The sequence below is a fragment of the Eubalaena glacialis genome, chromosome 1, assembly GCF_028564815.1.
Source record: "Eubalaena glacialis isolate mEubGla1 chromosome 1, mEubGla1.1.hap2.+ XY, whole genome shotgun sequence".
In the NCBI taxonomy this organism is placed as follows: Eukaryota; Metazoa; Chordata; class Mammalia; order Artiodactyla; family Balaenidae; genus Eubalaena; species Eubalaena glacialis.
The window spans coordinates 115,602,290-115,674,378 of NC_083716.1; positions in this window are offsets into that span (position 1 = coordinate 115,602,290).

Here is a 72,089-nt window from a genome sequence, read left to right on the forward strand (position 1 = left end):
AAGACTAGGTCCCAAATGAACAATGTTACATCTGTCTCAAAAGTTTCAGTGTCTTTATACTGTTGTGGTATATTATGATCTCTTTACTCTGTGATGAGAACTTTCTCCAACTTGTTCTTGAAGACTTAGATTGCACCTACAAAATTATTGAGAATTATAATTATGGGGTCTGAACAATTGCTTTGATTCACTCTATCTAACAATTTCTTTATACTTTTAAAAGTCAAAGAAAAAATAAGTTCTTAATAAGCAATCATAATGATTATGCATGAAATAACTGGAAGGGAAAATTTTAACCTACTACTTTCTCTATCTTCACCATGTATTTTTTAAATTAATTTTTGTTGGAAAATAGCTGCTTTAAAATGTTGTGTTAGTTTCTGCTGTATAGCAAATTGAATCAGCTATACATATACATATATCCCCTCTTTGTTTGATTTCCTTCCGATTTAGGTCACCAAGAGCCCTGAGTAGAGTTGCCTGTGCTATACACTATGTTCTCATTAGTTATCTATTTTATATGTGGTATCAGTAGTGTATATATGTCAATCTCAATCTCCCAATTCACCCCACCCCCCCTTTCCCCCTTGGTATCAATACATTTGTTTTCTATGTCTTTGTTACTATTTCTGCTTTGCAAATAAGATCATCTATACCATTTTCCTAGATTCCACATATATGTATTAATATATGATATTTGTTTGTCTCTTTCTGACCTACTTCACTCTGTATGACAGTCTCTACGTCAATCCATGTCTCTGCAAATGACCCAATTTCATTCCTTTTTATGGCTGAGTAATATTCCATTGTACATATGTACCACACCTTTTTTTTTTATGTTTAGTAATACAAATAAATTTATTTACGAAAAAAATAGTTCACAGACATAGAAAATAAACTTATGGTTACCAAAGGGGAAAGGGTGGGGTAGGGGGAGAGGGATAAATTAGGAGTTTGGGATTAACAGATACACCTACTATATATAGACAGATAAACAACAAGGATTTACTCTATAGCACAGGGAACTACATTCAATATCTTATAATACCTATAATGGAAAAGAATCTGCAAAAGAATATATATATATACACACACATAAATATATATGTATGTATATGTATAACTGAATCACTTTGCTGTACACCTGAAACTAACACAATATTGTAAATCAACTGTAGTTTAATTTTTTAAAAAGTAAATTAATAAATAAAATGGCATGGCATCCCGTTCCTCACATGCCCATGGAATCAGCTCTCTTGTCCTCTTGCTGGTTTTCCCATTGATTCCATGAAGAAGACACAGAGCTGTGTCTGAGAATCGTGCCGTGATGGCTACAGAGTTGTAATAGGTTTGCAGTGAGCAGCTGTAGAGGGAGGGGAAGCAGGCTGGTCCAGGACCCTGGGGCTGAGGATCAGGATTCAGTGTACCACACTTTCTTTATCCATTCCTCTGTTGATGGACTTTTAGCTTGTTTCCATGTCCTGTCTATTGTAAGTAGTGTTACAATAAACATTGGAGTACATGTGTCTTTTTGAATTATGGCATTCTCTGGGTATATGCCCAGGAGTGGGATTGCTGGGTCATATGGTAGTTCTATTTTTAGTTTTTTTAAGGAACCTCCATACTGTTCTCCATAGAGTCTGTATCAATTTACATTCCCACCATCAGCATTTAAGAGGGTTCCCTTTTCTCCACACCCTCTCCAGCATTTATTGCTTGTAGATTTTTTGATGATGGTCATTCTGACTGGTGTGACATGATACCTCATTGTAGTTTTGATTTGCATTTCTCTAATAATTAGTGATGTTGAGCAGCTTTTCATGTGTTTGTTGGCCATCTGTATGCCTTCTTTGGAGAAATGCCTATTTAGATCTTCTGCCCATTTTTTGATTGGGTTGTTTGATTTTTTGGTACTGAGCTTCATGAGCTGTTTGTATATTTTGAAGATTAATCCTTTGTCAGTTGTTTCATTTGCAAATATTTTCACCCATTCTGAGGGTTGTCTTTTCATCTTGTTTATGGTTTCATTTGCTGTGCAAAAGCTTTTAAGTTTAGTTAAGTCCCACTTGTTAACTTTTGTTTTTATTTTCATTACTCTAGGAGGTGGGTCAAGAAGATCTTGCTGCGATTTATGTCAAAGAGTGTTCTGCCTATGTTTTCCTCTAAGAGTTTTATAGTGTCTGGCTTTATATTTAGGTCTTTAATCCATTTTAAGATTATTTTTGTGTCTGGTGTTAAGAAGCATTCTAATTTCATTCTTTTACACATAGCAGTCCAGTTTTCCCAGCACCACTTACTGAAGAGACTGTCTTTTCTCCATTATATATTCTTGCCTCCTTTGTCATAGATGAGGTGACCATAGGTGCATGGGTTTATCTCTGGGCTTTTTATCCTGTTCCATTGATCTATATTTCTGTCTTTGTGCCAGTACCATACTGTCTTGATGACTGTAGCTTTGTAGTGTAGTCTGAAGTCAGGGAGACTGATTCCTCCAGCTCCATTTTATTCCCTCAAAATTGCTTTGGCGATTTGGGGTCTTTTGTGTCTCCAAACAAATCTTAAGATTTTTGTTCTAGTTCTGTGAAAAATGCCATCAGTAATTTGATAGGGATTGCATTGAATCTGTAGATTGCTTTGGGTAGTAGAGTCATATTCACAATGTTGATTCTTCCAATCCAACAACATGGTATATGTCTCCATCTGTTTGTGTCATCTTTGATTTCTTTCTTCAGTGTCTTGTGGTTTTCTGAGCACAGGTGTTTTACCTCCTTAGGTAGGTTCATTCCTAGGTATTTTATTCTTTTTGTTGCAATGGAGAATGGGATCGTTTCCTTCATTTCTCTTTCTGGTCTTCCATTGTTAGTGTACAGGAATGCAAGAGCTCTCTGTGCGTTAATTTTGTATCCTGCAACTTTACCAAATTCATTGTTTAGCTCTAGTAGTTCTCTGGTGGCATCTTTAGAATCCTCTATGTATCGTATCATGTCATCTGCAGAGAGTGACAGTTTTACTTCTTTTCCAATTTGTATTCTTTTTATTTCTTTTTATTCTCTGATTGCTGTGTCTAGGACTTCCAAAACTATGTTGAATAAGAGTGGTGAGAGTAGACATCCTTGTCTTGTTCCTGATCTTAGAGGAAATGGTTTCAGTTTTTCACCATCACGAATGATGTTTGCTGTGGGTTTGTCATATATGGACTTTATTATGTTGAGGTAGGTTCCCCCTATGCCCACTTTCTGGAGAGTTTTTACCATAAATGGGTGTTGAATTTTGTCAAAAGCTTTTTCTGCATCTATTGAGATGATCATGTGGTTTTTATTCTTCAGTTTGTTAATATGGTGTATCACATTGATTGATTTCCATATATTGAAGAATCCTTGCATTTCTGGGATAAATCCCATTGATTATGGTGTATGATCCTTTTAATGTGTTGTTGGATTCAGTCTGCTAGGATTTTGTTGAGGATTTTTGCGTTTATGTTCATCAGTGATATCGGCCTTTAATTTTCTTTTTATATGATAACTTTGTCTGGGTTTGGTATCAGGGTGATGGTGGCCTCGTAGAATGAGTTTGGGAGTGTTCTTCCCTCTCCAGATTTTTGGAAGAGTTTGAGAAGGATAGATGTTAGCTCTTCTCTAAATGTTTGATAGAGTTTGCCTGTGAAGCCTCGGTTCCTGGACTTTTGTTTGTTGGAAGATTTTGAATCACAGTTTCAATTTCATTACTTGTGATTGGTCTGTTCATATTTTCTATTTCTTTCTGGTTCAGTCTTGAAAGGTTGTACCTTTCTAAGAATTTGTCCATTTCTTCCAAGCTGTTCATTTTATTGGCATATAGTTGCTTGTAGTAGTCTCTTATGACCCTTTGTACTTCTGCATTTACCCATGTGTTTTTAACATTTCATATAAAACAGAACCTCAAGTATTTAACCAGTATTAGTTGTATAAGCTCAATATATTGGAAGACTTTGATTAACATATAGAAGCATATTTTTGGGAAAAGCAGTTCTAGGTTTATTGACTGTAGCTAGTTTTCCAAATGTTCTGCTGTGAAAGAGCCAATTCCTGTTTAAATGGAGACTTATTTTCTTCCATATAGCAGTAGAATTCTTTTGACCACAACAGAGGCAATATGAATAAAGATGTGTTGGCTTTAAACGCTTCAGGACACTAGCAATGGGAGTCCCAAAAAGAAATAATAGGCAGTGTTCTTTTGGTTTTGCTCCATGGCCTATAATCAATATTCTTGCCAAGCAATAGGGCTCATATCTAAATGGACCAGTCTTCTTTGATTAATCTGTGAACTAAGCCCCCAGGACAGCCTCGGCTCTTCATATTCGGATATGGAATCACATGGCTGACATTTGGAGTTTTCATCAACCATTTTTGTGTTAAACATGAAAAATAGACCTTTTCTAGGTATTGTTAATGCTCTCTGACAGCATCTTATCACAGGCCAGTGTTGGAGATTTTGAGGGGTTTTCCCCTTAAAATCTTAATTGTCACTATTGTTATAATGTCTGATTCTGCTTCTTGACTTCTCCTTTATTAAGTTCATGTTGGGTCTGATGGCAAGTAGAATTTTCATTGTTTCTGTAAATGTCTTTCTTACAGTTTAAATTAATTTCATCCCTAAACCCAGGAAGAAGAAATATCTCATTCTTTTTAGGATCTAGCAATATTTCAAGGTGAGCAACATCCTTAAATGCTTCCAAATATTTAAGGACATGCAATTTCACTTTTACTAACCTAACAAAAAAGGGGCATTAGAATAGAAATAAAACAATATATACCCTATCAGCTATTTAAGTCCCTTCAATTGCAAACCACAATGATTAAAAATATAATAAAAATATTAAGGTGCCACCACCCTGGCACAGATTTTTAAGCCACATAGTTCTAGGTATGTATCCTGGATCTGCCTTTTACAAGCTGTGTAATTCGGAGCTAGCTACATTAAATCTCATTTAATTTAGTTTTAAAATCCACATTTTTACATGTACTCAAAACTCAGGCATCATTTTCCCCAAGAAGTCTTTCCAATCCCTTGCCAGCCTAGGTCTGGTGATTTTTGTAAATATACTCCCTTGTGGCAACCTGTCATATTGTGTTGCAATTTGTTGTTTGCCTATGAGCTTACCCAACTAGATCAACAGCTACTTGGCCTAGAGGCTGAGACTATTCTCTCTTTATCTCAGTTTCTAACACCTTGTTCAAATTATAAAAAGGGCTTCATGTATAACCACAATCCTTTCTTTCCTTATATTATCCAATAAGGTTAAAAGGATTATCCATATTTAACTAATCAACGAAGGGCATACGTATTCAATGGGCTAAGACAAAATAATCCATTACTGCCCACACATCAGGATCCTTTGAATATGCTACTATTTTAATTTGAAGACACGTTGAAGTTGAATGAAAAGTCTAAGAGAAAATCTTAATATAGAAATATAGCATATTCCTGGATGAGAAGACTCAATAATACAACACTGACAATTGTCTCCAAATTATCGTGAGCCTAATCAAAACTGTATGGTATTAGAGGAGTTTTCTTGGAAAAGGAAAATGGACAACAAAATGTACAAGAAAGGAAAATAATATTTGGAAAAGAAGCAAATGAAGCCAAGAGCACTAGTTTGCAAAAGCATATGACAAAGCCATAGTAATTAAGTAAGAGTGGGATTTATGCAAAAATAAACACAAAGATTTAAAAATAGAATCCAGAAAGAAGTCTGCACATATAATGACAATTTAGTTTGCATTAAGTGTGACATTTCAAATCAGTGGGGAAAAGATGAGCTATTCAATTAAAAAAATTGAACAACTGGTTATTTGGGCAAGAAAGTCAGGAGTTAGGTACTTATTTTATACATTCTCCTCTCTGTCTCTCTCTCTCTTATACATGCACACACACATATTTAATCAAGGTATATTAAATGCATTTTAAAAAACCTTAAAATATTTAAGGAAGATATAGGGTAATATGCTTTAAACATTGGGATAAAGAAGTCTTCTAAAATAAAACAGAAGATATTAAAGAAAAATACATAGATTTACCAAGGTTAAAATGTATCTTATGGATAACAAAAAAGAAAACGTCATAACAGTTTTAAAAAAAGGTAAAAGAAAAGAATGATAAAATAATTGCAACTTATTCTCTAGATAAAACTTTAATATCTGGAGTACATAAAAATACCTTAAAAAGTATAAGAAAAGAGTAAACAAAAACAGCCACTGGGGCTTCCCTGGTGGCACAGTGGTTGAGAATCTGCCTGCCAATGCAGGGGACACGGGTTTGAGCCCTGGTCTGGGAAGATCCCACATGCCGCGGAGCAACTGGGCCCGTGAGCCACAACTACTGAGCCTGCGCGTCTGGAGCCCGTGCTCCGCAACAAGAGAGGCCACGACAGTGAGAGGCCCGCACACCGCAATGAAGAGTGGCCCCTGCTTGCCGCAACTAGAGAAAGCCCTCGCACAGAAACGAAGACCCAACACAGCCAAAAGTAAATAAATTTTAAAAAATTTAAAACAACAACAACAAAAAAACCATAGCCACTGTATAAACAGGTAATTTACAAAAGAAATTCAGATAGTCAATAACTCTTGAAAAGATACTAAGTCTCAGTAGTGACCCCCAAAATGCATTTTAAAACACAGTATTATGTTTTTACTCATAGGACTGAGAATTATTTCAAAATAGGATCAAATATTGGGGTAGGTGTAGGGAACACACTGGCGACAGGAGTTTAAATCCATACAGCAATTTTGTAGGGCAATTTGACACAATAAGCTAGCATTTAAAATGTACATGCTACAGTGTATACAGAAGTTGAAGTATAATATGGTGTGCATGAAACATATAATTTATAAGTCAATGTAACCTCAATAAATTTTAAAAAATTAAATAAAAAATAAAATGTGCATACTATATGGCTCAGCAATTCTAGTCATTTATATACCTAAAAGAACTCTCCCATGTTAATACAAGAAGGCAACTAAAAAGATATATACTGAAGCATTGTTTATAATAGTACAATAATGGGAAGCAATCTAAGTGTTCATCGATAAGAGAACAGTAAAATAAACCATCATAATTCCAAGTGGTGGAATACTATCCAACAGTTAAAAGGAATAAAAATTACATTTTTCTTAACCCACAGGTATCTAGGGCTTATATGTTATAGCAGCTAGCATTATCATAACCAATATGTAATTGGCAACTTAAGTGGGCTTCTTCTATTTAAAAAGCCTCATCTATGTAATTCAATGCTGGAGTGGCAAGAAAATCAGTTTCAGAGTCTGGAAAGAGGGAGTCTCATGTTATGGAGTTCCAGAAAGCTTAGCTAATGTCAGCAAGCCTGAGAAAGCAAGCACATGCTTACTGAATCTATGGCTCTAGCAGAAGAGTTTGGAAAACAGACTTTTAGTCGGATATTTGGTATGAACTGGCTGCATTTAGTAAGATACTAGAAATAAGAGATGAACTTTTAAAAAGTGCCTATTTCAAGAGTAGAGGTGAAACAAAATAGAGAAGGTCTATAAATGTGGGGTCACAACTGGTTGGAAAAGTCAACTGTTTCTAGATATAAAATAGAAAAAAAAAAAAGATTTTAAAAAGTCTTTGAGCAACAAAGTCCCTCTGAAAGACTATCCATGCGGCAAAGTATAACGTTATGATAATATCACCCAAGCCAGATGGGCTCCAGACAGACTTTGCTATATTAAGATACAGATGCCAGAAAATGGGAAAGAGTTCATACACATAAAGATAAGCTAGACAAGTAGATATCTCTATATCAATCTACCCAGAAAAAGACAGAGATAAAGAGAGAGGAAGCAGGGAGGGAGGGAGGGAAGGAAGGAAGGGAGGAAGGAAGGAAGGAAGGAAGGAAGGAAGGAAGGAAGGAAGGAAGGAAGGAAGGAAGGAAGGAAGGAAGGAAGAAATAAGTCTGAGAAATAATTTGGATATGACTAATGGCACATGGTCTGACTGAGGAAGTAAGTTAGCTCATTATTAAGTTGAAAAAATTGCATTCCCAGTCAAGCCATGAGCTGGGGACTAATATAATAATAATAATAATAACAAGAAATCTTTACACAGAAATGAAGGAGGCAGCAAAAGCTATATACCCACAGTGAAGACACACTCCTCAACATCCACTTCAGCAGTGGCCATGTGTGTAAACAGATAAGGAAAACTCTCAGAACATAGGGCCATGGAAAGTAATGCACGGAACACAGATATCCCAGAAAACATAACTGAGGTCTAAGCAAAGTTTAGACAACTGTCAGGTCAGAGAACTCCACTGTGAGGTCAGAGAACTCTCCAACTGTGAGGTCAGAGAACTCTCCCAATAGTTGCCTGGAGGATTTCATTATTTTCATGGATCAATAACAGCTATAAGCCTTCTGTTTCTCTGTTTTAAATGTGGGTTGGTATTGTGGATACCCAGGTCCAGCTTCACTATTGTATATAGGGTTTTTCTATGAAGGAGGGAATAAATTGTCTTTTGTTTCTTGGTTACCAGACCATAAAAAAATAGTTTAGTGTTGCTTGTTTTCACACTTCACTTTTAAAAGGGAATTGTATTGCAGATAATCTTCTGGTATTTACATTTTTCACGCAAAATGATTTTATGGCTCGTCTATATTCTTGCATGCCATTATCTTTTAAATTAAATTAACTGTATTTCAATTAAATTAACTGTATTTCAGTTTAATTGCTGTAATATAACCTATTCTGTGAATATACCACAAAAGTTTACCTGTTCAACATCACTTATATGTAGAATCTAAAAAAATGGTACAAATGAAATTATTTACAAAACAGAAATAGAGTCACAGATGTAGAAAAAAAACCTATGATTACCAAGGGGGAAAGGAGGGAGGGAGGAATAAACTGGGAGATTGGGATTGACATATACACACTACTGTATATAAAATAGATAACTAATAAGGACCTACTATATAGCACAGGGAACTCTACTCAATACCCTGTAATGACCTATATAGGAAAAGAATCTAAAAAAGAGTGGATGTATACATATGTATAACTGATTCACTTTGCTGTACACTGGAAACTAACACAACATTGTAAATCAACTATACTCCAGTAAAAAATTTTGAAAACTAAAAAAAAATTTAGAAGTTTATCCATTTACCTTATCATGGATATTTGGATCATGCCCACTTTTGCTATTACAAGCATTCTTGCATATACTTCCTGGTAAAGATTGGTGAGTCTTGGGTATATGATTAAGAATGGTACTGCCAGATCTAAGGGTGTGTAGATATTCAACTTCATAAAATAATGTCAAATTCCCCAAATGAGAATACTCCTAATAGCAATCATTAATGGGTCTAATATGATTCACATTCTTTCCAACATTTCAGATACTAAGACTGCTTAATTTTTGCCAGTTGTATGGTTAGAAAAATAATAGATTATCATGGTCTTAATTTTTTGCCCCAAATTACTAGTGAGGTTGAATATCTTGTCATATATTTACTAAATAATTGTATTTTCTCTTCTGTACAATGTTCATGTTGTTTTGGGTTTTTTTCTTTCATATTATTGATTTTGTAGTTTCTTATATAGTCATAATGTTATTTATTGGTTATCTGGATTATAAATTTATTCTGGAGATTTGTAGCTTATCTTTTCACTTTGTGATTGGCAAATATGTTTTTGGAATATTCAAATTTATGAATATTTTTTGATGGCTAGCAATTTTTATATTTTACTTAGGAAACTGTTCTCTAGCCAGAAGTTAGAAAGACATTCACCTAGATTTTTGCTATGAAATTTACTTTCTTAAACCATTAGGGGTTGATGCTTGTGTACCATGTGTCTATTATTATTATTTTTGTACCTAATGTTACATTTATTGAAAGCTGTCTCAGACCATTTGTTGGATATGTTCTGTGAATTTACAAACAAGTATACACAGAAACTAGCCACATTATGGATGGTGGTAGAGTGTACAGAGTAAAAGAGTAGACAATGTAGGAAATAAAACAGATCATTTTGCCAGTGACCGTCCACAGACAACAATAAAAAGACTGTGGAACAAGTGTAAAGGAACAGCTCTGAGATATGGAATGAGGTCCTGGCAGCTTATCTTGCTTGGCATAATGCTAAAGAGCTCAATTAACCTAACTTTATGATTGCTTCCTTTATGATGATAGTTTTCCATTGAGCTGAGATGGTCTTCAAGTTTGGATTTTCTTCTCTTTTCTTTCTTTCTTTTTTTTCCCCCTTCATTGAAACTTAATCTCCAATACAAGCCCCCCTCCCCCACCTCAGAGATGGGTGAGCAATAAATGTATCATAAAATCATTTAATTACAGAACCAGAGAGATCTTCAATTCTCAATTATATAAATATGGGTGATTGTAAGAAACACACAGAGGAAAATTTTCAAGTATATAAATCAAGACCATTAAACAGGTTTTGTTTTTGTTTGGGGGCCAAGATGTCATTCTAAATTATTGCACAGGGAATTTAACAATTAACTAACCTTGGAAGGTGTCAACCAATTGACACTTTTCAGTTTTCAAGCAAGAATGTTTTGGACAAGATTGCACCACTTTTAGCAATGAAACATATAGAAGGTTCAAGACCCTGGGCTGGGTAATATAATAGAAGTGAGATTTCATATCTAACTACAGGTCATATAAACATAAATATACATACGTATTTATAGGGAGAACCTGCATATGTTAAACATACATGCACCCTTATATCTTGATTTCTACTCCAGAGAAGGAAGCAGTAGAAAGAAAATTCACTTGAAAAACAAAGCTAAGGAGGACTTCCAGTTTCCAATTCTGCATGTAAGGAGCTTGGAAATTGCCAGTCCACCCTAACAAGGGAAAAGCTAAGCAGACTGAAAAATTAACAACTTTTTATGAGTCTATAAAAGAGGAGAGGACATAGAGCAAATCCTGCCTGCAAGGTGGAGAGACAGATAGGTACAGGGTGTCATGGCTTACCAGAGCATAGACTTACAAGCAGAAATCCACCTCAGAAACGAGTGCTGGGGTAGGAAAACCTGAACCATAATTATCAAATTGTTGGAAGCTCAGCGTGAACAGCATTAACAGTTAAAAATTTCAGTTGGGATGTGTGGGGGAGATAATTGTCAGATTTATCTCCAGGAGCTTGACCAGCTTCCTGCAACAAATATTAAAGCTACCAACTTTAGTCAGGTTAATATTTATGTAGGATGTTATATGTGAACCGCATGATAACCACAAAGCAAAAAACTATAATAAATACTCAAAAGATAATGAGGAAGGAATCTAAGCATAACACTATAGAAAGTCATCAAACCACAAGGAAAGAAAGCAAGATAATAAGAAAGGAACAGAGAGGAACAAAAAAATCCAGAAAACAATTAACAAAATGACAAAAAAAAAAAGTATATACTTACCAATAATCTCTTTAAATGTAAATGGACTAACTTATTCAATAAAAACATAGAATGGTTGAATAAATGATAATTTGAAAAATACCTTTCTATATACTGCCTACAAGAGACTCACCTCAGATGTAAGGACACACACAAACTGAAAATGAAGGAATGGAAAAAGATGTTTCATGCAAATGGAAACCAAGGTAAAGCTAGGGTAGCTCTTATATCAGACAAAATATATTTAAATAAACTATAATAGGGACTTCCCTCATGGTCCAGTGGCTAAGGCTTCACACTCCCAATGCAGGGGTCCTGGGTTTGATCCCTGGTCAGGGAACTAGATCCCACATGTCACAACTAAATGATCCCGCATGCCACAGCTAAAGATCCTGCATGTGGCAATGAAGATCCCATGTGCTGGCATAGTTAAATAAATAAATAAATAATTTTTTAAAATAAACTATAATAAAAGACAAAGATAGGTATTATATAATGATAAAGGGGTCAATTAAACTAGAAGATTTAACATTTGTAAATATTTATGTATCCAACATAGCACCAAGATGAATAAAGTAAATATTTACAGACCTAAAGGAAGAAATTAACAGCAGTACAATAGTGGTACAGGATTTTAATACCCCACTAACATCAATGGATACATCATTCCATTGGAAAATGAATAAGGACAGATCAGCCTTAAATGACACATGAGATCAGATGGCCTTATTATAGATAGATGATAGATAGGTAGATAGATAGATAGGTAGATAGATAGATAGATAGATAGACAGATAGACAGATAGATACAGAACATTCCACCCAAAAGCAGCAAAATACACATTCTTCTCAAGTACACATGAAACTATCCAGGACAGAGTACATGCTAGGATAAAAAACAAGTATCAACAAATTTAAGAAGATTTAAATCATATCAGACATCTTTTCTAACCACAATGGTAGGAAAAGAGAAATCAATTACAAGAAGAAAACTGGAAAGTCACAAATATGTGAAGATTAAACAACATGCTACTGAACAAGCAATGGGTCAATGAAGAAATCAAAGAAGAAATTAAAAACTAAAAATACAACAGTGCTATTATCAGAAAGTTTTACACCTCTTCTTAGAGCTCATCTCTTTCAGAGAATTGTCCAAAATCAGGTATGAAATGCATCATTTCAGATTGAAGAAAGAGAGCACTAAGGACTCCTCAGGTTGTGACTACTTAAGTTGTTTTTTTGGTTTTTTTTTTCTATATCTTAAGATCACTAATGAAAACTGGTCTAAAACCGATAATTGAGGTATCTTGTCATCATTCCAGATTTCTGCTTGGTCATCATGGTCATTATTAAATGAAAATTGACCATCATTGAAAGTTGTTTCCTACCCGTTGTCTCCCTGCTTGCACTGCTTAGTACTCATCCTTTTTAATCCCTCAGGGAACATTCGTAAATCCTATGTCAGAAATGAATTTGGAAACACATAAAAATGTGTAATCATGGTCTATTTCTCTCCTCTCACCTGAAGGTTGAAGCAGTTTTTCCTTCTTAACCCTGAAGTGCCAAGTATTTGATGAAATCTCCTCAGATATTAGTTAACTATTAATTCCATTTTTTAGGGATAACTATTCTCAGTGCCAGCATAAAGACTCTTCATCTGTGGAAGAGTAGAAAACCACCTGTCTTATCTCAAATGAGATATAACATTATTCCATGACCTCCTACTGGTACCATTTCCCTTCTACCTAAAGTGTTTCATTTAACTTTTCTTATAGTGGGGGTCTGCTGGTAATTAATTTTTAGCTTTGTATGTCTCAAGAAAAGTCTTTACTTCAACTTACTTTTTGAAACTATGTTCCCTAAACGTAGCATTCTAAATTTGCAGTTGTTTTGTTGCTGTTTTTAATTTCATTTCAGTTACTTAAAGAGCTAGTCCACTCCTCTCATTTGTCTTCTGCTTGAGCTTCATTGAGATTCTTAGATATGTGGCTTTATAGTTTTCATTGAGTTTGTACCTTTTTTCTTTCATTTTTTTTCAACTATTTTTTTCAGGTTGCCCCCACCAGTATTTCAGCTCCATCTCTTCTACTCAATAAGGTTTTCCTCTGTACTGACTGTGTAAAGCTCTGAGATTTTACACGTGCCACTTTACTGCTAGGACATTATTTCCATCAACCTGAAAATACTGAATTAGATGATATCTAAGGTCCATCTCAGATACAACAGCACATGTTTTTTCTCAAGACTATTTGCTTGTTACAGCACATAAACTGTTCCAAGCCACTCACAAAGTACAAAGAATGATATCTTTACCTGCTATGAGTACATGAAAAGTAAGCATATATGGGTGTTATTTATGTACAAAGGATATCAATTTGCAATGGTTTGCATCATGAATGAAGAGAAGACTAAACGGGGACATGCAAAAAGATTGCTGGGCAATGTTGTGTGACTACTTGTGTTGATCATGGGGTAGGACATATTTACGGGATTTTGTTCAAAAATTTTCAGTGATCCAAAATAGGACTAGACAAGTAAGATTTTAGGAGTGATTCAGTATTATATGTTTTAAGCCATATAACCACAAGGGTGTTAATTATTCTGCTAAGAGTTGGGTTAACCAGGAGATTGAGGCTGTTTAGCAAAGTAAATGAGTATGGAATGGTTATACAGATTGGACTATGATCAAAATTTCCAGATATCAATGTTTCTATGAGAAATGAGTTGGTCATGAAGACCTGAGAGAGATGAATTAGTGTTTAAAACTCCCAAGGTGCAACATTTTTTGAAGGTGGCTAGATCCACAGTATGGTCTACCAGTGAGTGGATAAAATGGTATAGAGAGGAAAGTTAGGACTACATTGTGCTAGAATGGGTTGACCACAAGATATGGGCATTTACAATGACACGTATTTCAATGGAAAACAAAACCATGGTCCCCTACAGCTCTTATTAATGAAAGTGTAATAGTTAGCGAAAAGTCAATAGATGGCAAGAGAGGATGGGAGAGTGGTAAATTCTCATAGTTTACAATTTAAGAAGGGAGAGGCTTTGAAAGAAAAAACAAGAATTTTTAGTGTGAAATGGAGAGATTGTGGAGATAAGCTCCAGCTCCTAGCCTTGTAGCATATGAGTCTTAGGAAAATGCTTACCATTGGATTAGGCTGCAAATAAAGCAGGTCAGGAACAGTAAGAATGGTGAAAGAGTATCTGTGCAAAAATTTCAGAGGTAGGTATAAGTGTCCACAACAGGACTCACATTTCCCACATGAACCACTTCTCTTTGGTCTCAGTTTCCCCATTATTTTGATAAAGTGAGTAGTTTGGACTTGACAACTACCAGAGCTTTTTCTAGTTCTAAACTTTTCAATTTTTTGATTCTCAAGGATAGACTTTTTCCCCCCAAATTTCCTGGGGTGATATAAGGCACAGACTGTCAAAGTGACACATGAACTCTCATGAACCTCAAATGCCCTAGGTAGAAGTTTAGCAGGAGAAAAGACACAAATAATGTATTTATAAACATAAGAACAGAAAAATAATGTAATCTGTTTTGTCAATAATACACCAATAAAATCACACAATAGATTATGGAGGAGTAAGTAAGTTGTTGCGTTTAATTAAATGCAAAACTTCTATTCCCCCAAGAATACTTTGCTCACCTAATCGGATCATTTTTGATTTTCACTACTTGTGATCATATCACTCAATATATTTTCTTGTTGCAATGAATTCTTAGGAACAGGATCCCTCACTAAAGCCATGTTATATTAAATACTTGATGACAAAAAAAGGAGCTTTCAAAACTCTGTATGTGGGTTCAGATTTGGGGTACAAGGCAAAGAGTAGTTTGTGAGACTGAAGTACTACCAAACTGAAAGCTGGAAAATAATTTAATTTCAAAACTGTCCTTGGATCCACCAGACAGCAAAAGCAGAAGCAAGAAGAAATACAATGCTGCAGCCTGTGGAATGAAAACCATATTCACAGAAAGATAGGCAAAATGAAAAGCAGAGGACTATGTACCAGATGAAGGAACAAGATAAAACCCCAGAAAAACAACTAAATGAAGTGGAGATAAGCAACTTTCCAGAAAAAGAATTCAGAATAATGATAGTGAAGATGATCCAGGACCTCGGAAAAAGAATGGAGGTAAAGATCAAGAAGATGAAAGAAATGTTTAAAAGACCTAGAAGAAATAAAGAACAAACAAACAGAGATGAACAATACAATAACTTAAATGAAAAATACACTAGAAGGAATTAATAACACAATAACTGAGGCAGAAGAATGGATAAGTGATTTGGAAGACACAATGGTGGACCTGCTGCAGAACAGAATAAAGAAAAAAGAATGAAAAGAAATGAAGACAGCCTAAGAGACCCCTGGGACAACATTAACAAACACCAACATTTGCATTATAGGGCTCCCAGAAGGAGGAGAAAAGCCCTAAGAAAATATTTGAAGAGATTATAGTCGAAAACTTCCCTAACATGAGAAAGGGAATAGTCACCCAAATCCAGGAAGCCCAAAGAGTCCCAGGCAGGATAAACCCAAGGAGAGACATGCTGGTACACATAGTAATCACACTGACAAAAATTAAAGACAAAGAAATATTATTGAAAGCAGCAAGGGAAAAATGACAAATAATATAAAAGGGAACTCCCATAAGGTTAACAGCTGATTTCTCAGCAGAAACTCTACAAGTCAGAAGGGAGTGGCATGATATACTTAAAGTGATGAAAGGGAAGAACCTACAACCAAGATTACTCTACCTGGCAAGGATCTCATTCAGATTTGACAGAGAAATCAAATGCTTTACAGATAAGCAAAAGCTAAGGGAATTCAGCACCACCAAACCAGCTCTACAACAAATGCTGAAGAAACTTCTCTAAGTGGGAAACACAAGAGAAGAAAAGGACTTATAAAAACAAACCCAAAACAATTAAGAAAATGGTAATAGGAACATATATATCGATAATTACCTTAAATGTGAATGGATTAAATGCTCCAACCAAAAGGCACAGGCTTGCTGAATGCATACAAAAACAAGACCCATGTATATGCTGTTTACAAGAGACCCACTACACACCTAGGGATACATACAGACTTAAAATGAGGGGATGGAAAAAGATATTCCATGCAAATGGAAATCAAAAGAAAGCTGGAGTAGCAATACTCATATCAGATAAAATAGACTTTAAAATAAAGAATGTTACAAGAGACAAGGAAGGACACTATGTGATGATCAAGGGATCAATCCAAGAAGAAGATATAACAATTATAAATATATATGCACCCAACATAAGAGCACCTCAATACATAAGGCAAATGATAACAGCTATAAAAGAGGAAATCAATGGTAACAGAAAAATAGTGGGGGATTTTAACACCTAACTTACACCAGTAGACAGATCATTCAGAAAGAAATTAATAAGGAAACACAAGCTTTTAATGACATAATAGACCAGATAGATTTAAGTGATACTTATAGGACATTCCACCTGAAAACAGCAGATTACACTTTCTTCTCAAGTTCACGTGGAACATTCTCCAGGATAGATCACATCTTGGGTCACAAATCAAGCCTCAGTAAATTAAAGAAAATTGAAATCATATCAAGCATCTTTTCTGACCACAACACTATGACATTAGAAATCATTTACAGGGGAAAAAAATGCAAAAAGCACAAACACATGGAGGCTAAACAATACGTTACTAAATAATCAAGAGATCACTGAAGAAATCAAGGAGGAAATCAAAAAATATGAAGAGACAAATGACAACGAAAACACGATGATCCAAAACTTATGGGATGCAGCAAAAGCAGTTCTAAGAGGGACATTTATAGCAATACAATCCTACCTCAAGAAACAAGAAAAATCTCAAATAAACAATCTAACCTTACACCTAAAGGAGCTAGAGACAGAAGAACAAACAAAACCCAAAGTTAGTAGAAGGAAAGAAATCATAAAGATCAGAGCAGAAATAAATGAAACAGAAACAAAGAAAACAATAGCAAAGATCAATAAAACCAAAAGCTGGTTCTTTGAGGAGATAAACAAAATGATAAACCCTTAGCCAGACACATCAAAAAAAGCAGGGAGAGGACTCAAATCAATAAAAGTAGAAATGAAAAATGAGAAGTTACAATGGACACTGCAGACATACAAACCTTTCATGACTGAACCAGAAAGAAATAGAAAATATGAGCAGACCAATCACAAGTAATGAAATTGAGTCTGTGATTAAAAATCTTCCAATAAACAAAATCCAGGACCTGATAGCTTCACAGGTGAATTCTATCAAACATTTAGAGATGAGCTAACACCCATCTTTCTCAAACTCTTCCAAAAAATTGCAGAGGAAGGAACACTCCCAAACTCATTCTATGAGGCCACCATCACCCTGATACCAAAACCTGACAAAGATACTACAAAAAAAGAAAATTACAGACCAATATCACTCATGAATATAGATGCAAAACTCCTCAACAAAATACTAGCAAACAGAATCCAAGAACACATTAAAAGGATCACACACCATGATCAAGTGGGATTTGTTCCAGGGACGCAAGGATTCTTCAATATATGCAAATCAATCAATGTGATGCACCATATTAACAAATTGAAGAAAAAAAAAATATGATCATCTCAATAGATGCAGAAAAAGCTCTTGACAAAATTCAACACCTGTTTTGATAAAAACTCTCCAGAAGGTGGGCATAGAGGGAACCCACCTCAACATAATAAAGGCCATATATGACAAACCCACAGCAAACATCATTCTCAATGGTGAAAAACTGAAAACATTTCCTCTAAGATCAGGAATGAGACAAGGATGTCCACTGTCACCACTATTATTCAACATAGTTTTGGAAGTCCTAGCCACGGCAATCAGAGAAGAAAAAGAAATAAAAGGAATACAAATTGGAAAAGAAGAAGTAAAACTGTCACTGTTTGCAGATGACATGATACTATACATAGAGAATCCTAAAACTGCCACCAGAAAACTGCTAGAGCTAATTAATGAATATGGTAAAGTTGCAGGATACAAAATTAATGTACAGAAATCTCTTGCATTCCTATACACTAATGATGAAAAATCTGAAAGAGAAATTATGGAAACACTCCCATTTACCATTGAAACAAAAAGAATAAAATACCTAGGAATAAACCTACCTAGGGAGACAAAAGACCTGTATGCAGAAAACTATAAGACACTGATGAAAGAAATTAAAGATGATACCAACAGATGGAGAGATATACCATGTTCTTGGATTGGAAGAATCAACATTGTGAAAATGACTATACTACCCAAAGCAATCTACAGATTCAATGCAATCCCTATCAAATTACCAATGGCATTTTTTACGGAGCTAGAACAAATCATCTTAAAATTTGTATGGAGACACAAAAGACCCCGAAGAGCCAAAGCAATCTTGAGGGAAAAAAACGGAGCTGGAGGAATCAGACTCCGTGACTTCAGACTATACTACAAAGCTACAGTAATCAAGACAATATGGTACTGGCACAAAAACAGAAACATAGATCAATGGAACAAGATAGAAAGCCCAGAGATAAACCCACGCACGTATGGTCAACTAATCTATGACAAAGAAGGCAAGGATATACAATGGAGAAAAGACAGTCTCTATGATAAGTGGTGCTGGGAAAACTGGACAGCTACATGTAAAAGAATGAAATTAGAATACTCCCTAACACCATACACAAAAATAAACTCAAAATGGATTAGAGACCTAAATGTAAGACTGGACACTATAAAACTCTTAGAGGAAAACATAGGAAGAACACTCTTTGACATAAATCACAGCAAGATCTTTTTTGATCCACCTCCTAGAGTAATGGAAATAAAAACAAAAATAAACAAATGGGACCTAATGAAACTTCAAAGCTTTTGCACAGCAAAGGAAACCATAAACAAGACGAAAAGACAACCCTCAGAATGGGAGAAAATATTTGCAAACGAATCAACGGACAAAGGATTAATCTCCAAAATATATAAACAGCTCATTCAGCTCAATATTAAAGAAACAAACACCCCAATCCAAAAATGGGCAGAAGACCTAAATAGACATTTCTCCAAAGAAGACATACAGATGGCCACGAAGCACATGAAAAGATGCTCAACATCACTAATTATTAGAGAAATGCAAATCAAAACTACAATGAGGTATCACCTCACACCAGTTAGAATGGGCATCATCAGAAAATCTACAAACAACAAATGCTGGAGAGGGTGTGGAGAAAAGGGAACCCTCTTGCACTGTTGGTGGGAATGTAAATTGACACAGCCACTATGGAGAACAATATGGAGGTTCCTTAAAAAACTAAAAATAGAATTACCATATGATCCAGCAATCCCACTACTGGGCATATACCCAGAGAAAACCGTAATTCAAAAAGACACATGCACCCGAATGTTCATTGCAGCACTATTTACAATAGCCAGGTCATGGAAGCAACCTAAATGCCCATCAACAGACGAATGGATAAAGAAGGTGTGGTACATATATACAATGGAATATTACTCAGCCATAAAAAGGAACGAAATTGAGTCATTTGTTGAGACGTGGATGGATCTAGAGACTGTCATACAGAGTGAAGTAAGTCAGAAAGAGAAAAACAAATATCGTATATTAACGCATGTATGTGGAGCCTAGAAAAATGGTACAGATGAGCCGGTTTGCAGGGCAGAAGTTGAGACACAGATGTAGAGAACAGACATATGGACACCAAGGGGGGAAAACTGCGGTGGGGTGGGGATGGTGGTGTGCTGAATTGGGCGATTGGGATTGACATGTATACACTGATGTGTATAAAATTGATGACGAATAAGAACCTGCAGTATAAACAAACAAACAAAACAACTAATACTAAACTTTCATTGGGTTATTTGTATGGAAATATGTTAATATAAATGTTTCAGACATTAAAAAAAAAAAAAAAAAAAAGATGACACAAACAGATGGAGAGATATACCATGTTCTTCAACTGGAAGAATCAATATTGTGAAAGTGACTGTACTACACAAAGCAGTCTACAGATTCAATGCAATCCCTATCAAATTACCAATGGAATTTTTTCACAGAACTAGAACAAAAAATCTTAAAATTTGTATGGAGACACAAAAGACCCCGAATAGCTAAAGCAATATTGAGGGGAAAAAATGGACCTGGAGGAATCAGACACCCTAATTTCAGACTATACTACAAAGCTACAGTAATCAAGGCAATATGGTACTGGCACAAAAACAGAAATATAGATCAATGGAACAGGATAGAAAGCCCAGAGATAAACCCATGCACCTGTGGTCAACTAATCTATGACAAAGGAGGCAAGGATATACAATGGAGAAAAAACAGTCTCTTCAATAAATTGTGCTGGGATAACTAGACAGCTACATGTAAAAGAATGAAATTAGAACACTCCCTAACACCTTAAACAAAAGTAAACTCAAAATGGATTAAAGGCCTAAATGTAAGGCCAGACACTATAAAACTCTTAGAGGAAAACTTAGGAAGAACACTCTTTGACATAAATCACAGCAAGATCTTTTTTGACCCACCTCCTAGAATAATGGAAATAAAAACAAAAATAAACAAATGGGACCTAATGAAACTTACAAGCTTTTTCACAGCAAAGGAAAATACAAACAAAATGAAAAGACAACCCTTAGAGTGAGAGAAAATATTTGCAAACGAATCAACAGACAAAGGATTAATCTCCAAAATATATAAAAAGCTCATACAGCTCAATATTAAACAGAACAAACAACCCAATCCAAAAATGGGCAGAAGATCTAAATAGGCATTTCTCCAATGAAGACATACAGATGGCCAACAAACACATGAAAAGCTGCTCAATATCATTATTTATTAGAAAAATGCAAATCAAAACTACAATGAGGTATCACTTCACACCGGTAAGAATGGGCATCATCAGAAAATCTACAAACAACAAATGCTGGAGAGGGTGTGGAGAAAAGGGAACTGTCTTACGCTGATGGTGTGAATGTAAATTGATACAGACACTATGCAGAACAGTATGGAGGTTCCTTAAAAAACTAAAAATAGAATTACCATGTGACCCAGCAATCCCACTCCTGGGCATATACCCAGAGAAAACCATAATTCAAAAAGACACATGCACCCCAATGTTCACTGCAACACTACTTACAATGGCCAGGACATGGAAGCAACTTAAATGCCCATCACCAGAAGAAGGGCTAAAGAAGATGTGGTACATATACACAATGGATATTACTCAGCCATAAAAAGGAACGAAATTGGGTCATTTGTAGAGATGTGGATGGACCTAGAGACTGTCATACAGAGTGAAGTAAGTCAGAAAGAGAAAAACAAATATAGTTTATTAATGCATATATGTGGAATCTAGAGAAATGGTACAGATGAACTGGTTTACAAGGCAGAAATAGAGACACAGATGTAGAGAACAAACGTATGGACACCAAGGGCGGAAAGCGGGGGGGAGTGGTGGTGGGATGAATTGGGAGATTGGGATTGACCTATATACACTAATTTTTATAAAATAGATAATAAGTCCCCATTGTATAAAAAATAAAATAAAATAATGTACAATAAAGAAAAACTATCCTTGGCTGAAAGTGTCAATCAAATCAATAAATATTTTTGAACGTTGACCAGAGATCTGGTAGGTGTAAAGTTAGTTTAGAACTTCATTGTAAAATGGATTGTATAAATCAACCATGAGCCATTTATACTATGGAATAAAATATTATGGATTAAAACAATGAGTTAGGCCTATAACTATGTAATGACTAGCTTATAATGTTCTACCAGTCATATTTTTATGTAAAAATAATTAAAGTTGTTATTAATAAATAAAATATGATAACATTTTGGTAAAAGAAAAGAAGTGAAAGGTATATATATGCATATATATATATATATATATTTTTTTTTTTTTTTTTACTAAGATACACAACGAAACTAACACTGTTGCTCTAAGGATGGAAACAGAATTGTAGTTAGTCAAGGGTAGCTTTATTTTATTTTGTTTTTTATTTTTTTGGACCCACCACACAGCATGTGGGATCTTTGTTCCACAACCGGGGATCAAAACCCTACCCCCTGCAGTGCAAGTGTGGAGTCTTAACCACTGGACCACCAGGGAAGTCCCAAGCGTGGCTTTATTTTTAATCCATTCTGTTTGAAACAGTTTCTATAATGGTTGTGAAGTAATACATTTGTTATGTAATAATTATACAAAAATTTAGTGTGAGATAAATGTAAATGTGCTAATATTGGGAGAATTCTCTCTCTCTACATACATATATACATAAATACAAGTATATATATATATATATATATATATCTCGCACAGTGCATTCTCATTTTATATATATATACATATATGTATATACATATATATGCATATACATGTATGTGTACATATGTACAAACACACACATTGCACTATAAATGGTTTTAATTTTCCAGCTTTTCCTTTCACTATTTCCCTTGTGAGAATAATCTCTCACAATACCCTTAGGTAAAGTTCCCTCCGGCCTGTGACATTTCATTTTTCTCATTCTCAGGTAAATGTTCTCATTCTTATGTAAAAACAAAACTGAAGTGCAAATCAAGCCTCCTTGCAGAGTCTGGACTGTCTGGTATACAATTCTAAAAAGAACTTTGTCTTTGTAAATGTCAACAAAACCCAAGGACCATCACCACTACAATTTTAGCAGTTTTCTGGCCATTTTCTCCAGGTTGGCTGTGAGGATGGAAGACAAGTGAAGAAATGTGTCCTCTTTGGTACCATAGTAATCCAGGTCCACGCTCTTTAGATGTGAGAAAGCTTTAAAAAGGACTTTCCTGTAAGGGGTTGTTTTGAAAAAGTTCACAGCTGGGATCCTCTCCTCTGTGCTGGTGTATATATTTCTCTTTCAGGTGGTTGTATCTCTAGTTTCTTCCTTTGTTAATGATGCTTAACTTGGAGCTTTTCATTGTTGTCATTCTTCTACTTCTCTAGGAGCCACATTCGATAGGGCCTGTGAGGACTCCATGCAATTTGCTTGTACACTTTCTATGTCTCTGGATTTGATCTCTTTCTCATGGCACATCTCTGGTCCCCTGGGGAGACTCCTGCATCTTTAGTCCAACAGAAATCCTTGGAATACAACCAGATTTTAATTCTGGGATCTCTCCTGGCTCCATCACTAAAGCTGAGGGCACTCAGTGGGTCTCTCACTTTCTAGATTTCTCTGGGGAAGAGTCAGGTCCAGGCTGTGATGTCACAATACTGCAGAGAAACACATAACATATTCTCAGAGGGGTATATTTAAGTTTCAAGTCTCTAAGTCTAAGTTTAGAAGGGAGAATCACCTCCAAAACCTCTCCTCTTGAGAGAGCAAGATAGTAGCTCTCTCTAAAGAAATCTCTTCAAAAATCTTTTCCACACTCTGAGTATGTTTTATATCCCTGATCTAGTTTCTGGCACAAGAATTGAAGATCTGTTTCTAGGAGATATTTCCTCCTATAGAATCTGCATTGGCTATTTGGCTATGAAATTTCACATCTGTTTTATCTTATCATTTTTTTTATGTTAGCCTCAGTTTTCCAGAAAGAAGAGCATGAAACACAGGCTATGTGCAAGTATTGTATCGGTTGGTGTTCCAAGAAGCTGGATTTGGGAGACAGGAGGAGAAAAGGAAAAAGGAGGGGGGAATTAATACAAGGATTCATAACAGAGTTTGTCACCACTACATGCTACTAGTTGCTGTATCCCTTGGAAATAAATGATAAAAAAAAAAAAATATGATATTCTTTTCAGGACCTTCAGTGCCCAGTTGGTCACAACTTTCAATATGGGGCTTTAACTCAGGGGAAACAATTGGGTTTTCCAAGCAAAGACGTCCACAGAAAAGATACAGAGCAGGAAGCAAGAGGGTGCTATGATGGCCTAGAAAAGAAGCTAAAGGTTTTCCTCTATGTGAAGTTGGTTATGCCTACACTGAGCAGGTGGAAATGAGACAGATGAGGACAAGAGGAACTCAAGTAGAGTAGAGGAGGAGATGCCCCTCACTCGCTGGCTGGTGCACGCGGTGTGCAGAATCTTCTAGCCCATGAATTCACTGGCACCATTCTGGCTTCTGAGCAAGATCCCAGAGCAGTAGAGGATGGAGTGCATAGCCAAGCTTCCATGCAAAGTTCTATTACATATACGTACATATGCCTCACTTAGAAAGTATACACAAGGAATTATCAAGATGAAGGGATTGTACTCTGAGAGTGGGAGGTGGATTTACTTAAATATTTTTCCCTTTTAAAATTTGAATCTGGGGTTTAAAAAAGAAACAACTATATGACAGTTGACTGAAGCCTCTCATGTACACCTCCTGAAGCCCATTCACCTTCTGATTTCTTCAAAGTAGCCCATGTATCAAATTGGGTAATTATAATTCCTACACATCTAAATAAAGATTTGCTAAGTCTGTGTTTTCCAAGGAATATATTGTTTGGAGGGTTTTAAAGTGTTAAACAAATGGTACTATCTTCTGTCATCAATGAACTGCTTTCATTTTCTTAAAATTATATTTTCAAAGATTACCCATGTTGAGACCCAATTTTCTATTTCATTAGTGATGGTTTCCCTACGGTTTTCCACATTTGAAAACATATCATTCTGTATTTATTCAGTCTTTCCTGCATGAGCACTGAAGTTTTCTCAGCCTTTGTCTATGACACCCAAGTTGCTAGAAACATTCGTTATATATTTTCCTGGACATGTGAGCAAGAAAGTCTCTATGGTTTATAGAGAAAAAGAAGAAAAAGTTGTTGACTCAAAGGGAATGTATATTGAATTTTACTTTATATTGCCAAATTGCTCTACAAAGTGGTTGCATAAATTTATATTCCCACAACAGTGCCTACTGCACTACCTTCTCACTGGTGGTGTTGTCAACCTTCTTAAACCTTGCCAGTGTAATGGACATGGAATGGCATCTCATTATAGTTTTATTAGGTATTTATCTGATTACTGCTGAGGTTGAGCATCTTTTCAAATGCTTATTGACTATCTTGGTTTCCTCCTTTCCAAATTGCCTGTTTAAAGTCATTGCCAATTTTTCTATTAGATTGCTTGTCTTTCCCGATTTTTATGAGTTATTTATATTTTTCGATACTCAACCACTAAGAGAAATATACATTGCAAATATCATCTCTCAGGCTGTGGCTTGTCACTTAACTTTTTTTTCTCATAGTGACTTTTATTGGTCCAAAGTTTTAAATTTTAGTGTAGTCAAACTTATCAGGGTTTTTTTGTGTGCGTGCTTTTTAGAGAGATATTCCCTATACCATGTCATAAACATGTGATCCTTCATGTTATTTAACTATATGAAAGATTTGTTTTCCTCATTTATTGTTTTTATTCACTTGGAATTGGCATGTGTGTGTGTGTATGCGCAGGCTGGGCCACGGAGCAGAGGTAGGATAGGGACATTTGGGATTTAATTTCTTTTTCTTCTGTGTATATTAACTGTTCCTTCACCATAATTTACTGAATTATGTTTTCTCTAATTAATTTTGCCATTTCACTCATATATGAGGATTCCATTTAAGAACTCTTTTTCTAGTTTATTCTATTCTACTGGATTGTTAATCTATTCTAACTCTAATACCATGCTATTTTAATTAATAGAGCTTTATAATAAGTTGTGAAATCTGGTAGGGCAACTTTCAAATTATTTAAATGTATGTATTAATTTGGTTAGAATGGGTATTTTTATGCTATTGAGAAGAAGACACGTCATCGCATTTTTTAAATGGCCTAACATTATAGTTGTAGGTTATTCTCCCTATATGTTGCCATTTTAAGCTGGTATACGAGCCATATTTTGGGGAGAGGGAAGCATTGTTTTTTTGAGAATCCATAATATAAAGTGTCTCACTCCTTTTCAGGAAAACCTAAACAAGAAAGAATACCTGTTTTAGCTGAGAAACCGAGACACTTGTAGTTCTCGAAAGCTGTAAAGGCCCATACATAGGCCATGACAGGGACCTATGCAATTCTCAGCCTTTATATCCTTTCTTTCCAGTTATCAGTGTGCTTTACATGTTCTTGGATGATATCCATTTTACATACTAGTAAATGTTCATGGCATGTAGTATTGAGCAGCCTTGACTTCAGACTTTTGCTCTTTATGTGCTGTGTTTACCAAGAGTCAGTTTAGTTTGTTCTCAAAACCTATTTGTTCTAATTTTATGTGTTAATACAATAATATAATTTAATTATCAGGTAAACCAATTAACACAAGCCTGACAAATGGTATTTGTTCCATAAAATATAAGCAATATATTTTGGAAAGAATAAAGATGTATTTACATAAAAACATAAATCAATTAGGTGTGGATGAGATAAAAATAACAGGGGGAATTATTTTAAAATAAAAATTCTGGGGACTTCCCTGTGGCGCAGTGGTTAAGAATCATTCTGCCGATGCAGGGGACAGGGGTTCGATAGCGGAGCAACTAAGCCTGTGCCCCACAACTACTGAGCCTGTGTGCTGCAACTACTGAAGCCCGTGCACCTAGAGCCCATGCCCTGCAACAAGAGAAGCCACTGCAATGAGAAGCCCACACACCACAATGAAGAGTTGCCCCCGCTCCCCGCAACTAGAGAAAGCCCGCGTGCAGCAATGAAGACCCAACACAGCCAAAAAATAAAATAAAATAAAATAAAATAATAAAATAATAAAATAAAATAATAAAATAAAACAAAATAAAATAAAATAAAATAAAAATTCTGCATTCTTTGCCTCAAATGTATGCTCCTACTTATAATAAAACAAAACTGAAACTAGCAGAAGCTATTGTAGATTCACAAATTAAGCACAAAAGAAATTTGCAACCTAATCAAGCACTTATATTAAAGAAAAAGTCTTGGCCCTATGATCAAGATTGCATGTTTTGGTAAAATAATATTTTTGGTAATTGGTAAAAAATATTTAGGGCACAGATAGGTTCTATATACGTAATTTTAACCAGTGATCCCTCTTGTGTTCTATTATATTTGTTTGCTTACTCACTATACAACCTTGAAAACAAATCTCTTTAAATGATTTCTACAAAGCTTGGTTTCTCTTTGACGTGTTATCATTTGCTATCCGGGGCTCTAACCCTCCAACCCTCTCCCTTTCTAATGTTAATATACCTCTCTTCTTCACAAGTCAAAATTCTCTTCCCACTGTGGCAATTACTGGGATTTTTAAAGGAATGCTTTGAAATAAAAACTCTACCTTCTTGCAGGTTAAACTGAAAATGACTTCCCCATTGAGTAAAACCCAGATAACCTGATTTCTGAGAAACTCCATCAAACAGCCCTCCTCAAGCAATGCCTCTAGGCTGTACTGTTTTATTTCTGTCAATCCAACACGTGTGGGCTACAAAAAGATTTAGCATATGATTGGTCCATAGATATTTCCTAAATTTGGGAGAAGAATATATTTAGTGTCTTATTGTACAATTGTTTAACTCTGTTTTAATTTATACTTTATGTTATAAAACTGGTTGCCCTGAGGAGCTGGGTCTTTCTTTCTTTTCCTAAAAGGGGTATTAATAGTCTAAAAGCTGTCATTAGTTTTCTGGTTCTAGATGCAGAAATATGTTTTACTTTAGAATGCATTATTATTATTTTGTTTTGTATTTTTTCGCCTGTGGGGCTATCAGTAAAATGGATTTCAGCTTTACAAATATTGAGCTAGAAACTCCCACAAATGTCCTTACAGAAACATTTAGAGTCAGTCCAGATATTGTAGACCAAGGTACCATATTTACAGAATATGTATCTATCTATATCTATCATATATATATGTTTATATATTAATAATATCAAATTCTGGTCCATAACTTCACCTTTGGTGTAAAGAATTAAGTGAGCAAACACCCAGCTAACATCAAAAAATGTATTTCTTTATTTTGTAAAGCAACTTCCTAACTATTCCTAGGATATGTATTCATTTACTCATATTTTGTTTAATATCTCTGATACAGTACAATTACTATAGTTTATAATAAAAAATCAAGTAAAATTCACCTAACCTTTAAGTGAAAATTAAATAATATTCTTTAATATGGTTTATTATTTAGTATGTAATATTCTTTGTTAAGTATGGCTAGAAAAATCATAATATTTAAAGAAAGATCTGTATCAATTGTTAGGTCTAAGATGTTAGAAAAATGCACACTTTTTAAAAGAAAGTTTAAATCAGCTGTTTAAAGAATTAAACTCAGGGGGGAGGGATAAATTAGGAGGTTGGGATTAACACATACACACTACTATGTATAAAATAGTCAGCAAGGACCTGCCGTATAGCACAGGGAACTATACTCAATACTCTGTAATGACAGATATGGGAAAAGAATATGAAAAAGAATAGATATATGCATATGTATAACTAACTCACTTTGTTGTACACCTGAAACTAACACAACATTGTAAATCAACTATTCTCCACTATAAAATAAAAATTAAAATAAATAAATAAATATTTTTAAAAAGAATTAAATTTAAGCTCTCGAAATTTCACAAATCACATATAACAGAATTCAGTAAATAAGTATTTGATTAAACTATCCAATACTTCCAATTAAAATTTGACTATATCCAAGGTTGAAACTGAGAATTAATTTCACAAAATTAACTGAGTTATAAAAATAAATATAAATTTTAGACAGAAATTACGACTGCCATTTTGTTATTATAAAATTTGTAGTCACATTTCTAAAGTGTTAATCTGTGTCCAGAGACAACACTCTCTCAGCACCCTCCATAGCTAGATGGCTCCTGACATCATAAGTTTCAACTGAACTTCATGAAGACCTTTTGTGGAAAATAATTTATTCTCTAATATATTTTCATTTCTTTCCAATTTTTTATTTTATTAATTTAAGATATTTAATCATGGATATTGTTTGACCTAAATTTTTCATTCACATGAAATTTTAGGTGTCAAAGTTTACAGATGATTTTTTCTTATAATATGTAGATAGCCATATATCCTTGTAATATATGAATGTTTGTCAAATAGGAATATTTGCTTGAATGACTCATAGCCTGGGTGGAATTAAATAACTACCAATTGAACATATTTTTGACTTATTTTTTTTAATTCCATAAATGTTAGCTAATATACAGTTCAACTCTATAAGAAATATATGTATAAAATATCAATATTTACATGTTTCTGTCTTGGATTATTTACATTTTAATTTTTTTGCAAATATTATACAATGCTTATAGCAATGTGAATTAAATAATACACACTTCTGTGATATTTACATTAATTTTCAAAACCATTTTCCTTTTTTATAATATGTATTTGTTTCCTGGGACTGCCACAATAAATTATCACAAATGGCCAGAAGTTTGAAATCAAGCTATCAACAGGGTTGTTTCCTTCTAAAGACTCAGTGGGTGAAACTATCCCCTGCCTTTCTCCTAGTTTCTTGTGTTTGCCAACAATCCTTGTCATTCCTTGGCTTATAAAGGCATCACTCAAATTTTTGCCTCCATCTTTATTCTCTGTGTGTCCCCTTCTTTCACTTAGAAAGACATTCTCATTGGATTTAGGGCCTACCCCAATGTAGTATTATCTCATCTCCATTCTTACTTTAATTGCTTCTGCAAAAACCCAATTTTCAAATAAGCTTACATTCTGAGTTTCTGATATGAGTTCTGGGAGGACATTATTCAACCCACTACCATTGGTCCTGTGCCTCCCACCCCACTGTTCGTATGCAAAATGTACTCACCCCATCCCAATATTCCTAAAATACTAACTCATACTAGCACCAACTCTAAATCCAAAATTTTATCTAAGTATAACCAACTCAAAAAGTACCAACTCTCATTATCTAAATCATGTATGGGTGGAACTGTGAGGGTGGTGCATCTGGAGCAAAACCTCTCTTCACTTGTGGCCCTGTGAGACTAGAAAGCAAGTTCTTTGTTTCCAAAATACAGTGGTGGGGCAGGCATTGGTTAGACATCCCCATTTCCAAAGGTAGAAACTGGGAGATATAAAGGGGTCATCATTCTCAAGCAAGTTGGGAATCTAGCAGGGCAGATTCCATCAGGTGTCAAGGCCTGAGAATAAAAATCTGTGGCTTAATGTTCTGGCCTCTGGACCCATCCTGTCAGACCTACTCTTTCTGGCTTCTGCTTCTGCAACTGCAGCTCTGTTCTTGGCATCATTTTTTTTTTTTTTTTTTCTGGAAGGGTAGCACATACTGACAGCCGGGTAGGCTAGCAGTCCATTTCCTGCTTGCACATTTAGGAAATTTTCATTTTGTACAGTCACTTTCCCTTTCAGTCCAAGCTGGCAGTATAACATCCTTGGCAATCTTGTGGTCTCCCATATACACGTCAAACGTTCTACGCCATTCGACAAGAGGGTTCTCCACAGATCATTCCTAGATAACTCCATTTCTAATTCTGGCTTCTGCTGAGATGAATTCATTATCACATAACTCATTTCTGTAGCAAACTATTGTCCAGCCACATCCTTGGCCCTTTCTCCAGAGCACACTTTAGCATCTTAAGCAATTTGGATAGGCTGAGAATTTTCCAAATGACTGAGTTCTTGTTCCATTTTTGCTTAATAGCTTCTTCTTCAATTTTTTTTTTTAATCACATTTTACAATAAGCAACAGGGAGAAACCAGACTGTGCCTTCAACACTTTTCTGGGAAATGTCTTCAGCTAAATATCCAAGTTCATCACTGACCAGTTTTACTTTCCATCCAATAGTAGAAGAAAATTCTGCCACATTTTTTTTTTTTTTTGCCATTTTATAAAAAGGATCATTCATCTTCCAGTAACCATGTTCCTCATTTCCTTCTGAGACCACAATAGAAGCACTATCAATGTTCCTATTTTTACCAACATTCTGTTCAGGATACTATATGTATTCTCTACGATGATAGATGCATTCTTTACCATCCTCTCCACTACCTTCTGAGACTACTCCAGAATCACCTTTAACATTCATTTCTCTCCCAGCAGTCTTTTCAAGTCAAGCTTTTTCTATTATGCTTCTCAAAGTCCTTCCAGCCTTTTCCCATTACCCAATTCCAAAGCCATGCCCACATTTTCTTAGCTATTTATTACAGCAGCACCTACTTCCCAGTACCAAAATCTACATTAGTCAGGTTTCTCTAGAGAAGCAGAACCATCTATCTATCTATCTATCTGTCTATCTATCTATCTATCTATCATCTGTCTATCGTCTATCTATCTAGATATAGATATAGATACGTACACAATTCAGTACAATTCAATCTGAGTCTGAAAGCCTGAGAATTAGGGAGGGTTGGAAGTGATGCTATAAGTCCAGATCTGAGTTCAAACTTCTAAAAACTAGGAGCCCTAATGTTTAAGGGCAGCAGGAGATGGAAGTCTCAGCTGGAGCAGGAGAACGAATTAAGTCTTCTTCTGCTTTTTGTCCTTTTCAGGCCCTCAAAGGATTGGACGATACCCACCTGCCTTGGCAGGAGTGATCTTAGTCTATTCAAATGCTAATTTCTCTCACAGACACACCCAGGAATGATTTACCAGCTATCAAGCACTGCTTAGCCCAGTCAAGTTAACACATAAAACTAACCAAAACAGATGCCGTAACAAATTACCGCAAACTCAGTGGCTTAAAACAGCAGAAATATGTTTTCTCACAGTTCTGGCGACCAGACGTCCAAAATCAAGCAACAGCAAGCCGACTCCTTCTGGAGGTTCTAGAGGGGAAATCGTCCAGTGCCTCGCTCCTAGTTTCTGTTTGTTGCTGGCAATCCTTGGTGTTCCTTGGCTTCTAGACGAATCACTCACTCCAGTCTCAGCCTCCATGGTCACATCACTTTTTTCTCTGTATTACTCTTTGTCCTTTTCTGTTTCCTATAATAACACTTTCATTGAATTTAAGACTCACCCTAACATGCCATAATCTAATCTTGATCCTTAATTACATCTGCAAAGACCTAATTTCCACATAAAGTTACATTCTGAAGTTCCAGGTGGATGTTAATTACAGGAGGGAGGGGTCACTATTCAACCTACTACACTTATATGAAATCTGTTAATAACTTTCTGTGTGTGAAACTAGCGGCTTTAATAACAATACATTATTAAAGTGGATTTTACTCTTGAAATAGTAAATATGAGTGATACAATGTCAACAAATAAAAGAGAAATGGAAATTTTTATTTTGAGTTATACATTATTTAGAAGCTTACCTGTATTTGGAAGTGAATGTTTAGATATTAAAATGCATATAAATGACAGACCTTGAGGGTATTACTGATACTGTTAACACTGATTAAATATGTTTACAGCTTACATAATTGAAATGACATCACCAGTGAGAATTCGGCAATTTAGTGTTCCTTCCAAAGGTTTAAAGCCAAAGGAAAAACCAAGTAGTAAATATTAGCCAATAAAACCAGAGTGCTGATGCGGGTGTGTATTAGACATTGAAAATCCCAGACTTGTTACAGTTTCTGCATGTCGCTTAATGTGATGAAAATATGTCTCCTTTTGACAAAGTGAGAGAGTGGCATGGACATATATACACTACCAAATGTAAAATAGCTAGTGGGAAGCAGCCACATAGCACAGGGAGATCAGCTCGGTGCTTTGTGACCACCTGGAGGGGTGGGATAAGGAGGGTAGGAGGGAGGGAGACACAAGGGGAAAGAGATATGGGAATATGTGTATATGTATAGCTGATTCACTTTGTTGTAAAGCAGAAACTAACACACCATTGTAAAGCAATTATACTCCAATAAAGATGTTAAAAAAAAAAAAGAAAAAAAAAAAGAAAATATATCTCCTTTAAAAACTCACTATTCAGATTCTCATTTAAGAAGAAGTTAAATTTTCAAAAGTTTTATATGAGTTCTCCATAAGGAGTTAAATACTTCTAAAAAAATTTGACTATTTCTTTTTTGAAAAGTTATGGATCATCAATGAAGCAGAACAATAATTAACAATTTGATATGATCAAATATAACCCTCAATTTGGTATGATCCTTTCTACACATGAGTATATCCACTGGTAAATATGCAATGTATTTACTGACTTTTGCATTAAAAACTAAACATTAAGTATAAGAATATCAGAGGACATACACAACTCTATACAAAGAGGAAGTCTAATTTGAGGAATTAGTGATTTCGCTAGAAATGCACTGAGCAGTATGGTAGCCATTAGCCACAGGGCCTATTTAAACTTAAATTAGGTAAATTAGGTAAACTTAAAAATACAGTTCTGTAGTCATGCTAGCCTTGTATCAATGTTCTATAGCCACTTATGGCTACTATATTCAATAGTGCAGATACAAAACATTTCCATTGTATCAGGAAGTTTTATTGGATGACACTACCCTTTTCAAATAGTCAATGTTGGTCGAATATGCATAAGTATGTACATATGTGTGTATTCACATGTGTTTATGGATCAACATACTTTATATGCTAATAAATAGGTGCTAGATTCTAACAATGAAATGTTCAAATAGTCCACCGGGGTGCTTTGCCCAGTTACTTTTGGTTACAATAAAATTGCATTACTGAATTGGTAACCTTACCTTTTCTAGACTACATGAATAGCAATGTGGCTCCCTGAAACTTGATTACCAAAAACAAGAACTTTAGTTCAGTTGAAGCATTGGTTATAAGGCTGAGAAGAGAGAGAGACAGCCTACTTTATCACTGGAAATTTACACACAAAGTGAAACACCCATCAGAGTGATGAATGGGGTTTCTTGTTATCTTACTGTCTATATCATATTCCCAGCTCTGATTCCCCAACAATGCTAGGATTGCATGGGGAAAGCAAAAGGAGAATTGTCCTGCATATTTCATTTGTGCTCAAGGAATACAAGAAGATTTTCAGCTATATTTATAAATAGGATTGATCTCATTTTTACTTCATTAATCTTAGAATTTAGAGTAATTTTTGCCTCACATAATCCAAAGTCTATTTCTGTAAGTCAGGGCACGGCATTTTCTTCCCTGCACTCATGTTTGTGTTTTGTTTTTTAGATTCATGTGGTATTTTCTCTCTGTAAGATGAAGGAAAATTTATTATAGAATGCACATTTGTGTTTTAGAGTCAGGTGAAATGAAATAAGACACCCCAAGATGTTTTGACATAGCAAAATAAGAAATACTGACCAATTGGTTGGCATGTAGGAAGATAATCCTTGGCATTTTTCATGAAAATCCGCATGTTCCCTGTAGGAACACATACGCTATATTAAGGAGTCATTCTATTGGAAGCAGATGACCCCACCTCTTCAACGGCCTGGGTTTATCTAAGAGGGCAGTAGCAGCTTTGGATGTAGAATCAGAGCAGTGATTTTTCATCTGAGCTCATCTACGCAAGCTTGAATAAACTATTTGGTCATCCTGTGCTTCATTTCTCTCTTGATATTTCTCTTGCTATCCTCATTCCCTGCTTGATATTTGGCAATTAAATAACATGAAACTAATTATGATAATAATATCAACTATATTAATTGCTCACCCTGGGCCAAATTTATGCATGCGTTATCTCATTTAATCCTCCTAACTCTACAAGGAAAGAAGTTTCCTTATATTTATTTTGCAGGTGAGAAAACCAAAGTTTCCTTAGGCTTGGAAGAGTGATCAGATATACTCAGGATCACGCATATTTTTTTAGTGGTCTCTATAGTCTTGTCAGGACCCAGTGACAGTTGCCTAATTCCAGAATCTGGAGTGTCAATCAATCCATATGCATATGTATAGATGCGTGGAAATGATTTACCACATGCAGATCATTGCTACTTTAAGAAGATTAGAAATAATGTAATTGGGAATACCTTTGCCTTTTTTCCCCTCATTTTAGAAATACATCTTTTTTTTTAATATATCTTTATTGGAGTATAATTGCTTTACAATGTTGTGTTAGTTTCTGCTGTACAACAAAGTGAATCAGCTATACATATACATATGTCCCCATATCCCCTCCTTCTTGTGTCTCCCCCACCACCCTTCCTATCCCACCCCTCCATGTCATCACAAAACATCAAGATGATTTCCCTGTGCTATGCAACAGCTTCCCACTAGCCATGCATTTTATATTTGGCCATATATATATGTCAGTGCTACTCTCTCACTTCGTCCCAGCCTGCACTTCCTGCACTGTGACCTCAAGTCTGTTCTCTACATCTGCGCCTTTATTCTTGCCCTGCCACTATGTTCATCAGTACCGTTTTTTTTTTTTTTTTTTTTTTTGGATTCCATATATATGCGTTAGCATACAGTATTTGTTTTTCTCTTTCTAACTTACTTCACTCTGTATGACAGACTCTAGGTCCATCCACCTCATTACAAATAACTCAATTTTCTTCCTTTTATGGCTGAGTAATATTCCATTGTATATATATGCCACATCTTCTTTATCCATTCATCTTTCGATGGACATTTATGTTGCTTCCATGTCCTGGCTGTTGTAAATAGTGCTGCAGTGAACATTGTGGTACATTAGAAATACATCTATTTTTTTTTCCATAATGCCTAACTGGACTACCCTGGGGTTTTTATTTGTTTGATTGTTTGCGTGTATGTGTGTGTTTGCTTTGTTTTGTTTCAGTTTTCTTGATCATTATGTGTGGATATACCTCCAAGTACATTTAAACACATTGATGTTATGTTCCAAGAAGGTGAAACTTTTAGGTGATTCGTACATTTTTTGATGACAGTAATTACTCCTTGTATTTTTGCACTGCCATTTTAAATAGTAGAATTCCTGTCATTTCTTTTATCTCTTTTAGATGAGGATGGTGTGTGTTCTTTTGTTCAAGTAGGTGGGATATGATTATCATTCTTACTTGACAGCTATGGTGACATTCCCAAGGGTATTAGTCAGGATCTGAGGACTGAACCTCATATTTCCTAATTCTTATTTCCTGTTTCTTTCCATTAAACATAAACAGTATATTACAGCACTTATAGGAAGAAAAATGCCCCTATGGTCCCAATGAGAAGAACACTTCATAAAGTGACACACTGTGTGATTTTTTAGAACTTGCTCTGTTAGTGTGCTGGGTACATTATGGTCCCCAGATTCTACTCATCATTCCTCCTTTCCACATGTTCTCCCAGTCTTCAGTGTAACTCCTCTCTCTGATGTTTTCCCTCCAAAGCTAGGAGGGCCTTTTTTGGTTTTTTGTACACTGCTGCTTAATATCACCACATTGCTAATATTTTTCAGGTGCTCTTCTTTGTCTTTATTATAATTACAAAACTCCTTCATTTGGTATCAGAGGCTCTTCAGGACCTCACCACTTTACAATGCATCCCACCCAACAAACTGAGTGTCAGACATGAATCTACACAACAGGAGATTTCAGACCTCCTTGCCTTCTCATGTAATAATGTCTCCTAGTTTTTCCTTCCCTGGATATTCTTTTAGTTCATTTAAACTCATTGAATGGTACATTTGCATTACTTCCTCTCACAGGATTTTTCCAGTGTTCCTTTGGCAAAAAAAAAAAAATCCTGTCCTTGCTCTGGTTATTGCAATAGAACTGTGTATTATCATCATTTCTGATGAGAGTTCTGTATTCAAGGCAGAGGTGTTGTCTTGTTAACTTTTGTAGTCAGCAGGATGCTTGATGCTTAATGAATTGAACTGACTCACTTTACAGCTGCATACAAGATATGTATAAATTACAAAAACAAAAAAAGAAAAAAAAACTTCTGTATCCCAGAGCTAATTTGATAAGTTACAAGTCATTTTCAACTTCCAGAACTATGCGTCTATGAGTGCAAGCCCTTTAAAGAGAATTCTATGCCTTGTTCACTATGATGAGTTTGCCTTGTTCTTTCAGGTCATATGTTCTACTTTTAAGCATGTTTGCTACTGTTTTGGCTTCACAGACAACCATGCAGTCAGTCACCATATTGAGCCTTTACTATGTGCTAAACAAATGCTTAAAATTTAAAGAGCTGTGTACCATTGGAAACTGACAAGAAACTAGACTGAAGCTTTCCATTATTTCCCAGTTTATAAATGGGAAAACTGAAGCTCAGAGAGATTAAGAAACTTATCTAAAATCTTCCAGTTACCAAATTCTATATTCTAACAATTTAATGTCTGTCGGACATCAAAGCATATGTTTAACTACTATATGACTATGCTTTGCCATTAAGTTTTGTTTTTCCATGGGAACTTTTGTCCGCAATTTTCAAACAGACATCCACGAAGGCAGGCTTTCATATTGATTTGGCTCTTCCAAAATACTATTTATTTTTCTCCATCTTTGCATATTCTGACCATGTCTCTCTATCTTCCTGTCTCTGGATCTTTGCTCCTCCTCCACACTGCCACCAGGTTGCTCTGTCTAAAGTCTTGCTTGGATCACACTCCCTAATCAAAACTTCCCAATGGTTTCTATAACCATTACATAAATTGAAAACATTTTGGTCCAGAATTCAAAGGATTTTAGAGTCTTTTTATTACCTCTTCCTTGCTAGCTTCCAATACCCCTATTTCACTTCATTCAAATTGAGCTAGCTCTGTTCCCAGTCTGTGATTTATGTTTATATCTTAGATCATTCTTGATCCAGTAAGGAGAATGGCTTAAGTGGTAGCAGGGAAGGAGCAAGAAGATATATAAAATCTTCAAGTGAGTGACTCTAGAAGGAAAGATAATATAGATGCAAGAAAAAAAAGACAGATATGTAACAAAGATGTTTTCTTTAAATAAAGAAAAAATATACAGCAAGAAGTAGAATGAAAAGATTGGGTCCCAGAGAGAAAAATACTGAAGTTGAACAAACATTTAGATATATCATGGTGAAGTTGCCAGAACCACTGAAGAAAAAATAATGGGAAAATACATATTATAAAAATGCTAACAGGAAGAAAGGCAACAATAATATGCAACAAACCTGAATTTTTATGTTTAAAAGATTAAATGAAAGAAAAAAGATGATTATATTTTTAAAACTGATGATGATGATATAATGATATCCCAAGAAATTACAAATTTATCAGTTGAAAGTGTTGATTGGACAATGATGATCAAAGAAGTATATATTGTGTTGAAATCGTTGCTAGCAATTTAACTAAAATACATAAACTGAGAGATGTTAATAAATTAGGAAAGAGGGTATAGATTGAAAATACATGAAAACAGACAAAATAAGAAGAAGGAGCCATGGGAACTGTAGAATATTTACATTCTTTCAGCTTCAGGAGTGAGAAGATCCATCTTGAAAAAAATACATTTGAAATTTAAATGAAGGCTTAATTGGGCAGGTTTTCCTCCCCATCACAGTGGCAATAGGGCTCTCATCTTCTGATCATCATTTTTTCATAAGAAAATAATCTTGAAAATTTACTAGACAGTGATTGAAGCAGTATAAAATGTGATCCAGCTAATGCCTTACTGGAGGGAAATCCGGGGAGGGGTTTGAGATGGATTTGTGACACTTGCAAAGCATTAGACCATTAAGATAAGAAGTTGAATTATATAAAACAATTGAGTGGGTACTCAGTTCAATATGCACATGTTATTTGTCATGGGTTTAGCTGCAACAAATGCAAATACCTATGTTTTTGAAGATTCATGTCATCATACCTGTTCCACTAATTTGCATTGTTGCTTGAAGGACACTTGACTGAAAGCAGCGACGCTATCCCTTACATGTCTTATAATTTTAGCTATGATGTCAGCCTGCTGTTTAGATTTATTCCCTATACTTTATCGCAGGCTGTTAAAATTGAACTAAAAAAGAATTTGTAGTTTAACTAGATACAAAGTATATTATCTGATAACATCCTTATATGCAAAGAACAGCAACCTTAAGTTATAGTAAAAGATTCAATTTTCAAAAACCATATAATATGAAAACTATTGAGTTTAAATAAGTCTTGACTATGAAAATGATTATTTTATTGACTAGAGGCTCAAGCTCATGAAGATCAAAATTATTCCAAAATTATTGTGGGAATTCCATGGGTTTTGAATAAACATATTGACAAGATTCACAGGAAAAGAGGGAGTATGAACAAGCTTAATCAAAAGTCCATGTAAAAAATAAACATGCAACAATAACCTGTTTTGAAAAAGAAGAATAATTAGAGGAGAATTCAACCTACCAGATAATATTTTGAAAGAAAAACTGATTATATACTCTATTCTCACAACCAAATAAATTACAGATGGTTCAATGATTTAAATTTTGAAAGATTACTATAAAGAAACTAAAATTAAAAAAATAAATTTCATATTAATGTGCAAAATATGGAAGCCAAAAATATGTCTGCTGAAAAAAAAAGCACAGCGTGGGAATTGTGAGTTAAGTTTTATTTGGGGCAAAATGAGGACAATAGCCCAGGAGATAGCATCTCAGGTAGCTCTGAGAAACTACCTGAGATAGGTAGGGGGAAGAGGTAAGGGGAAGGTCAGTATTATATATGATTTTAGTGAAAGTGCCATCAAGCACACATTTTTTGCAGAAGGTTGCTGCTAGTCTCGTGAAGGTTACTACAAGTTACGAGGAGAAGACATCAGCATGAATGATTTTAGTGCTTTTCTAGATATGAGGAAATGCAATAATTGGGCTCATAAAGTCTTCTCCTGAAAATATCTATCTAAAGACCTGTTCTGTCAGTTTTTTTCCCAGAGCACAGAGTGTGTCATTCCTGATCTCCACCCTGAACTCCTTTCAGGGTGTGTTGAAGGTCAGTGGCTGCAACCACTTGTGATTTAATCCTTGTAGAGGCAAGATGGCAAGTGCCATTTTTTAGTTGGCAAAGGGGAAGGTAGATAAATTTGACAATTTAAAATTATGAAAGTTCCATGTGAAAAGTAATAGACAACTTATAAATTAGTGAAAAATTGAAGTACACATGACAAGAAAGTACAAATTTATTTAAGAAATAAAGAACATAATTATATTAACAAGAAGTCAATAACTCATTTAAAAACCATTAACCTAAGACTGGATGCACAAACATATGCATAATAGCAAAAATGCAAATTAATTTTAAAGGCAAAAAGATGTAATAATTTTTACCTACTTAATTGTGGAAAAATAAATATTTTTAAATACCAAATTTGGATGTTTTGGGAAAATAAGTACTTCATGAACTGGGACCATATAATTAGACAGTTTCACAATGTCAATCAAAATTTCAACTGTATATATCCTTTGATAATAAAGTTCTACTTCTAGAAAATTATAAGTATCCTTTCACCTGTGCATAAATATTTTATGAAAGAATATTCAATGAAGTATTTCCTTGTGAAAGCAAAGAATAAAACAATCTAATTGCCCAGAAGGAGGGGTGAGCTAAGGAAATGTGGGATTCAAATGCAAGGGAGTACTCCACAGGCAGACACAGAAAGGCTGGGGAGCTTGCATGTACTAAAAGGAAAAAAGTCAATATTTTGCGTGTAAAAAGAAATATGCTCTGCCTTGAATAAAAAATGAAAGGGATATTCATAGTCATTGTGTGCGTGTGTGTGTGTGTGTGTGTGACAACCTACAAAACAAAGAATGACAAACAATTGCCAAGTGTGACTCTGGAAAGTGGGACTGGAGATCTAGGGTGGGAGAAACACATTTTCTTACTTTTCTGTCTATCTTTGATTTTTTTTAACACATGTGTGCATTAAATTCTTGACTTAAAACAAGTGTTTAAGAAATACAACTGCTATGTGACCTAAGCTTAGATGTAGGAGTCATGATAGAGAAATAACAGCCTTGGAAATTAAACATAAAGATAGCTGTGTCAAAATCTGAGGTAAGAAGCATATGAGAAATAAGCATTTTGGGAAGGTGTAGAATTAGCTCAATTTTGGATATCATAATAAAAGCTAGAATGATTCACTCCTCGTAATGTGCTAGGCATAGTTCTAATTACCTCACATGTGTTAACTCTGTCTAATCCCTATAACAACCTAATAAAAAAGGTCTTAAGTTCACGATGCCTTTTCAAAATTCTTATCACAATTGTACATACAGTGCCTGTGTCATTCATCACAGCACATGCCCATCAGAGTCTGGGACAGCATCCCATTAATAAATATACTAACATTTTTGCAGAACATACATGCATATTTACACTGAGTGTGATAAAGAGACTCTTAGCCTCTAGGCTATCCTAACCTGAAAGGTTTGAGGTTCTTTTGGAACATCCAAGGAAAGGCACACAGGTATGAAATTCAGAAATGGATTTGGGTGTCACGACCAGAAAGATGGCTGTTGTAGGCACACGATGGATGAAATTATCCAAGGTCAGCGTACATGCTGAGAGAGGAAACTGACTTGTGATTTGAACCTGAAGTGTGTCAGCACTTAAGAGACCCAGTGAAAGACACGGGTCAGTAACAGTATGTATGAAGCATTCTCAGGAAACACACATGTATTGTTCTATTTCGTCTTTCCATTAATTCCATCAGATAGATGTTGTCATCTCCATTTGTTAAATTAAGAGGCAGACTCTATTAATTACATAACATAGTTAGGTCACAAGTTAGTGACTGTTAATGGCTCTGTGCTGCTCCAAAGACACTGTTTTTTTCTACCACATTGCACTACACAAAAGGGGGGAGACTTATGTGGACTAAGAATGCCACCCGTCATATCAGTAGACAAAGATGTTGCGGCCATCAAGTCATCAGCCATTACAGCCCCGCCCACAATGGTGATTGGGAACTCAGGATGGAAACAGGATGCCCACTGCCAAGCCTTCAGCCACTGCAGTCACCCCCAAGGGTGCACCCTGAGGAGATTCGGGAATGGAAAAAAACAGCTACTGGCCCTAGATAGCTGAGGTGCAGATAAAAGGAATGATTTCAATGAGCCCATACTTTTGCATCTTCCCTTACATAGAAAAGCGCTAAATTCATTAATTTAAGATGCCTAGTTTTCTTTAATTAACAGTAATCTTTTGATGTTCCCACTACCTGGCTTTTGTTACAGAACTCCTATGTATCCTGGCTCCCCGCTTACCTCTTTGGAGCTGTCCCTCAGATCTATCTGAGAGTCCTGTCTCCCTGAGAGTTATCTCAAAGTCCTCAGAAAATCCACCGAATAAAATATAACTCTCATCTTTTAGGTTGTACATTTTTTTCAGTCGACATTTAGAATCAAAATGTTTTTACTAGTTTTATTACCTCTATTATTAACTATATCTAACTTTTAATCAATTAATTTATTTAATTGATTAAATTATTAAGTTATTTAATTTAATGATTTATTCTTTATAAACTACTTCATTGTGTATGAATTTAACTTTTATTTATTCCAAAAATCTTGATTGCATACCCATAGGCACTGGAGAATCTACTAGATGCTTGGGATAAAATAATAAATAAAATTTCCATTTTCAAGTAGCTTATGGAACTAATAGATAGCTAGTTACAGAACAAGGTGGTAATAGCTCTCAGGAGGATCACAAAACACACTTGGGAGGTGTCAGAGGTTCTTTCTCCAAGGAGCCGAAATCTAAGCTGTGAACTATAAGTATGAATGGGAAAAAGAGGGCAAATTCTTCATGCAGAGTCATGAGAAGAAGTCTCCTGGTAGATAACACAGGATGAGCAAATTATACACATGACCAAATACATGACAGTGTAGACCAGAAAGAAGCTTGTTGTGGCTGCATGATTATGTAAAAAAGGAGATGTAGAGGAGAGGGCAGAGGAATAAGGGTATAGATCAAGAAATCTCTTCATGCTCCCTGCTGGGGGGCTTTGGTTACTCCATGCTGTCCGGCTATCCCGCCAGCATGTGACTCACAAAGAAGCTTGACAATTAACTTGGAGCGTCCATTTATGTATTCATACCTGCATGGAACAAGTTCTGCAGAAAAAACATAGGTGAGAACATTGATCCGGTGAAAAGTGCACTATATGTGAAATATTATTTTGATTCTCTGTAAGGGAGAGAGTTACCATTTTCAATTACGTGCTATTCCCATGGTTTGTATCTCCAGTAACATAAAGCTTGAATGTTGCTCCTGGTATTTCAGAACTCAACTGCAATTGAGAGGCCAACACAGCAATGGCATTTATTTAATTCTTTCAAGGCAGTGTGTAGTAGTGGGAGGTACCTGGATTTCAGAATAGAAGGTCTTGTGTTATATGTCAATTAAATCTCAATAAAACTGGGGAAAAGGTCCTGTCCTTTCCACCTCCAAACTGTGTTACACTGGGAATATATATATTTTTTTAATTTCTTGAACTTTCATTTTTCCACCTGCTAAATCGTTCTCTTCAGAAGTAGAAATCATGAAGTTGGGCTCTCATTCCATCTTATTTTTTTTGAAAATGGCGATTCAAAAAATTCTTGTTTTCACTCTGAAGCTGTTTGTCCTTACCTACTGGGTGGTGTGGGAAAAGTTTGCTTAGTCTATTGACATTTGAGTTTGCAAAGGAGAGAAAAATGAGTGCAGCACACATGATTAATATTAATAATAATACTAAAAGCTGCCAGAAAGCTTTCCCACTAATCTTTTATTATTCAGGCTCTGGTGCATAATGAACATTTTGAATATTTAATAACTGAAAGAGAGAAAAGCCAACTGAAAGAACATCTTGAGCTGTCATATATATGCATGAAAAAGCTCCTTATCCCACGAGGAGGGAGAACAGACTGGATCTGTCAATGGTAAAATACGACATTTTTACACCCCTAGTCAAATGTCACTACAGATTGCAAGTGACATCTTATAATGAAGAACAACTTCCTATAGAATATGAAAAATATAAATGCTTCCTTTCCTTGCTAAGAATTTATACTGAAAGGTCATTATAGTGCATGTAAAATCCCACTGAAGCTATTTTCACTCCAATATCATCAGGTGGTGAGTGTGACTTAGTCTAATTAAAAGCAGGTTGTAATTTGCATACACAGAGGCACCAGAAAAGCAGATAAGTGAGGATTTGCTTGGGGAGAAATGGTTGATCAAGCAAGAAATAATGAGGAAATGATGGAATGAAAATGTCTAGGCCTTTGTACTTTGTAGAAAAGTTATTTTCTTCTTTATCCTTCTTCCTTTCTTTCTGGATGTTCACGACAAGGCACCAGCATCTCCTTAGGGCAAAGACACATTCCTCCGAAGCACATAAAGGCTTTATGAGGTACAAAGTTTTCTTAAGAAAATGAGATTTTTCCAATTTACTTCACCCTTGAAATCAAATTAGTTTGCTGTATTGTGTGAATTGTGGTTTTTTTCTTTCTTTTTATATTAAGCATTTTGAATATAACAACAGAGACTAAAAAAATAGTTGGTGGAAGGGGATATACCCCAGTGCAATTGATTTTTATTTGGAGAATGAAAAAAGTACCATCAACAAAAAAAAAATGTAGCCTTCCTTTTTATGGGATAAACTGTTTACACTACATTTTTCCTCTTCACTTATAAACTGTCACGCTGTCAGATGAGGTCTCATTGTTATATCTTCTTTGCTTCCACTGTGCTCTTATTCCTACTCCAGAAAACAATAAAATGGTTTTCAACATTGGGTTTCGTCTTCATTAATATTTATCTATTTGTATTTCGCATAATGAAGTGTTCACTAAAAGACTGACAAGTCCTGAAATCAAGGTTAGAAGTCCTCTAATTACTGCCAACTGGAATTTCCCAAATGTGCCTAAGATCACAGAACCGCTGGGTGTTGAGAAAGGTTTCTGTTTATCAGTGTGCTGTGACAGACACCAGCATCCCTGGACACTGTAAAATCTGCCGGCTGACAGGGACCTATAGAGTTAATCAGTCCATTCCCAGTTCTAAAATAGTTATGAAACTAAAGCATGAAAATGGAAATCCATTCCATTATGAACGTTCAAAACTTATTAGGTATATAAAAAGTGCACTATATCTTTCTCCACCAATTTTTAAAACCCGGTACATTTTACTAGGCCTAGAAGTATTCTCCTTCATTTAACAGAAAATATGCCTTCCAAAAAGGCATGGAGATATTGAAACTGAAGGGGTTTATTTTGTTTTTGTCGATAAACAACAAGGATTTACTTTATAGCACAGGGAACTAAATTCAATATCTTCTAATAACCTATAATGGAAAACAATAAGACGCTGTACACCTGAAACTCAACACAGTATTGTAAATCAACTACAGTAAAATTAAAAAAAAAAAAAGACTGGTGGAGCAGGCGGGTGGGTGAGTCCAGCCTCTGCAGAAGGTGGGAAAGAGGAGACAAGAAAAGGAGGGTGAGGTGGGGCGGGGAGGCATTGAACGTTGTCTCCATTCCTCCTTGGGGCTTTTAACGCTTAACAAGCCCCGAAAGCAAAGTGACATCATTACCCCTCAATTTACTCGTTCAAGGTCCTTTCGCCCTCCGAGGGCCAGGTCCTGGCTAAGGGGGGGTGGGGGGGGCTGGGTCCTTGCGGTGACCAATCGCGCTGCCCCTGAGCGTTCGTCCAGACTGGGTGCCCAGGCCCGGCTGAGGAGGCGGATCTCTGCTGGCAGCGCCTTCAGTGGCCAGGTCCCCAGACCCTGCCCTGCTGTCACCATGCAGACAGCACGGCGCCCAGGACCCAGCGGGCCCTACCGTAGCGCCGCGATCCCCGAGTCCCCGCGCGTCTGCGCTGGAGTGGGGTGTTGGGAGAGGGGAGAGCGCGTGCGCAGACTCCCTAGACCCTGGCGCGGCGTGCGCTCAGAACTGAGCCAACTAGCGCTCGGTGTCCCTAGAAATGGCTTCTCCAAACCTAGGTTTAAAGTATTTGCCCTTCTGGCGCATTTCTTAAATATACATCCGCTGCAGAGCGACCAGGATCTCTGATGAAAAGTCAGTCCTTCACCTGTTCTGCTCTCCAGAAAAATTTTGGCCACAAATGCACTTTAGAAGGTTTACATGTTGAAAAAGGCAAGTAGCTGAGTCATTGACTCTTTTTATTTATTTATTTTTTACATCTTTGTTGGCGTGTAATTGCTTTACAGTGGTGTGTTAGTTTCTGCTATATAACAAAGTGAATCAGCTATATGTATACATATATCCCCATATCCCCTTCCTCTTGCGTCTCCCTCCCACCCTCCCGAACCCACCACTCTAGGTGGTCACAAAGCACCGAGCTGATCTCCCTGTGCTATGTGGCTGCTTCCCACTAGCTATCTATTTTACATTTGGTAGTGTATATATGTCCATGCCACTCTCTCACTTCGTCCCAGCTTACCCTTCCACCTCCCTGTGTCCTCAAGTCCATTCTCTACGTCAGCATCTTTATTCCTGTCCTGCCCCTAGGTTCTTCAGAACCTTTTTTTTTTTTTTTTTAGATTCCATATATATGTGTTAGCATACAGTATTTGTTTTTCTCTTTCTGACTTACTTCACTCTGTATGACAGACTCTAGGTCCATCCACCTCACTACAAATAACTCAATTTCGTTTCTTTTTATGGCTGAGTGATATTCCATTGTATATATGTGCCATATCTTCTTTATCCATTCATCTGGTGTTGGACACTTAGGTTGCTTCCATGTCCTGGCTATTGTAAATAGTGCTGCAATGAACATTGTGGTAGATGACTCTTTTTGAATTATGGTTTTCTCTGGGCATATGCCCAGTACTGGGATTGCTGGGTCATACGATACTTCTATTTCTAGATTTTAAGGAACCTCCATACTGTTCTCCATAGTGGCTGTATCAATTTACATTCCCACCAACAGTGCAAGAGGGTTCCCTTTTCTCCACACCCTCTCCAGCATTTATTGTTTGTAGATTTTTTGATGATGGCCATTCTAACCGGTGTGAGGTGAAACCTCATTGTAGTTTTGATTTGCATTTCTCTAATAATTAGTGATGTTGAGCATCCTTTCATGTGTTTGTTGGCAATCTGTATATCTTGTTTGCAGAAATGTCTATTTAGGTCTTCTGCCCATTTTTGGATTGGGTTGTTTGTTCTTTTGATATTGAGCTGCATGAGCTGCTTGTATATTTTAGAGATTAATCCTTTGTCAGTTGCTTCATTTGCAAATATTTCCTCCCATTCTGAGGGTTGTCTTTTTTGTCTTGTTTATGGTTTCCTTTGCTGTGCAAAAGCTTTTAAGTTTCATTAGGCCCCACTTGGTTATTTTTGTTTTTCTTTCCCTTTCTCTAGGAGGTGGGTCAAAAAGGATCTTGTTGTGATGTATGTCATAGAGTGTTCTGCCTATGTTTTCCTCTAAGAGTTTTATAGTGTCTGGCCTTACATTTAGGTCTTTAATCCATTTTGAGTTTATTTTTGTTAAACTGAAGGTTAAAAATAATGCTTATATATTATGTGGATAACCATGACATCACAATATGCATATAAGAAGATAGGAAAAATACTTTAAATATTAATAGTTTCTAGGTGTTTGAATGTGATTTTTTTTCGTGTTTTCCGTTTTAGTTCATTTGCTATATTTTAATTGACTAGATTTTGTGATAATAGAAAAATTTACTGTAAAAACTGCACACTGTAAAATATATTTCAGATCAAATCCTGTACCACTTTGTATTATAAAATTTCTGTATTCAAATATAAAATTAACAAAACCTCCCTAAGCTGACCTAAGTTGAAGAGTTTCAATGACCAATATTGGCTACATCATATACTGAGGGTCTGTTCACTCATTTATTTATTCAATAATATGTCTGAGTGCCTGCCAAATGCCTAACAATTTACCAGGCATACAGTAGGTGCATCATGGATGTTTATTACATTAAATCACAAAAGAAAAAGGATGTTATGCACTCTGCTAGGGAATGAGATTATTGAGATGATCAAGATAATCCCTCTTTCTCTATTTTGTATATATCTATATATATATTATGACATTTCAAGGGATTAAAAGTCCAGATATCATTGATTAACTTTGGAAACCCTCAAGATATATACACACTACTATATATAAAATAGGTAACTAATAAGGACCTACTGTATAACACAGGGAACTCTACTCAATACTCTGTAATGGCGTGTATGAGAAGGGTATCTGGAAAAAGAGTAGATATATGTATATGTATAACACAACATTGTAGATCAACTATACTTCAGTAAAAATTAAAAAAATAAACTCATTTCTTCTTTTTCTTTTAAGGAAAGAAACTCCACCTTTGTGGCATTTTTCTCTGCCATTTTAGCTCTCCCTTCTAACCAACCCCTTCATCACGTTGACCCATGGAAAAACAGTACAGCAACAGATGCAACATAGCTGGTAAAAAGACATTTTTAAAGCAGTAACAGAAATAATCATAGCCTCTTCCAATGTATGTTCTAAGGCATGCATACATTTTTTTTTTTTTTTTTGGCCGCACCTCACAGCTTGTGGGAACTTAGTTCCCCAACCAGGGTTGAACGCAAGCCATGACAGTGGAAGTGTAGAGCCCTAACCACTGGACCACCAGAGAATTCCCAAGGCATGCATACATCGTGTACTCTCAGTCAGTATGTATTATTTTTGCATTTTAGAAATAATGAAACTGAGGTAAAGAGAAATTACATTCTTTCCCAGGTCACAGCTAGGTTAGAACCAGGGTGTCCGATCAGTCAGCAGCCATCAACACTGAAGCAAGACCCTCTACCAGCAAAAAGATAATGACTCGCTGAAGGTTCAGATGATGGTTAGCAATTTTTAGCAATAAATTATTTTAAAATTAAGTTAAAAAAAAATAAAGAACTAGGGTATGTAGGTCTCTGAAGTCTGTGCCATGACCGCTTCAGCGTGCTAAAACAAGTTGATGCCATAGGATTGAAATGGAGCAGGACCCTATTGTCCTTCCCCTGTGCCCCCCTGTCCTCAGCCTGCCTTTTGTCTGTAGAAAAACTTTAGCCAAAGAATAATTTTAATCAGAGAAATGAGAAAAATACAGAAACAAAGGAAAACAGTCAAACAAGATGAAATAATAGTTCAGCCATTAAACAAACTCAAGGACATTTAGTTCCTTCTCAAGGGCCATAGATAATATTCTGAGCCGTATCCTGTGAGCTGTCTTATAGATACTGAAACCCCCACCAGGTGGAAGAAGATAATGTGATGACCAGACTGTAACCATGACATAAGCTGCCACAGTTCCGAGAACTGGCCTCAAAGGAATGGGAACAAATTGACCCTGGAACTGAAGACTAACTGTACCTAAAACAATCAAGATGATGCTGGTCAGACCACTGTTGACCAATTTCAAGATGACTGTCAGAGCTGATTGTGCTGTTTTTACATGTAACCACCTCCCTCCATCTATAAAAGCTCTTGCCCCCTGATTGTCAGTTGTGGGGGAGTTGGCCTTTGGACATGTGTCTGCCGTCCCCTCACCCCCAGTTACCAGCATCCAAAATAAAGCAAACTTTCCCTTCCACCAACCTTGCCTCTTTATTGGCTTTTGAGTGGCAAGCACCCAAACCCCACTTATGGTTACAGGCTCTCAATAAATGGGTTTTAAAGGTATTTTACAATATTTAATATATACTGAATGATATATATAATGTATATCTAAGGTAGGAAGCATGAAAATAAAATGAACCCATTTATTCCCCACATGTTAAGATCTAGAATAGTATCAACAGTTTTGATCTGTTTGAGCTGAGAGTCTATAGAGATTTCCCTTACCTCGAATATTTTAAAAAGTATCTCTTACATAGAATCTAGTTTTGGTTTTTGTCTTTTGTTTTTTCTTTTTGAGTTGGAAGTTCCCCAAGATTGTTAGAAATGGAGTTTCAGACTAAATATATTGACTTTGCAAATATATAATTTGTGATGTAAGCATGAAAAAAAAATCTATAAAAACAGGGGTTATGATCAAGACTTAGTTTGAAACTCTGGGCTCTTTAATCTTAAGGCGAGTCATTGTTCTGTAGGAAAAAATGCCAATGCCCAGAGACTGTTTCATACTTTATGAGAGAAATTCATAAAACATGTATTGCTATAGTTTTGTTCTTTCATGTGCCTTTATCCCATCTATTCAAGATATTAGGGTTTCTCATAGATGGTAGCTTGGACATCCTAAGTGTATGCAGTCTTGGTTTTTGATGAATTTAGCTAGGTTATGGGTTAAGCTGAGACTCAAAATAGCAAAGACTTAAAGATCAGCCCCAGGCCAGTGTGAGAGTTCCACGGTTTCAATGAGCCAGGCTCCTACTATCATGTGACTTCAGCATCCCTAAGAGTTTCCTTTATCTGTATGGTCCAGGACAACTCACCATTGCTTCTCTAGTCCTCAAAGAGAGAAGAGGAAGAGAAGAGGGAAAGGTTCACTTGTTTCCATTCAAGAATACTAGAAGTTACCTACCAAGTGCCCACATATCTTATCGGTCATCATATGGCACACCGAGCTGCGATGAAGTTGGGAAATGTGGCATCTATACTTGACAACTATGTTTGCAGCAACATTTGGGGGATTTATTACTATGAAAAAGGAGGATTGAATAGTCGAGGTTAATCTATTTCCTTTCTTTGTTTATTCTCTGTGAGTAGAAGGTATTCTCTGTGAGTTCCAAGACACGGTGATTCAGAGAATGCAGCAATAACGGAAGAAATGTTACATGATATATGTGGAGCTTGACATGCTGCTCTATCGCTGACCCACAGAGGCTTTGCAACTGTTCTTAGTGAGTTCCAAGACACTGTGATGCAAAGAAGAGCTGCATAGCCTCTGTAGGCTAGCAGTGGAACAGCATTTCAAGCTCCACATATATTATGTAATGTTTAATTCCAAAAAGTTGTCTTAGTTTGAGTTGCCCCCCAACAAAGACTCTGAGTAAGGATTTGGGTGAAAGTTGTTCATTACAGAAATGATCCAGAAAGCATTATGAGGACATGGGGAAGGGAAGCAGGGAGGTGATAAAAGCCAATAACTTGCCACAGTGGACAATCAGGGTCTGATTCTATTGGGGACCCTCTGAAAAATTGTGTGCCCTATACCTCCAATTTTTCCAATAAAGAACAAGGAAGATAGGGTCATTATTCACCATATTCATCAAATTCCATTCCACGTTGGTTGAGGTTTACTCCTGGGAGTTGACTCTCAAATACGACTGTCCTGCCCTGTGCATGGGCCAAACACACTTCCCTGGCCAAAAAACACCACACTGAGACATTGAAGAAGCTGTGGGCATGGGCAAGCCATACAGGTCACCTGGAGGAAGGCTGAAGGTATATGAGCACAGCAATGACAGTCACTGCTGTCACCCTATATGGTAATATATCTCCATTTTCTAAATAAGGATATTGTTGCTCTTAGAGGTTTTGAAACTTACCTTGTTAGGGTTCCTGTAAGACTTCTTACCTTTTCTAACCAACTACATATCCTATGCTTCATAAGACTTCTCTACTGGAAGAAGAAGAAGAATTCAAAAACTCTCACTGTAAATCTCTATTCTTTTCCCAGAATTTTTACACTTCAAGATGACAGTGTGGGATCCCTGCTTTTAAACTCTTGTCTAAGTTTCTGAGTGCCTGTCTCCATTGATCCAAAGATGCCATTCAGTCTTCTTTTCACTCCAAAGCAGCTTCCAGTCATGCTAAAGCAGCTCCAACTCCATCTCTTCCATTTCCCAGAGGCTGGTGGTAATTGCTGTGATGAGATAATTATTTAAATACTGTAGCATTGAGTTGGTTATTTGCATTTCTTATCCTCTGTGAGTCTGTACACTGCCATCGGAAGAGCCAACTCAGAATGGGACCTAGGGGTGGTTCAATGTACATTTGGCACTAGATTTTCTCCCACTGGATGTCTGATTATAAATAGAGAAATTTTTGTCTACTTATAATCGTGGTGGTAGTTACCTCCACCTTGGGAAGCATTCTCCTTAAGAAAGAAACAAGGCAGTTGAAACTGGGTTTTCTTTTTCAGAATGAAGGATGTACATTGTGTGTGCATGTGTATGTTTCAGTACACACTTCTAAATTCACCAAATTTATTCTTCCAATAATAGTTATTCAAGGTTGTTTCCAAGTTTTGTTTTGTTTTTGTCAGCATAAATAATACTGTATTGAACATTCTTGTGCATAAACTGTATTTACCAATGCTTTCACTTCTAAACTCTCTAAAAAGAGATTCACACAGGACTTCCCGTTGGTCCAATGGTTAAGAATCTGCCTTCCAATACTGGGGATGTGGGTTTGATCCCTGGTCGGGGAACTAAGATCCCACATGCCACAGGGCAACTAAGCCTGCAAGCCACAACTGCTGAGCCTGCGTGCTCTGGAGGCCACGTGCCACAACTAGAGAGAAGCCTGCACGCCACAATGAAGAGCCCACCCACCACAATGAAAGATCCCCCATGCCACAACTAGGACCTGATACAGCCAAATAAATAAATAAATAATTTTATAAAAGAGAGATTCACACAAGTGAGATAACTGAGTCAAAGGCTATATGCCTGTAAAGTTTAATAGATTTTGTCAGATTTCTTTCCAAAAAATACTATAAAATTCACCTCTCCACTACTTCAGATATATATAAAAGCAACCATTTCTCTGAATCCTTGCCAGGCCTAATTGGATGCTGGTAACTTGAATTCTTTTTTCTTTTATGACATGCCTGCTTCCAAATTCTGCCAATTTTTCTATGTGCAATTTGTCTTTTTCTTATAAATTTTGGGAATTGTTTTTGTAATTAATACATGCCATTTTATCTGTCATATGGATTGCAAAAATGTTTATTACAAATATATTGTTTACATTTTTTTCTTTTTAAATTATGTGGAAAAATATGCTGATGGCTGCATCTCTAACAATTTTGGGGCCCATGGCAATTGCACAAATGGAAGTCCACATACCTATGTCTAAATTTAGACATCTTATGTCTAAATACTTGAAAGCTATAAATGAAACTGTTATAAAATAAACTGTTAAATAAAATATATTCAATCTCCCTACCTTGAATAATATCCCTACATAATCACATGGAAAGTCAGTTTAAAATTTAGAATATACACAGTGGCATAGGGATAACTGACCCATGGACCACATTACCATGACAATGGGAGTGATTTCTGTTCACTGGACTTCTATCAGTCATCTTTTATCATTTTCATTATGTTTTTTTGAAATTTTTTGTAGACAATCATATTGCCTGTCAATAAGTGTCAATGAGTGATAAATTATTCAGTGTTTTTACTTTTTTACTTTCTCCTCTCTTTTTCTCTCTTTCACTCTTTCTGCCACCCTTTCTTTTCTTCCTTTCCTATTTTTTCCATTCATCAGTTCCTTCTGAACAATGTTGAGTAGTAGAAGCCATGATAGTAGTGAGTCTAGTCATGTTCCCGACTTTACAGGAAATTATTTTAAACTGTCATGGCTAATACGATAATTGCTGTAGATTTCTGAGAGAGACATTTGATCAAGTTAAAAAAAAAAGCCTTAAGATGTATTTATCATCTCCTAAAATTTTAAATGCTGAATGACTGTTTATTTTATCAAAATATTTTTCTGCACCTATTAAGATGATGGTAGAGTCTTATTTTTCCAGTCTCTTAATGTGGTGTGTAACACTGATTTCTGATTTTGAACATTCCTTCATTCCTAAAATGATCATCTAATTATATACATATATATATATATATACACTTTACAAATTTCTATAAATATGTTTTAACTCACTTTTGGAGTTAGTTTACTAAATATTTCCAAGCCTGGCACATTTTGTGGTTTTTGAATCTGTTTTTTAAAAATATTTTGTTGTCCCTTTCCTGGATTTATTTTTATTTGTGTGTCTGCCTTCAGTAACCATGAACTCAGTTTTTATGTTGCTTTCATTTGTTGCAGTCTCCCTTAACACAAGTTGAAGCCATTACTCTCTAGAGAGCACCAAGGTAATATTTTAAGTATGCATAGGTTCCTTTTTATTTGTCACTTGGTCATTCTGGATTTTACACATTGCGTGTGTGTGTTGTTTGTGTGTGTATAATACTTCATTTACTGAGCTACACTATGGTTTTCCAATGTTAACTGGAGCAGGAATTGTGACCAGTGATTGGGAGATTCATCTTAAGTTTCCACTTAACCCTTGCCCATGTTTCTAAATATATACACCATCTGGACCCTGCAGAAGGCTATTATTTATTTAGTTGACTCTTCCAGCTCTTGTTTTGTCAGTTTCTTTTTCAGTCTTCTCTGCTTTGTTCAAGACGAGTTTTGCTTTGGAACTAGACAACACTGCTCTGCCTTAACCTCCATCTTTCTTCTTAAATCTAATATAATTTATTAATGCCAAGAACCAATCATAAATATTTAGGTTCTGTGAATCAGTTCAAGTATTCTCTTAGAAATAAAATATACATTTTGAGAATATGGTCACTAAGAGATTCTTTCTGGGTCCTCAGAGGTTTTTCTTGCTTACTCATATTCTCCATTTTTTTCTTCCTGTTGTTGTCCTAAGTTTTTTTTTTCCTAGATAGTTTACAGATAAATTAAGTGCTACCTTGATGGATGCATTCATTATTGATTGTCAAACAAACACTGGCCCCCTGATTTTATAGGAGTTATTAAAAAATTGAAAGGCATAGCCATGAAATATTCTTCTTGAGGTAGAAATTCTTAGTATTTAATTATATACAACAATATCTTTGGATGGATAAAGTGAATATCTAGGAAAATGGCAGTGAACTACATTCTACAATGCAATAGCTATAGATAAGTCTCAACTTTATCAGCTAAAAGACATTAAAAATTTGATATTCAAAATACTTTTAGGTTTTGTTTTTTTGTGTTTTTGGTTTTTTTTTTACCACTCAAGCAATTTTGCAATAAAATTAACTGCAAATATATTCTTATATACTGCATGTGACATTTTATTTATTTAAGGTTGATTCACACATTTAAGATTGCCATGTCAAAGTTTGTCATTATTATTAGTTTTTTCTTTATTTTTACTTTTCATATACTGCAAGATAATCCCAAAAACATTGTGGCAATTGTCATTTCTACAAGTCATGGATGAGAGTAATAGTATTATCAACAGCCTCATAATCTATCTAAATTGTTAACAATATGATGAATTAAAAATAATATACTATAATTTTAATTTTTAAATTACTATTATGGAGATTTAATATCTTTATTAGTCATTTTTATATCTTCATTAATCAATTGCCTTTCATATTGTGACAGGAAGAGAGTTGGCATTGCCCAGGGGCAAGACAAAAGGTGTACTGCCATCTTTTACACTTACAATACAAACTGCTGTTGATTGATACTCTTTGATGGTGACTGGAAATAAAATGCTTTTACTGTATCAGCAGTTACGTGCCAAATGCCAGATGCTATACTGATACATTTCAGTACAGATACTCATGCCAGGCTATTGGTGTTACAACTTGTCAAGTTGTATTTCCTTGTCATCAAAATTTTGAAGGCAATAAAGGAAAATGCACTGTAGTTATAATGGAGACCACCACACTTATAATTTAAGTCTTTGGTGGTGGTGTGATTTATGAAATATTTCCTGGAATAAAACATTGCTTTTTACTTATTACATTAATCAGATAGGGGCAGTTTCAGGAGCCTCCCCTTGATACTTCCTTGCATAATAACTCTTAACTTTCAGAAAAATAATTATAAAGTGAAGATGATAAACATAGCCAAAAGTTTCTACATTTCTTTGAAAGACTAATAAAATAACAAACTTCTGACACAACTGATGAAAGAACAATAGAAAGAGTTAGAGGCAAAGAAGCAGAATGTACACACACAAGCACACATGAAAATAATATTATGTATAAAAAGGAGACACATGTTTAACTATACTGGGTATTAAAAAAAAATACACATCTAATCTCAAAAATATACCAATACATTTGAAAATTCCTAGAAAGAACACTTTGCTAAAAATATGTAGTAACCAAAATTTGCTCAAGGGGAAATAAATAATGTGAATAAACCTATGAATATTACAGATAATAAAATGTGCCCTAAATAAGTTTATTTTACCGGTAGGATTTATATATCAGATATTACCAATATTACTTGACCCATAGTACCATAAGACAACTAAAAAAGAGGGAAATCTCTCAAAATCTCTTCTAGAGTCACTATAATTGTCATGCCACACCATCCAAGTAGTGTATTTACATACTATTTTCACTCATGAATATAGATGCAAACATCTCTAAAGTATCAGCAAACAAAATCTAGTAATGTGTAAAATAATATCAAATGATAAAGCCCCTAGGAATGCAATAATTACGTCATTATAAATTGTTAGTTTTTTTTTTTTTTTTTTACCACATTATGAGTTAAAGTGGAAGGTCATAAAATTATCTGAATAAATATAAAAAATGTATTTGATCTATTTTAGCTCCCATTTGTTCTAAAACCCTTAGAAAACTAGGAATAGTACAAAACTTCATTTACAAGATAAAGATTATCTACAAATCACATATTATGCCTAAGGCTAGAATATTAGAAATTGTTATTTTAATTTCAGAAATTAGAAAAGTGTGTTATTTATTACTGCTTCTATCAATATAGAAATGGAGGCTCTAAACAGATCAGCAGGAATAACAAATAAATAACAATAAGAAAATTTGGAAGAAACAAATCTGTCATTAATTGAATGCAATAGATTTCCCATATACAAACTCAGGGACTGTAAAAGCAGACATACAATACAAAGTTTAACAGATTTGCTAGATATAAGATCAATATATAAAATTAATTAAATATATTTTTTATCAAGTTATGGAACATATGCTTTGCGTCCTACATGTATAGTAACCATAAAATGAAAGTCCCTAGGAATGAATCTAATAAAACCTATGCATGATCCTATAAGAGAAATTAAAATGCATATATGAGTGTATACATATATGTGTATATATACTTATATTTTAGTTTAGGAAAGGCCCAATACTGCAAGTATGTCAATTATTCTCAAATATATCTACACTTTGAAAGTAGGTTTAATTAAATAATCTTCCAGACTGTTTCATGGAACTTGACAAACAGTTTTTAATTGTGTATTGAAAATAAAGAATCAAGATTAGCTAAGGAGGTAGTATTATACAGAATAGCCCCAAAATGAAAACAACCCACATATCCATTAACTGATGAATGGCTAAACATATATATATATATATATATATACACACACACACACACACACACACACACCCCCATATAATGGACTTACTTGACTGTAATAATAATAATGAAGAATTGACACACATTACAACATGGATGAACCTGGAAAACATTATGCTAAATGAAAGAAGCCAGTCACAAACCACACAGATTGTATGATTCCACTTACATGAAATATCTAGAACAGGCAAGCCCTACAGAGACCAAAAGTAGATTATTTTGTGCTTATGACTCTGTGGGTGGTGGGGACTAGAGAGTGACGGTTACTGGGGAACAAGGTTTCATTGTGGGGTGGTGAAAATGTTCTAAACTTAAATTGTAGTGATAGTTGTACAACTCTGTGAATATACTAAAAAAAACATTAAATTGTACACTTTAAATGGGTGAATTTTGTAGTACATAAATTATATCTCATAAAGATGCAGAAAAATACTGGCTACAAAAAATTTTGCAGAAGGACAGCTGTATATATTATGATGGCATGCTTTTGACACTGTGATTGACAAACAATAGAAAGTGAAAAACAGCAGAGAAAGCAGATATGGACATATGCATTCATAAAAATTTGTTAAAATGGCTTTATAAATCATTGAGAAAAAGATGGAAGAGTCAACAAATGATTCTTGAAAAAATAAAATTGAATCCTTCACATGATATACAAAAATAAATTAAAGATAAATTTAAAAAAAGGAAGGAAGCAAAACATTAAGTCATTTTGGAGGAAATATATAAAAATATATGTATTATATTAACATAGGGAAATATAAAAATATATTTATTATTTTAATATATTAAATTAACAGACAAAAAAAAAGCACAAGCCATGGAAGAAAAGATTGATTAATTTATGTATTCATATGTGTAAATTTCTGTGCATCAAAAAATAACAAAACTGACATAATAAGCCACAGACCACCAGAAGTTATTTGCAACAAATTTATTACACCAGAATCTAAAATAAAGAACCACAAGTAAGTAGAAACAAGATAAACATTCTAATAGAGAAAGATTGTGAATAGGTAATTAACAGAAAATGAAATTCTAGTTAACAATAAACTTATGAAAATTTGCTGAACCTCACAAGAGGATAGAGCAAACAAGTTAAAACCACAGGGAACCACCTTTCACATTACTACTCTATTTTTCTAGAGAGGGTGGAGAACAGGCAATACTAGGTCTTGATGAAGATGTAGATCAGTGGGAGTGCTTGTGTAATTCTTTTGTTAATGGGATTACAGATGTTAATTGCTACAATCTCTTCAAATAATTATTTGGTTTTTCATATTAAAGGCGATAGTACACTTATTCTGTTACCTAGAATTATCTGTTAGAGAATCTCTCATATGTTTATAAAGGAGACACATATCTTAATTTCTATTATAGATAACATTGCTTTGTTATGTGTGTCTATACATGGAAATACATGTGTATGCATTATACACATACACCCACAGTAACACAATCGTTTTCCCATCAACAGAAGAATTGGTAAATTAATTGTGATTTATTTCTACAATAGGACACTATAATCAGTGAAACTAGAAACTCTGGAGCAACAGATGTCAACATGAAGAATTTGACAAAACTATTGACTGAGGAAACATACACACAGTAAGTAACCACTTAGATAAACATGAAAAAAAAGACATGTAACATAATAGTTTTTATATATTGTTCTATATATGTATATATTTACTATAAGAGATATATACATATACATGTGAATATGAAATCAAATTCAGATTACTGTTGATCACTGGAAAGGACAACAATTGTATCTGATGCAACCAGATAGGTATCGGGTACCACAACTAGGTTGGTAATATAAAATGTATTTATAAAGCTGGTGGTGAGATGGGAATTTTTTATTTTATTCTTTATGTGTTTGCTGTATTTTAAATAATTTTAAAAACTAATTAGGTGTATAACATACACTACTAGTAATGAGCATTTAAGAAATATGTAATCTAATTCTCTTTATGTATTCTCTTCCACAACATAATCATTCTCCAAATTTTTGGAACCCTCAAATTATCCTCAGCAGTGTACAAATCACCCTGAATAACTTCTGAATAGCTAAATAATTTCAATATATTTGCTACTGCTACATGTCTTTCTGGGCAGTTATATAGACCATGTTCTGGAATGTCTAGTCCAATGTGTTCAAAGAAAACTATAAAGAATTAAGAGGCTTAATAATGCTTGTTAAATTAATTTTAATAAGAAACTATAAATAATATTTTAAAATAAATTTTAGAGTAGGAACATGGTTACAAGTATCGAATACATTTTACTCAACTAGAGATATAATCAAATTGAAAGTCAAGGTTAGCATCACGGTGGTATGAGTTCTCTCCTTTTTGTCCCCTCTTCATTCATGAGCAAAATTTTTCACTCAATAATACCCTTTTATTTTTAATTCTGAACCCTGTGTATATATTGCCTACTCAAAAATTTTAAAATGCTAACACTAGGGGGAAAAAAAAGAAAGAAAATCAAAGTCCCACTATTTACAAAATTTAAGTAGCCAAGGTCTAAACTACAGGGATCTTTAATTTCATGCATAGTTAAATAAAATTTTCTTTGAGGGAAAAAAAAAGTAGAGTTAAATAACAAATTGCAACACTAACAGTGTTCCCATAATCATTAAATATTCTTTTCTTATTGATTCTTCCCTGTCATTACAAAGGCTATCCATGAAGCAGTGAATTTTGAGAGGGTACTTAGGTTTTTAAGACTTGAAGGAAATTCTGTAAGGCAACAATGCTTTTAGATATCTCATTCACTCAGTTATTAATTCATTAAATGATGAACTGATCACCCACACTGTGTTAGGGTAGAAAATATTCGTCGCTTATGGGCTTTGCAATCCAGCAGTTATACAGACAAACGGTAACACACACACACACACACACACACGTGCATGGACTTTGGACTCAAAATAAACAAAGTTAGTCTAGAAAGCTTTGTGTATATGCCGCAATTAGTGGCTTCAGTAAGTGATATTCAGAATAAATAATTCCTGAAATAACAAAGCCCATTAGTAATTTTCAGGGATCTATAAAGAGATGGGTTTCATTGTCTCTTATACATTATAATGGCAAAGATTTATTTGAGAAAAAGACTGGGCTTCGTGATCCACTGACCATCATGCTATAATGGTAAATAGGGGCAGCATGGTGGCAGGTTATGTCTTCATACAGAAGATGAACAAAAAGTGTTCTTTCCATTGTCTCTTAAGCTCAATTCTTCATCATTGTGCAGAAATTACTCTCAGTAGAGTATCTGAAGGAATTCACCCACTGTGCATGAGTTCAGAGGAGAGAAAACTCAAAGTTGCCTGGGGTAGACACAAAAGACTTTGATGGAGAAGAATTTGGCAAATTTTTACAGGGGAAGAGGATGGGAAAAGATAGGAGGAGACATTTCTCTGAATAACAATTTTTCCCCCTCAGGTAGGTTGATCTTAAACAATCTCAAGTAATTTAGCCATTTAATTTTCAAGAAGTCTTGCTACCCAAGGAGGTGCTAGAAGTCAAGCAAGCATACATTTAGTATTCAGAGCGAGGCTGTGTTTTGACTTTCCTGCAGTGTTACATAATTAAGATAGGCATTGAGATAAAAGATAAGCAAATATATTGCTTTTCTATTGTCCATTTAGGTAGTCTGAGAGATTCTTCAAAATTAATCTGTATTGAGTTGCAATACTGTTTGAATAATAATGCCTGAGATTAATATAAAAACCTTCTCCAAGGAGCTAAAGGAATTTTATGGATGTTGCCTAATTAGTCTTCTTAAGACTTCGTGTAAAAGAGGGTTGGGGCTAGTGACCCCATAATCACAAATGAGAAAATGTAGATATGAAATTCTAATGAACATCACTTAACAAAGCAGTAGTCATGCTACTTGAAGATGCTTCCCATCCCTACCAAATGTTCTTACTTTCATGCCAGGTGTTATCAGCCTGTTAGGTAAAGGCATGAACATGGGGCTTACAAATAAAGAAACTTGGTTTGAAATTCCAGCTCTGCTTGTTATTAAACTATGTGATCTTGGACATGTTTAATACATCTAAAGCTTCTAGAAAGAAAATCTTTCTGAAAAACCTTCCTCACCTGTAAAATATGAACAGTCAGAATAGTGTCATTTTGAAGATTTAATTGAATAATGCATATAAAACTCCAAGCGCTGTAACTTAAAGTAAGTGTTCAACCAATGTTAGTTCCCTTAACAACATAATATTAGCTCTCAAATACCACATCTAATATATCCAATACAAAGGCCAGACCAGTATTTATTTTTTTAATTTTTATTGAAATATAGTTGATATACAATATTGTGTTAGTTTCAGGTGTACAGCAAGTGATTCAGTTATATACACACACACACATATGTATTCTTTTTTTAGATTCTTTTCCATTATAGGTTATTACAAAATATTGAGTATAGTTCCCTGTGCTGTACAGTAGGTCCTTGTTGGTTATCTATTTTATATATAGTAGTGTGTTTACGTTAATCCCCAACTCCTAATTTATCCCACCCCCTCCTCTTTCCCTTTTGGTAACTACTATGGAGAACAGTATGGAGGGTCCTTAAAAAACTAAAAATAGAGTTACCATATGATCCAGTGAAAACTATAATTCAAAAGAGTACACGCACCCCAGTGTTCTTTGCAGCACTATTTACAATAGTCAAGACATGGAAGCAACCTAAGTGTCCATCGACAAATGAATGGATAAAGAAGATGTGGTATATAGACACAATGGAATATTACTCAGACATGAAAAGGAATGAAATAATGCCATTTGCAGCAACATGGTTGGACCTAGAGATTATCATGCTAAGTGAAGTAAGTCAGGTAGAGAAAGACAAATCTCATATGGTATAGCTTATATGTGGAATCTAAAAAACTGATATAAATGAACTTATTTACAAAACAGAAATAGATTTACAGACATAGAAAACTGAAGCAATATTTATATAACATATTATGTTGACTTAAAAGGATCAGTGTGCCTTCTATTCCTTCAGCAGAGCCTTGACCAACTTCTGGACCCCACCTCATGCTCCAGTGCACTAAGATGCTTCCTGTATCTCTCCATCGCTGTACAACAGACTCTTATACTCTCTAAATCTTCTGCTTTCTCACTTTTCTCCCTGCTTGCCCACGACACGTGTTCCTCATTTTGTGCCCCATTTGTACAGGAATTTTCTAAGTGATCTTTTTATAAACTCATTTATGTTAAGTTATTAATGGTTTGAACAAACTGTCTTGGAAAGTCCCGTCCAGGTTTTTTGGGTTTTTTTTTGCATAAGTGAAGCAACTGCCCAAGAGATGAATCCTATAATTTCACACATTGCAAATATTTAAGGCAAGAGTTAAGGATCATTGTCTATACTGCTTCATAAGTCATGTGGGTGGATGGGTTAGGGGTTCAAACACCTACTCACATGCCAGGAACTTTATAATCATCTTTTCTAATTAGGAGCACTAGCATTGTCTGTTATACCAGTGTGTTTTATACAGAAAAAAAAAAAGTTCTTGCTCTCACTCTCAAAAGAATAACATTTAAGTCAATTAATTATGTGATAATCTTATCTTTTATCTGCATGTATACACGACCACATACATAAGCAATTTAATTTTAAAAATAACATCAGGAATTCAGAGAAATTAAGTAATTTTATCCTAAATCACACATAACTGCTAAAACCAGTGTACAAAATTTAGAGCATAATGCTTAGCATTTGGCACATAATACAGATTATTTTTTTTTGTGAACTGACTGATAAGATCCATGGTCCTTCTTCTGACGAAATGTTGTCATACTGTATCATCAAGCCCAGGTTAAAAATGCAATTTTACTTAAACCCAATTTATTATGTTTTATGTCCAAGTGCCTTGGGAAAGGAAGGCAAAGAGAACTCATAGGTGTGTGTTTTTAGTGGAAAAGCTAAACATAAGTGTGAGATTGAGTTGAATTTTGAACATACTTAGTTTGAAATACAAGTGGCACATTAAAGTGGAGATGTCAAGTTCAGACTAAGGTTTATGTGTCTGGAACTTATAAAGGTGCTCTGGAGTTATGAATTTCAGAGACACTAGTATACAGACAATATGTGAAACTATTCCACTAAGCTTATAATCAATAGTTTAGTTTACTGCATGTATTTTACATAATAGTTTACTGCATGTATGTTGAGTAAATTATAAGCTTCTTAACAAAATGTCTGAGGAAACAAGACCACCAACATCATTCCCCAACACTGGATTAGCTGTGTAGCAATTATCAATAAATACTCATTAAGTTGATTTGCTTTGACATGAATAAGCTGTGTGACCATGTTTCTTTCAACCCCTATGGGCTTCAGTTTTATTATCTATAAAATGCGGGTCTGAGCTAGGCACTGTTTCCAATTCCTGTCAAGTCTAAAGCTCTGATTTTATATCTTGTTGAATTGTACTATATATCTCTTGTTGGTAGTTTATTAAATGCTTGTATATGGATCTTCAAAAGCCCCTGATTAAGTGAGATGTCCTTGTTGTCATTCTGGGTGAGCAAATAAGGGCCTGACTTATGCCCTAAAAATAATTTTATTGTACATAAGTCTATGTGGCCAGGAAATATATTTGGTTCAAGTGGTTGGTTTTCTTATTGAAAAGTAACACTGAATGTTTCATCCTGTTTTATCTATATGAGACAATTTATTTGAGGTGACTTTTATGAATGTGTGACTTTTCACCTATTATGTCTCAGAGAATGGAATACAATTGGAAAATACTTTTTGGTACCAGAAATTTGAAAGTTATTCACTCAAAGGAATTCTATTAGGAAGAAACAGGTGATTTTTCCAAATATAAGGTAACACTGTGAAGATGGGTATTTGTTATCTATTTGGGTATTGCAGAGATTTCAAAAGATCCTCTTTTTCTGTCATTTCTTTCTCAAAGTATGTATTCTACTTATAGGGTCTTATCAAGTAACTTATGTTCAATGAGCCTCTGTTTTCTCACATCAAAATATTGATATGTTCAAGAACTAGTTCAAAAGGTTAAAATTAGTTTTAAATAATATTACGTAAAGTTGAATGTATAATTATATGAAAATATTTATATTATTTAACATAATTTTATCAAACACAGTATTTTTGTATTTTTCATGTTCAACACATGTATTTAACATTTTATTCTGTTTATATTTTAGTAACTGACACATAGTGTGTGCTCAGTGACCATACACACACACACACACACACACATATATATATATGCATAGATATATATATCTATGTAGTGATACCCAGATATATATGTGTATACCCAGATACATGTATATATATATACATATATATATGTATATATATATATATACACATATATATACACATATATATATACACACACATATATATACACATATATATATATACACACACACATATATATATAAATAACAAGGGGAAAACGAAATGAGAAATGGTGTTCTGTGCTCAAAATAACTTTAAATCTTCTTGAAGGGAATTTATAAGTGAGGTAAAACAACATAAGGAAGGCCATAAAAGAGGTAAGGAAGATGCTCTTGGTATTTAAAGTAAAGGGTGGTTATATCCAGTGGTGAGAAATCAAGAATTATTGGGGCGTCCTGGCCTTGGGAGTCTCCAGCCTAGAGAGAGGGGTCTTCCCTTAGATGTATTGATACTTATACAATTAGTTTCTTCTGATTGGTGTGAGAAGACATTTATTTTTCAAAAGAATACCCTCAGTAATAAAAGAGCAGTGAGTGGCCAAGTCTAAATGAGAAGTCTGGGAACGTTTCTCCGAGGTTATTAGATTTGAACTGGGTCAGCCTTAAGCAGAGAGAAAAGTGTCATCAAATGGGGTGGGAGGGTCCAGAGTGTGTGAGGGGACTGGAGAGTGGCCTGGCTGGCAGTGAAGACCTTGAACAAATACTCACACACTGGGTAAGGAGGCAGATCAGGAAATGAACTAGAAATTGGGGTTGGGGAACTTTTGAAGATGACTTTACATGTAACAGAGGTGCTTGGCTTTTATTATTATTACCACAGAGGAACCCCAGATTACCTCTTTTAAGGAATGAGTGCTGCAGTTACATAATTATCGGTGTGTTGTAGAAAAGAGACTCTGGTTGCCATGTGAAGACTGTAATAAAAGAAGTGGCTGTACGGCAGGTAGTGCATTAAGAAGACTTATATCCAGAATAAAAAAATAATAATACATAAGGAAACAAACATGAAAACAATGGCATGGGAAATCAAAGGACAGGGCAGGATGGCACACCCTATGAGTTTTCTACAAATAGAAATGAAGCATGAAGATGCACTGATTAAATGTAACGTTCCCATGAAACTGGCAGCAAATCATTAGGTGAAGTTGCTGAGTTTGTTCCAAGAGAGGAAGATTGGAATTAGAGAGGGAATTGAATGTCATTTGTGTAGAGATGACTGTGACAAACACAAGAGAGGGTCATATCTTCAAGACAGTCTCTTAATCTATTAAAGAAAAAAAAAGAGAGAGAGAAAAGGAAGTTTGTACAGATAACCTAAAAGATCTTCCCTCCATGACCAAATTGATGCTGGGCATTTATTAAATACCAGGTGCTGTTTCATGTCCTGAAGATACAGGTAAGTAACATTGTCAAGGACTTTGCTCTAATGGAACATAGAGTATAGTGGACAGAGATGAAGAGTTTGTACATAAATAAGTATATAGACCAATAGATAGGATAACTTTATGTATCGGTCATTGCTAAAATTAAAGATGAGATGGTGGCAGTAAGGCAGAGGTGAAGTCAGACAGCTCAGATACAGGTCCTTTTAGGATTCCCTCACTGAAGAGGGAGCATTTGAGCTGAGAACTTAAGTAATAAAAAAGAATGAGCCAGAAAGTGATCTGGGAAGGGCTGTCTGAGGCAGAAGGAGCAGGAAGTGCAAAGTTTCCAAGAGAGAGAAGCTTTGCATGTTTCAGAAACAGAAAGGAGGTCACAGTGGTTTGTGGGTGAGTAAACTGTAGGAGACGAAGTTCAGGGTGGCGGCTGAGAGAGGTGGGGGCAGGGATTTCTAAGCTTCCAGGTGGTCTGAAGAGATGAACCTTGTATTAAAACCCATACCGCAGCTTTCTGTGGCATCAATCTACAAAATGTTGCTCAAAACAAACAAATGGAATGCCTCCAGTTAGTAACTTTAGTCAAAGGATGTATCTCACGGGGTTTAAAATTACTTTCAATGGCTTTATTTACTCTTGAGCTTTGTTTCCCTATTGCATTTCTTACACACGTTTGTATGTGTACACAGGAGCAGAAGGTAAGGACGAAATTAATTAAAATGAAAAACTCCCCACCAGTGCCATTGGCTATCCTACCATACAGCCACCAGATTGGATTAGGGTAAAGGTTAATAGAGCCACTGTGTGCCAAAAAGCAAAAACAAAAACAAACAAAAAACAAACAAACAAAACCTCTTCATGCAGTGTCTATAATACGAAACACAGCCATTTCCTCAAAGCCTAATTCAGAACTCTTTCTCCTAGAGCTGTTTTCGTTTCTCTTCCCTGTATCACAGCACAGATGGCTACTTGACGATGCAAGCAGATGAGCAGAATCTTTTTACCACCTGTACATCCAAAATGACCAACATCAGAGAGGTGAGTTAGAGAGGAAAGGCCAAACACAGTCCTGTCCAAATGCAAAAATCATTTAGGACCATTTAAAACCCACTTACATCAACACACTGAAAATTGACAGTCACTAAAATTGATCTCAGTAGAGCTATTTTCAACATGTCTAGGCTTTCCATTCAGGCATTGCCACTGTGTATTCACATCCAGGTTTCCCTGACTCTCTCTTGTTCTGAATTCTTTAAGTCTACCTTTTCATCTTTGGAATCCCAGAATGTCCTCCTGTGACTGGCGTTGAGCAGACACTCAACAATTATATGACTTGAATACACAAAAGAAGCAGGACAGCACAAAGTAACAACAGAAATATGAAAGCACCAAGTACAATTTCTCATGTTAATAAAACTTCTGTTATACCTAAGTTCATTTAAACATTATGTATCTTTAAAGGTATAGTTTATCCAACTAGTAGCTTTTTAGATATGTCATTTGTTCCCATTTTTCTATAATAAATAATGATTTCAAAAAAGGTCTGAGTCTTTGTATCTTCCCTTCAATTTTGATGCAAATGTAATACTGCTCTAAAATAGTTGTCTTAATTTTAGGTGTAAAATAATAATTTAAGAAAGAGAGTCTGCAATCTTCTGGGTCAAAGGCCAGAGAGTAAATATTTCGGGTTATTTTGGTCATGATGTCTCTGTCTCAATTATTCAACTCTGTGGTTGTAGCACAAAAATTCTATAGACAATACATAATTGAATAGATATGGCTGTCTTCTCATAAAGATTTATTTTTTAAAAAAAGGAAGTGGGTCAAATTTGGCCATTGAGGGGTCATATCAGAAGTTTGCTTAACACTGGTTTAAAGCGTATTACATGCACCCACATGTTGGATCACTGCTTTAGTATCCCAAAAGTGTAATTAATCAAAGAAAGTAACATTTTAAAATTCCGTGGTATATATTGTCAAATTGTTTTCACAATCTGTAATACTAAAAAAATTAATGTATACATATGGCCATATCTTCACACTCTCATTAGTATATCAGTACATATATAACAATATATAGCTGCATATTCACTCTATTACTCCATTTTATATAAGGGACTTGAGCATCTACAGATATTGCTATACACCAGGTGCTCCTGGAACAAATTCCTCACAGATACCAAGGGACCACTGTATATAACTATATAACTGTGTGTGTGTGTGTGTGTGTATATATATATATATATATATATAATACATATATAAATGTACACACATATATGTATATATACACACATTTACATACATATGCATATGTATATATCCCTAAATTTGTTTCTTTCAAAATAAGAATAATTTTTCCTACAAGTTCTCTCAGCAGTCACATGTTTTATGAAAATGATATTCCATTTTATACTATTATTGTTATTATTACTTTTTATAAGCCATAGATTTGCTATAAATATTCTGGCTCATATTATTGAAATAAAAAAATCTAATCTTTTATTTCTCTTGCTTGGCTAATTGTTCTTACTAGAATTTTCAATGTTATATTGAGTAGTAATGGCAGAAATGGTCATATTTGTCCTGTTCCTGATCTTAGTGGAAAAGATTTCATTCTTTCCTCACTGAGTATAAAGTTAGCTCTGGTGTGTGTGTGTGTGTTTTATTTGTTTTATATATGTCATTTATCATGTTGAAGACATGTCCTGCTGTTTCTAGTTTACTGAGTGTTTTTATCATGAAAAAGACATTGAATTTAGTCGAATACTTTTTCTACATCAATGGAGATCGTCACTTGTTCATTTTTTCCTTCATTTTATTAATGTAGTATATTATATTGGTTGATTTTTGTGTATTGAACCATCTTTCCAGTCCAGGAATAAATCCCAGTTGTTCATGGTGTAGAATCCTTTTAATATGCTGTTGAAATTGTTTTGCTAGTGTTCGGTTGAGGATTTTGGTATCTCTATTCATATGGGACCTTGGTCTATAATTTTCTTTTCTTGTATCAATAATTGCCTTCGTCTGACTGTGGTATGAGGGTAATGCTGTCCTTATAGACTGAGTTAGGAAGTGTATATTTGGAAGTTTCAGAAGGATTGGTGTTAATTCTTTAAATGTTTTATAGAATTCACCAGTGAAATCATCTGGTCCTGAACTTTTCTTTGTTTAGAAGTTTGTGATTATTGATTACATCTCTTTACTAGTGCAGGTTGATTCAGATATTGTTTCTTTTTGGATCAGTTTTCATAGCTTGTGTGTTTATAGGAATTTGTTCATTTCATCTAAGATATCCATTCTGCTGTCATACAATTGTTCATAGTGTTCTCTTATATTTATGCCTATAAAATTTTAGTAATTTCCCTACTTTCTTTATGATTTTAGTAATTTCGGTCTTCTTTTTTGCATGATACATCTAGCCAACTGATTCTCAATTTTGTTTCTTTTGAGAGAATCAACTTTTGGGTCTGTTGAATTTCTCTCATTTTTCTAGACTCTATTTGTGCTCTAATCTTTATTATTACTTTTTTTTCTTCTAGATGTGGATTTAGTTTGTTCTTTTTTCTCTAGTCCCTTAAGTTGTAAAATTAGGTTATTGATCTGAGATAGTTCTTTTGAAATGTATGCATTTATAGCTATAAATGTATCTCTTAGCACTGCTTTTGCTGCATCTTGTAAGTTTTGACATGTTGTGTTTTTATTTTCATTCAGCTCAAAGTATTTTCTAATTTCCCTTGTGATTTTCACTTTAACCCATTGATTGAGTATGCTAACTTTCACATATTTTAAATTTTTTTCCAGTTTTCATCTTATTGATTTCTAGTTTCATTCCCTTGCAAGCAGAATGATACTCTGTAAGATTTCAATCTTTCAAAATTTATTAAGACTGTTTTGTGACCTAATATATTTTCCATGGTGGGATGTGTTTTATAGATACTTGAGAAAAAGGTGCCCTATGATATTGTTGGATGGACTGCTCTCTATATATAACTATTAGATCCAATTGGTCTGTATTGTTCAAGGCCTCTTTTTCCCTGCTGATTTTCTGTCTGGTTGTTATCCAGTACTGAAAGTGAAATATTGTAGAACTGTCTATTTCTACCTTCAATCTGCCAGTTTGATACATACATAGTCTATTTTATTTAAGTCTATTTTGTCTGATATTAGTCCAACAACTCTAGCTTTATTTTTGTTATTACTTGCATAGAATGTCTTTTTCCAGTCTTTCACCTTCAATCTATTAATATCTTTAGATCTAAAGAGAACATATACTGGATCATGTTTTATCATCCATTCTGTCAGTCCCTGCTTTTTGCTCAGAGATTTTAATCCTTTCACATTTAAAGTAATTCTGATATTACTTCTATCATTTTTCTATTTGTTTTCTGTATGTCTTGAACTTTTGCTTCCTCATTTCTCAATCAAGGCTTTCTTTTGTGTTTAGCTAGTTTTTTTAGTAGTACATTTTCATTCATTTCTCATTTTTCTTTTTGTATATTCTGTAAAGTTTGTATTTTATGTGGTTACCATGGGGATTACACCCAACATCCTAAAGATGTAACAATTTAATATGAATTGACACAAAATTAACGTCATCCACATACAGAAATTTGACTCCTCCATCACTCCTCCATCTTTATGTTAGTCATAACACAAACGACAACTTTATGCATTGTGTGTCTGACAATATAAATGATTATATTTTTGCATTTGTATTTTAAAGTCTGTAGAAAATTTTTTTTAATGGAGTTAAAATGAAAATTATGATAATACTGGCTTTACATTTGCCCATGTATTTGCCTCTCTCAGGGTACTTATATTTTCATTTGGTTTCCAGTTACTGTCTAGTGTCCTTTTTGTCAACCTGAAGGACTCTTTTCAGTACTTGTTAAAGGTCAAGTGTAGTGGTTATCAACTCCCTCAGATTTTATATCTAAATGTCTTCATTTCTCTATTTTTCAAAGGACAGTTTTGCAGGATATGGAATTTTAAGTTAACTTTCTTTTTCCTTCAGCACTTTAAATATGTTATCCTACTGTCTGGTGAACTCTAAGTTTCCTGATAAGAAATCAGCTGATAATCAAATTGTGGGTCCCTTGATATAACAGGTCACTTTTCTCTTACAGTTTTCAAGATTTTCTCTTTCTCTTTGTCTTTGAACAAATCGATTACAATGTGTTTCACTGGGGGTCTTTTGGAGCTTATCCTAATTAGAATTCACTGAATTTCTTGGACTTATATATTCATGCCTTTCATTAACTTTGGGAATTTCTAGCCATTATTTCTTCAAATGTTCTCTCTGCTTCATTTTCTCTCTCTTATCATTTAGGGGTTCACTTAATGTATTGATCTGCTTGATAGTGATTAACAGGTCCTTTATGTAGTGTTCATTTTTCTTCTTCCTTTTGTCTTCTGTTCCTCAAACTCAGTAATTTCAACTGTCCTATATTCAGTTAATTGATTATTTCTTCTTCCAGCTCAAATTTGCTGTTTAACTCCTTTAGTAAATTTATTTCATGTATTCTTTTCAGATCCAGAATATTTGTATGGTTCTTTTTTATAATTTCTATCTTTTTGTTGATATTCTTTTGTTTCTGTATAATTTTCCTGATTTCATTTAGTTCCTTGTCCATGTTTTTCCTTAAATTTTTGAGCATATATAAGGCACATGTTACAAGGTATTAATGTAAAATTTTATGACCTTGAATACTTACCATGATTATTTAAGGAAGTGGTCTTGTTATTATAATATATGTGATGAAAAGTTTAGGGGTAGAAAAATTAAGGTACTAATTTTTACAGATTCAGAGATTTATCCATTTTTATTAGTTAAAATGTATTTCTGGAATTTTGAGGAAGAGGAATATTTAGGTAGAAAAACAAAATCTAAATGAATACAGCTTGTAGATTTAATTTTATTAAAATTTGATGAAAGTGTGAGATTAAT